Below are 72,089 nucleotides of genomic sequence, written 5' to 3'. Positions count from 1 at the left end.
CAGATAGAACTGCAAGAAATAGGCAAATCCACAATTATAGGTAGAAATTTCAACAACCCTCAATCAATAATTGACAGAAGATCAGCAACCACATAGAACATTTGAACAATCTTATGTCAATCAACTTGACTGACATTTATAGAATGTTCCACCCAAAAATACCTTAAGACATATTAGTTTAAAATTATTACCAACACATTTTATGTTAGATGATAAGCAGATAAGACAGGAAAGACAACAAAAATATTTGGCACATATGCATATAAACATAATCAAATTAAAATAAGGAAGAAATGCTCATAAATATTACAGTCCTCCTTTCTGCAATGGTCACATGGTTATAGCTAGTGTTTATAACCACCTTCTTCCACCACCCATTCCATATTTCTTTTGCCCTCAGCAAGCACCTTAGCTTGCTGATAGGTCTGAGGCATTAACAGTCCAGACTGAATTGGGTTGTTGTAGTTTACCATTAACGTAATCATAGGACATGAGGGTACTAAAGAAACTCTAGGGGATTCCCTGTGTTTCTTATGTACTCCTCCTACCCCAAGTGCAATCCAATTTCCACTTGGTAGTCAGGATCAGTCACCTCAACCAATGTAGTGACGCCCTTCTTTGTCTGTTGATGCAGAGACATGAGGAGCCCAAAGTGGCCTGGTGGCAGTTTCAATTCCAGTTCAATGAAATCATTGTTGTGTTCCAGTTGGAAGCATTCTTCCCTTTGGAACTAAGACCTCTAAACAAGCAGAGCCTATGGTCACAGAGACAGAAAGCAAAAATTTTATTAGTAGGTCACTAAGGGCAAGAGTAAAAAGAGCCACTCCATTTCCAGTCCTTGATTCCTGGACACGTGCATCCTGACTATGTGGAGAAACAGTGCCATATATTGGTCACTGATTTAGTGCATATACTACATGTCCTCTGGGAGGACATTGCTCCAGCACTGCAAGCTATTATCACCTAGCTGGCACTCTGAGTCTTTAAAAGTCCATTTCACTATTCTATCAAGTCAGCTGCTTTAGGATGATGGTGACTGTGCTAAGACTAGTGTATTTCACAAACATAGACCCATTGCCACACTCCATTTACTGTGAAAATAAGTTTCCTGATGAGAAGCGATGCTGTATAGACTACCATGACAGTAAATAAGGCATTCTGTGACTCCACGCATGGTAGATTGGCAGAGCACTGTGGGCGGGAAAAGAAAATCAACCTCCAGAATAAATGTTTATTCCAGCAAGAGCAAAGCACTGCCCCTCTCATGATAGAAGTGGTCCAGTGTAATCAACCTGCCACCAAATAACTGGCTAATCACCCCACAGGATGGTACCAGATCAAGGGCTCAGTGCTGATCTCTACACTGGCAACAATAACTCCAAGGGATCTGAGCCCTTGTGGTCCTGTATGTATGAGATTTCTAGAAGTTTCTATTCACTTTTCTCAGTGGGCTTGGATTCTCTTTTATGGAGTTTTAATTAAATGCCTAATATTTAATGTCCAGGAAGATACTAAGGCACAAAGGAACCCAAGAAAGAGTGGCCAGAAGGGCAGGAAGAAAATTGGAAAAGTGTGGTTTCATGATACAAGAAAAAAGAATGTTTTGAGAAGAATGAGGTGATCGAAAGACAAGATGAATACTGAAAAAAATATCATTTGGGTTTCGCTACCTGAAGGCCTTTGATGATTTAATAGGAGCTGTTGCCATGGAGTAATGAGGGGGATGGCCAGAGAAATTTTACATAATGGTATATATCACGGCTTATGAAATAGATATAATGAAAAACAAAGACGAGCGAGCTCTTTTTCTGGCACAGCCCTTCCCACTAGATGCGCTGGGCTCCCAGTTTGGTGAGGCAGCTGGTGCACACCCCATAGGCACCAGTGGGCTCTGAGGTACTCATTTCACCCACCCACCCACCTGCACAGGTGCCTTCTTTTCTCCTTTGCCTCACCAACCCCATGGGGTTAGGAATTCCGGTGGGATTCAGTGACATCTCTGCCACTCATTTCCGAAGCCCGCTGTTCCTTCACATGCCGTGGGTTACGGGTCCCCCTGGTTCTTCCTTCTTTCTCCCAGTTCCATCCTTTTTTTACAAACCTTCCTCAAAGCTCAAGCATGTGGTTTTCACCTTTCCAGTACTTCTAGCATGAATACAATCCATTTGATATTTATCTTTTCCCTTGGAAATTACAGGGAAATCTAGGAAGAATTTTATTTATATATATTATATATAAATAATATTTATCGTATATGTTATAGTATATAGTCAAGCTGCCTTATACATAGAAATCTTAGAAGTTTAAAGTTTTTCAATAGACAATACTATCAAGGGTTCTCTTTGTGGTTACTGTTGTTTCTTTCAAGGTTAGACATTCCTTCTCCATCAAGAGATAGGAAATTTATTTCCTCCTAGCTTTTTCTGTTGACATGATGTTACTGCTTCTCAAATAGCTAAACAGTTATGTCATGTGAGAGGAGAGACTAAACTTATAAATCTGTAAGGCAGGTTACATCCAGGAGGGATCTGGTTGTGCAAAATCATGAAAAAAGTGTTATTGTTCAAAACTCTAAATATGCATAAATCTGAATGTTTGTGTTCCTTGAGATCAAAGTGTATTTGTAAAATGTCTTCAGAAATAATTAAATATAGAAATATAAATAATCATTATTCACCTTTGGCTTCCACGGTTATCTAGCAATTAAAGCTATTGCTTAATTTACAGACTTTGTAGAGAAAAGACAATCATTAGCTTGTAAACACGCAGCTGGCAACATGGACACTCAATCATCATGATGGGGCTTCAGCATCATTATTATTTCTGAATAAATAATAATACTTTGATCTAGCCTTTTAATGTGAGCAGAAATCCTTTTCTTTGAAGAAAGGCAGTGTTGATTTACAGGTATGAAAATGACACAGTGAAACCTGAAATAACAATATCCTGACTAAACCAAAATTTGTGTTCTGCTACTTTCTACTTTAATGAGAATAAGGCAGGAATACAAGTGGCTAACATTCATTGGAGCTTCCTATGGGCCAGGCCCAGTACTAAGCGCCTTTTACCAGTTAACTTACTTGTTGTTTCTCCGCTGCTGAGTCAGGTGCTGGTGGTCATTCCACTTTATAGGTTAGGAAAGCAAGGCTTAGACAGAATGCTTAAGACACTTTTCTTAAATATCCATGAGTCAAATACAACATTGAATTTGCATGACAGGATAGGAGGTACTGCATACTTGTGAACAGTGTCTCTCTACCATAACCCCTAAGAACATCTCTCCCATCATGCTGTCCCATACAGCATAAAGCTCTCCAAACTGCTTAATATTGAAGAAGGCAATTCACTTCAGTGAAACGTATGCAGCTATTTTAATCATAAACAATATATTTCACTGTGTGTGACAGTGAGATTCTTACAGCATATGTCCTAGAATAAGTCCTACCTAATTTTACATTTTATAATAAGAATTATTTTGCACATCTTTACACTCTACCTCAGTGTTGGATTTAGAGAATATTTTTAATCTCAGAATTCTGCAATAAGACATCTCTTCCAATGAATATTAATATAATTGTTTCATATAAATGTAGTATCATATTCATTTCTGTTTCTTTAAAATGTAAGAAGCAGTCTCAAGGATCCTAAGACATATGTTTTAAATGAATTACATGCTGGTGTTCTTGGTATTTTATTTTAACATGCTCCCTAAACCTTCCTTCCCCTTCCATCACCTAATCAGATAGTCTTCATTTTTCGTGTCCTCCCATATTACCCTCACTTCCTGACAGTTTGCCAGATTCTCACAGACTTCCAAAATTAACAAAACACACTGTGAAAAAATGTCTTAACAATGTGCAAAGTTTTTATGTGTTTTATTGAAATATATGCATATCACTTACAATATCGCTAATAAGACATAAAACTGGAAAGTGTTCAACAGTTAAAGCCCAGGCTGTTATCGTCTTCATTCTCGTGAACTTAAATTACTTTTGTTGAACAGAAAGGAAAAAAGAAAATAAATTTGGGGTTCACAAAATATCTCTCTTAGATACTTGAAAACAAAAAAAAAGACAGACTTCAAAATCAACCCAAACTATTGACTCAGTCATCCGACAGTGAGGACCAGCCATGACTACCTACCCGCTCTGTCATGCAGGTGGACAGTAGTACCGCCACTGAACACAAGAAGAAAGCAACACAGTTCTGTTTCCTACAATCAGAGATTTCAAGCTGAGAGGAATTTTGGAGGACGTTGAGTCTAACCCCTTTACTTTATAGAGGTGAGGACCAAGGCCCATCACTTTCCAGGCTAAGCCCGTGGAAGAACCAAGAGGAAAACAAATGTGTTCAAATCTCACACTGGTGCTTTTTCTTCTGCAGTGCATGACTTTATTCAGATACTTGTAGTTGTAGGAATAGGTCATTGTTTCTGTTATTGAATGGATTATCCATACTATCCTCATTTCAATAAACTAACAAGGAACTTAAACTAAGGTAGTAACTTACCAATTTCACCAATAAATGAACAAACAAGAGATTCCTAAGAACCCTTCAAAGTTAAAGAAAACTAAGCCAGCAGGTCTCAAAGTCTTCCCTAATGCCATAAAGAGTATAAGATAGTTTATTTTAAGTGTACACTACAAAATAAATAAAAATACAAGACCAACCAAAATAAATATAATCAGGGTCAAGACGCGTCAGGTTGGTGTGGGCTGGACGAGTTAGAAGGCAGATACGGAATTCCACAGGGCACCTAGAATGGAGGCTCAGATTTGATTCAGATTCTGGGTGGCCGCCCTCAAAGCGGAAACCTAATCATATGAGTCTCATTGTCCCTGAGGAAAACAAAACTTCTTATGAAAATTGATTAAAAATTAATATTCTTCTTTGTAGATTCAACTACTAAAAGTTATACATATCCTTAGCAAATATCTTAGAAACTATTTGCTGGAACATTTGATTGTCCCCAACTTAACTGACCTGAGCCAATTAACTACACAGCAGCCCTGAGAGAGTGGCCCTCTGCACTAAATATCTCTTAAAAATCTGACATTTCCTCACCCTACTTTCCTTTCTAAAATGAGAAATCTCTATTCTTGATTCTGTTTCAGAGCATCCATTCCCCTTCATGTTCAAAATCCATTTAGAGTAAATGATTTTAGGGACAGATGATGGATAGAGATAGAGATAAATAGATATAGATATAAAAACATAAACATATATACATGTATATCAGAACCACAGATTTTTTTTGGGGGGGGGATTAGCCCTGAGCTAACATCTGCTACCAATCCTCCTCTTTTTGCTGAGGAAGACTGGCACTGAGCTAACATCCATTTCGTGTGTTGGACGCCTGCCACAGCATGGCTTGACAAGCAGTGCATAGGTCTGCACCTGGGATCCAAACCAGCAAACCCCAGGCCAGCGAATCAAAATGTGCAAACTTAACCACTGCACCACCAGGCCAGCTCCCAGAATCATAGATTTTTGAGTTGAACTAAATCTTGCATATTTTTTAGTCCAACTCATTTATTTCACAGTTATGAAAAAATATACCCGAAAAAGTATAATATTTTATCCATTGCTTCAAACTTAATTAGTTTCCAAGCATCTAAGGAATGTCTTTTCTGTCTCTTGGTATCGTTACACTTTAGAAACTCAAACTTAGACATAATGGTAACTGTTATTTTACTGGTTTTGTTGACCCATTAATAATTGATTTAAATTTGATGACCTCTATGTCCTCCTTTGTACAATGAGGTTAATAATTCCTACTTTATCACGTCCTCGTGAGATTTAAATAGAGTTGAGTATTTAAAGCACAATTGCCACTCACAGCAAAGGCACTCAACACACGTTAGTATCTTTGCCCATTCTAAGATACTGAAGGTATTGAAGATCCTTATTAAAATGCAGGTGTTGCCTGGTAAGTGATTAAGTGGTCGTCGAGTAAACCAGGGGGAACTGTGGAGGCCAAGATGTGAAAAGGCAGAGAGGATGGGATTCTGACAGCCTGTTGGAGGACTGGGGACACTCTGATTAACAGGGGGATCATGAGAGTTGTACAGACCCAGCAGTAAGTTCTAGCACTTGTTGGCAGAATGAGTCAAGAAGAAAAGAACAAAGATACTAAAAATAGGATAAGGCCTAAAATAAGATAGTAAGCCCTCACCAAACTTACCAAACACCTATACAGACTTGAACAGGAATTTAATCTCATAGGTACAATATATTCCTGAAGATTTAATTCAATTAAGAACATTTTCCATGCCACATCCAGACTATAAAGATACGAAAGTTCGAAAATTCCACTCAAAATTTGGTAATTAAGCGGATAACAAGCTTTGCTAGTTTGTTAGCAAACTAAGAGAAATTTTACTCGAGTAATAGTAATAAAGTGATTTGAGAGCTTTTATTTGAACGTTAAACTTTATTAGAATCTTTCTTTATGCATTTAGTTTTTTTGATGGAACAAAGCCTTAAAGATAGTTACCTAGAAAAAGAGAACTCTAAGGCCTTTTGAGTTAAGTGAAAGCAATTTTTTCCAATAACATTTAATAGTCTCCATTTCTTTTTGAGAAATAATACTGCTACGAGCATTTTTGTGAAATTTCATTCACTAAAGTAAAAACTGATGGCAGTTTAATTCCCCAAATAAAAAGGGACTGCTGTAAACATAACTGAGCTACCAGGAAGCAGATGGTTTTAATTATCTACATAAAAAGCTATTTATATTGGGAATTTGAAAAAACAATCTAAAAACAATACTCATTGTAGAAACATACATTTTAATTAATTTGGGCTTTAAAAAATAATAACGAGTGATTATTAAGTGTTACTTAAAGTCAAATCGACATTAGAGCCTAGAGATGGAAATCTTGAGTGCCTCTGTGGTAAGCCTTAAAGAATTGCAGTCTCATATGTAATTGTGTATTTGATCTCTTACGAATAAATTAAAGGGAAGAGGATTACTTGAAATCAGTACAAGCCCACTTGCATGATGCTGTACAATAAGAGCCTTGTTTGAGCTGAGAAGTAAAAAGTGCACATTATATACTGGATAAAGCATCCCAAATTTCGCATCCAGAAACATTCATTGGGACTTCAGAACCAAGGGTAAATCATGGGGGGTTATTTTTCTTCCTCCTTCTCTAAAGATTCTTTCTTTTTTTTTTTTTTTAGAATACCACATAGGGTAGTGGTTAACAGCAAACAAACGATGGGTATAAGTTTGCCAGATTTAGCGATAAAAATATAGGACATACAGTTAAATTTGAATATTAGGTAAATAATAAATAATTTTTTAGTTTAAGTATGTCCCATGCAATACAGACACATACTATATTTAATCCGCAACTCTGTCTAGGTTCCAATTCTGTCTCAGTCACTTTCTGGCTGTGTGAATTTGGGCAAGTTATTTGATGCCTCTGTGCCTCCAGTTCCTTATCAGTACAACGTGAATAATGGTACCTAACTTATACGGTTGTTTGAAAATTAAATGAGTTAATATCCATAGAACACTTAGAATGTGCTTAGTATATAGTGAGTGGTAAATGTTGTGTTAAATAAATATTATTCCTGCCTGGAAGGAAAAATTAAGTCAAAAAAGACAGCCTTAGAGTCTGCATGGAAAGGTCTTTTGCCTTATTGTTCCTGAATATATTTGTGTCTTAATTATAGGAACAGGTGCCTCAAATCTTTCTCCATCACCACCCTCCTTTTAATCTCCTACCACCGCCTCCCACGCCCCTCCTTCCTCTCCTCTGCTGCGGCTCATTGACGCCCTCCCTAAGTCACAGCTGATGCTCTGGCTCTAGGGAAGTCATGCTCAGCCTCCTCGGGATTACATAGCCCTTGACTACTCGAGTAATTCCCTATGTAGAACAGCCATGTTTATCTAGAGTTGAAAGAATACAAGAGCAAGTATGAATCGAAAGAAGCTGGGCAGAAAACCACTCATGAGTGAGATCCTCGGCGGTAGCAGCCAAGATGGATATTTAACCACATTATGTGAACATTCTCTAGGAGTTTGTATTTCTCCCAAGTGGTGATTCTTTTCCGTTCAGTCTCCAAACAGAAAGTTATCATTCTCCTTCCCCAAAAGAATGGAATTTGGTCAACTGTTGCTACTGAAGCATGTGGGAACATACAAGTAGAACAGCAGGCAATGGAAGGGATGGGGCAAGCTCAGTGTTCTAAGACGGAGCAGACCAGTCAATCTGGGCAATATGCAAACAGCATTAGGACACTACGTGGGAGGGAGTAAAAACCCACCCAAAATCCTAAGAACGAGACTTGGTTCTTAAAGTCAACTAGCGGCAATATTTTCTAAAATTCGAAATGGCATTCAAGACCCTGCGTTAGTTTCCTAGGGCTACTGTAACAGACCCCAAAACAAGTAATTGACATTTCAAGGTGAACCTTGAAATGTCAATAGAGCAAAATAGAGCTTTCAGAAGAAAATTAGTAGAACTTGGACAGTACAAGATAAGAGGAATTTAGCTTAGACCTGAATGGAGATCCACTTCTTAGAAATATTAGAATAAGGGTCTTCAACATTTATTTAGTGAAGAGGAATTAGAGATTGATATTAAAAACTCACTATGACAGGTAATTTGCTAAATACCATTTCTAAGAAAGCTGATAGAGTTCATTTTTGTTCATTCTAAACAAATCATTTTTATTATCTTCAAAATTCCCTCGATTAACCAGTTTCCTCCAATTCCAGCACAGAGATTGTTATAAAATGAATAATGACAAGAATGTGGTGCTCATAGTCAGACCTAGGTAAGTAGACTAATTCATGGGAAAGCTGTCTTATCCAAACTTCTTTCTAAGTGTGGGACATGCTGCCCAGGGATGTTCTGGAAACAGCCCAAGGTCTTCTACAGTCTCATAATTTTAACTTTCATCTTTAATAAGCTATTAATTGCCAGGCACTAAACCAAGAGAGTTTGGTGGATATTTTTATTATTAAGATCTTTTTTTTAAGAGTAGTTTTATGTTCACAGCAAAATTGAGGGGAAGGTACAGAGATTTCCCATACACCCCCAGCCCCCACACATGCATAACCTCTCCCGTTATCAACATCCCCCACCAGGGTCGTACATTTGTTACAACTGATGGACTTATATTGATACATCGTGATCACCTAAAGTTGATAGTTTACATTACAGTTCACTCTTGGTGTTGCACATTCTATGGGTTTGGATGAATTTATAATGACATATATACATCATTATGGTATCACACAGTATTTTTGTTGCCCTAAAAATCCTCTGAGCTTGGCCTAGTCATCTTTCCCCAGCCAACCTCCAGCAACCACTGTTCTTTTTACTGTCTCCATACTTTTGCCTTGAGAGTTTGTTTTTACTATTTTATATAATTCTCATAGCCACATGATAATGTGGATATTATCTACATTTTATAAATTTCAAAGTCAGGATATAAACCTAGATCTTTCTGACAAGTAAATCCATGCTGTTTCCTTGATACGTTGCCTTCCGATCCTTCCGACAAGGTTGAAGAGTACATTTTGAATATGGGAAGCCCCTCCACTTATGAACATTCCTTGTTCATTTGCCAACCACTTTATCCTTCTGTTTATCCTTGCAACATGTAGCATAGTGCTACATACTTAGAGAGCCTCGTATAAGTAGGTGATGACTTGCTGAGTGCAAAGTGAAAGGTCTTGCAACAAACCTGGACTGACGGCTGAACCCAATTCATTACGTAGTACTAAGAAACTAGTTATAAACTTCTGCAAATGTCTGGGAAGTTCAGTTAGGTAGAATGACGAAATTTTCACAGTAAATACCTACAGTCTGGTCAGACAACCTTCAAGGTCTAAAACTTCTGACTCACAAAAGTATCTTTTCCCGAAAACGCAAAGGAAGCAACAAGAAGACAGCTGTGTTGTTTCAGTTTAAGTAACAAGGCCATGCTGTTTTGAATACCGTTTAAAGGTAGACCATATGAAACTCTGTATTTATACGCTGCAATGCAGATTTTGTGGTTATTATAAAAAATAAAGTACCATGATTCTTTGAATTTAACAGATTATTCTCCACCCATCCATCAAAATAGTGTTTTAAAATAACTCTTGGTTGTTCAAAGGTGGTTTATCCCATTTACCTAGACCCTTTGGTTGTCTTCCTCCTAATTAGTCATGATAATAACCGTGAGTTTCTTATAAAAGAGCGGAAGGGACACGGAAATAGAAATGAAATTCAGATCAAACAATTTGGGTACTAATTGGCAGTTCATATGAAACGTTTGGTAGAGAAAATCACCACCACCACAAAATAAAACATTGATCAAAAGTTGTTTTTGGAAATTTCCAAATGTCCTGTATCTGTGGTCTCTCTCTGTCCACATCAAGAATTGGAAGAGTATTTCATTTTGGTTCTTACTAACCACATTGAAGAGTAATATTAGGGACTTTCAGTATTACGTATATCTCAAAATTTTGAAGGTTTATAATAAAACCTAAAGAATATGTTCTGTCTTGTTTTAGCTGCAAAAGTACAATCATGATATAATAAAATTATTCTGTAGAAGAATGGTTAAGAGTTTTGCTTCCTACAACTTTCCATGAGCCCAATCAGCTGTATTCCTAAAACCAGGGATTGCTAGAATTTGGAAAGATTTTGTGCAGGTTTGATTATATTAATTTTAATATGTTTGTATTGGGATTTGCAGGGAATTGGAAGACAGTTACCACAAACAGCAGGGAGTTGTGAAGCTGTGTCACTCATCAGCATAACTCAGGGATCTTTGGTTCCCAAGGCCAATGGTGGAGGTAGGAGAGGTGGAAGTTGGTGCAGAGCGCGGTGCAATGGGGAAGGAGGGGAAAGGAGAGCAGCCTTTGGCTGCTGACTCTGAGAACCACTTGCCTACACTGGTTTTCAGAGGAGGCAGAAGATGGAGCCAAGTGAAGAGAACTAGCCCATATGACTATGAAAATTAGCTCTTTAATCCTCTTGAGTTGTCAACACCACCAGATCTATGCTCATTCATCCATTCATTGAGCAAGTATATATTGGTCCCATCTGTATTTGTATTTGTACACCTTTTCCAGGTTGTTGTAGCCTCTTATAGTCACTAAAACATAGTAATGAAGACCATTAGAGATGTATTAGATAACAAATACCTAGGAACATAGTAAATATCTATCAATAGCAGGTTAGTTAAATTATCTTCAATATATACAATAGAATCCTATAAATTAGCCTTTAAAGTGATACTATAAAAGACATTTAACATGAGAAAAAAATTATGACATATTATTAAGTAAAATGTAAAATTACATTAAAATATAATCTCACTTTTAAAAAGTATATGTAATATATAAACACACATATTTTTAAATACTGAAAAGGTATACCCAAACTCCTAACAATGTTTTTCGTTGGGGTGGTAGAATTACAGAACATTTTTGCATTCAAGTGCAAACATTTGCAACAGACAAAATAATGCCTCCCCCTCAAAAAAAGATGTCCATGTCCTAATCCTGGAAACCTGTAAATATGTAACTTTACATGGCAAAAGGGAGTTTGCAGGTGTGATTAAGTATCTTGAGATGAGATTATCCTGGATTATCCAGGTAGGCCCAATGAAGATCCTACAGGAGGGAGGCATGAAGATCAGAGTCAGAAAAGGAGATGTGAGGATGGAAACTGACATCAGAGGCATGAGCCAAGGAATGCAGGCAGCCTCTAGAAGCCGGGAATGATAAGGAACAAATTCTCCCCTAGAGCCTCCAAAAGGAACACTGCCCTTGACTTAACCTCTGTAAAACCCATTTTGGACTTCTGACCTCCAAAACTATAAGATAATAAATTTGTGTTGTTTTAAGCCATTGTTTGCAGTAACTTGTTACAGCAGCAATAAGAAAGTATACAACATTCTATATGAACTTTATAAATATATATATATTTTTTTCTTTTGTTGAGAAAGATTGGCCCTAAGCTAACATCCGTGCCAATCTTCCTCTATTTTGTATGTGGGACACCACCACAGCATGGCTTGATGAGCAGTGTTTAGGTCTGCACCTAGGACCTAAACCAACAAACCCCTGGCCGCCAAAGTGTACCATGCGAACTTAACCACTGCATCACTGGGCTGGCCCCATATATGAACTTTATATTTTTTAACAAAATGTCAGTAATTTTTAAAAGTATACCCCAAGGGGCTTTAATTGCCATTTGTCTCATTATTGCCAAAGTAGAGTTTATAGTACCTCACAACAAGCTATTCAAAAAGCCCTTAAAACTCCCAGCTCTCTAAACCACCACTGGAACAATGGTATGTACTAGGTCCCATGATACAAGCATCTACAGACTATTCCCCTTGTGACATACTTCATTTATTCACAGTAGTATTAGATGAAAGGGTATCGACAGAAATAGAAGTCTTGGAATGAATATTAAGGCAATCACCAAAAGCCTTATACGTTATTTCATGGTACACCCATTTCCCCTCTGTCCACACCCCACTCCATCACCACTGCCCCAGTCCCATTTATTTCTGGTAAGTACTTTAACAGCGTTTTTCTGCCACTGTAACTGTCACGCTTTTGTTGTTGTTGTTCTGTTCTGTTTTGTTTTGTGTGGGAGAGCAGTTTTATAAGTCCAAGTGTCTTTTGCTTTGCAATTACACATCTTTCCCTAATCCATATTGCCTGCCACTTTATACCTCTGTCTAATTTAAATTATTATACCATAAACTAATGCTATACGTAAATTCCATGTGTTTATAGAAGATAAAATTTTGTCCTTAAGTTGCTGACAATCTATTAGAGAACCCCAAAAGGGATGTATGGTAAGGTAAAGGTAAGCACAGGTTCCAACACCTAACCTAATCCTGGGATATCTGAGAAGGTACACTGGCAAAAGTGAAAACTGAGCTCTCCAGAGCCTGAGAATACTGATAAATCTAAATTTAGTAAAATATAGTTGGAACAGTTCTCAAAAGTTTGCTGACACCAAGAATAACACTACTAACACTGGCTCAAAACCTCACAGTTTACAAAGCACTATTTCGTCTATCATTCTCTCAAATGCCTTGTAAGTTAAGTGGAACCAACCACATCTCTTATTGTTATCCTTATTGAACACTTATAAAAAGAGAGCAGATAAGTGGAATGAGCTGACCAAGGAGACACAAATATAGCCCAGTAAAGATCCTCCATCCCCCCAATTCCCCCACTGTCACACTACTTCCTAAGGGAAACAGGCTGAATGAATCATTAGAGACACATCATGACTTAAGAACAAATATATCTGTAGAAAATAATCACTGGAAACAATGATATTCAGCTACTCACTAATAAACATCATGACGATCTGACAAAACGATCCAAAAGTGAGCAGTAGAAAACTAGATTCAGCAATATTAAATTTAATTAACTAATACCAAATTGCAGCAGTTTTCCTAAAATTAAACAAAAGTGACCAAGAAAAATAAAGCTAAATTATTTCCAACAATTATTTTGAAAGGTAGATTTTTCTCAAAGTTGTGAGAATTTTCACCTTAACAAAACACGAAATCATGATCCCCAAACCAGGTCATAAGTTATTCAGGACAGCATTGTAACACAATGTCTATGCGGAACTATTTCAATATCAGTTTCCGCTGAGAACCCCAAATATTCCCAAATTCCAGAATGACGGACAAGCCCAGCATACAAAAAAGGTGGTCAAAAACCTGTTTTGTAACTCTTAGTCTGTCACCCATATCAAGGTTATGTTCAGAAAAATTACACAAAATTTCAAATGATAGCAAAAAGATTACTATGTGCCCTTTCAAAGTCACATGGAAGCATGGATTACCAAGACTGCCTGTGCGTTATCTGATGCTCCACAGTAGAAGTCAGCAAACATTTTCTGTAAAAGGCCATATAGTAAATATTTGGGGCTTTGTGAGCCATTTATGGTCTCTACGTCATCTACTCAACTCTGTCATTGCAGTGGGAAAGCAGCCATAGGCAATACACAAAAGAACGGGTGTGGCTGTGTTCTAACAAAACTTTATGTCTAAAAATCAGCCTGGCTTCATCGGGCATGCAGGCTGTGCTTTGCCTACTACTGCTCTACCACTCGCTCCTCTCCTCACGCCTAAGCGACGCATGACTGTGCTTATTTCCTATTTTCCAGATGTGGGCTATGCAAGAGGGAGCTAGCCTGGAGTTGTCTTAGATTCAGTTGAAGAGAGCCCCCTGAGAGGGCAAGGCCCCACCACATACCGAGGGCCTCTAGAGAGAAGTAACTTTCCTCTTTACTTGGGGCCCAGAACCTGTGAAATTAGATATTAACTTGTAGAAAACTGATAAGTTACAAATTATCTTTGTCCAGTAGAGATGCAAATGATGTCTGCCTGGTAGCAAAAGAACCCCAAAGGGTACCGCTTCATTGTTCTATAGGACATTAGCCAGTTTTCTATGTAATTTTTGTATCTATTTCTGTTTTCTTTCCTTCAACTATATTATATTTAGGTACTTCAGTATCTTTCATCCTCAACTGACCCATCCCTCATCTTCCTCACTCACTTATGAGTAACATAAATCTTTGGCATGTGCTCTCTGCACGTTTATATAAGAATTACGCTTGTAACTTTTTGAAAAGTATACTTTAATAGGTATAAAGGGTAAAGTAGAAACCTGGAGAAGGATTTCTTTGAAGAGATGTAGTTTGTGAGTACCACCACCTCCTTGGACCGAGGTGCATAAGCTTGCTCCTCCCTCACGCCTAAGGAATGGTCCTAAGTCCCTTAGAGTGCTTGAGGTGTATCTCCTGCTGCGTGGGGGATACAGTGGACTGAAGTCTGACTCATTCCCATAAATTCTAAAGGGCGAAAGACAATGGCTTGCTGGCTGCTCTGCTGTTAGTGCAAAGAAACTTGTCAGCACTGGGGTGCCCTACACATCCAGTGTTTGTCGGGGCAAAGAATACAGTAATGTGCTGCATAACGACGTTCAGACAAGGATGGACCACATATAAGACGGTGGTCCTGTAAGATTGGTACCATATAGCCTAGGTGTCTAGTAGGCTATACCATCTATTGTGTAACTGCACTCTATGATGTTCCCACACTGATGAAATCACCTAATGACACATGTCTCAACATATCCCGGTCACTAAGCAATGCATGACTATGCTTGAGTATTTCCCATTTTCCAGATGTGGGCTATGCAAGAGGAACCTAGCCTGGAGCTGTCTTAGATTCAGTTGAAGAGAGACCCCTGAGAGGGCAAGGTCCCACCACACACCTAGGGGCTAAGGAAGGAGTTAACAAGGAACCAACCAGAGTAAAGTGCTCCCAGGATGGGGGATCCCCAAAGAACTCACAAAAGCACCCTCAAAGAAAGAAGCCCAGAGATGGCTGACGCTGTCCAGCAATAGCATTAGCCAAGTAAAACCTTTCCATTCCCTTTGGCTCTTTATTTTCTTCCTGCAGCTCCAAGAGGGTTCAAAAATCAGCCTGGCGAGCGAAGGGTAGAGGAGAATAAAAGCTCTGGGCAGGGAAATAGAAAAGAAGCTCACCGTGCATTTCTAACTACAGGCGGTCAGCTCTCAGACACAAGCTGGGATGGAGAGAAAACTTTCAATAGAATTGCACATTTTAATTATTACACAGAGCTGAGCATATTAATGACTAAACTGAGAATACAATGATCAGAGCATCCTTTATTACCAAGAGTGACCAGAAAGAAAGTTTTGGGACTCCATAAAGAACAGGTTTGTCAGGCAACAAGGAAAAGGAATAGGGTGTTTTTCTGATGATAGTCTCCTGTCCCAGGGAAAGTAAAAAGTAAAGATTTAGCTTCCCCAGGGGGAAAAAGAATAAATACTCAGGCTCTTTCATTTGGAAGACACTTTGCTATGCCTGGAAACCAGGAGGAGAGAATTTAGCTGACGTAAATCACTAGGAAGAGGGAACCAATGGAAAACGAGGTGGGTTCTGAGTGACCGAATGAAGTGTGGGAGAGCCCATCTGAGTTTTTTTCTTTGCTAAAGCAAATTTTCTCAGGCACATTTTAACTTGTTTTATCATTTACACAGTTCTTACAAATTCATTTTAGACCTAACTTAGGGATTTTTTTTAAAAAATTAAGTATATATGCCATCTGAGAGGCCATTTTATAACTTTTGGATTTGCTTGATTTTCTAGTAAGAGATACAGATCAGTGATTCTCAACTGGGGAGATTTTTGCCAGGAGGGGGACATTTGGCAATATCTGGAGACATTGTTGGTTGTCACAACTGAGATGATACTACTGGTAGCTACTGGGTAGAGGTCAGGATGCTGCTAAACGTCCTACAATGGACAAGACAACCTTCCATGACAAAGCCTTATCTGGTACAAGAAGTCGATGGTGCTGAGGTTGAGAAACGCTGATCTAAACTGACCTTCATAGGGAGGCTGTGTTTAATTGTTTTAAAGCATAGAAACAAAAGATAGCCATACCCTCCTGTGAGTTGTAGATTACAATATGAGCTAAAGTAAAATTTTAGAGTCTTAAATTTTTTAGTCTGAATCTAATTTTTTTAACTTTCATTTCAGGCTGGATTTCATTTAAGGTGGATGCGTACATTCCCAGGATTTTGTTAAATAAATATATCACAAACGTCCCATTGTTGATCTGGATCTAATCCTTCGTTTTCTTTATCTAACCCATTTTTATCCCCTACTGTTCTGAGAATTTATATGCTGCCAACTGCATAAGTGCTTCTCACATGTTCGTCACATGCTTATTTTTCAAGCAACTTCTCAGAGAAGATGTTCTCGTACAGATACTCTCCTTTCCACTGTTTACTGCTTTCTACATAAATAACAGATTGCAGTAGTGATATCACTGGATCTGGTAGGGGAAAAAAACACCAATAATATTGTTTTTCTTTTCAGTCAATCTATTAGCAGTACATGTGTCTTCCCCATGAGCCATTTTTGCTACCCATTACCAGAGCTACCAACCGTCGAAAGCATCTTTCCCTTTAAAAATAATTCTTTTCACTTCAGAATCCTGGCTGTCATTTATTAGGTTGGAAAACTGATTTTTGGTTTTCATATATGGATTTAGATTCATGCCTTCCAATGTTTGTGATAAGAGACAAACTCATTATGGTCTCTGGTATGTCATCACATCTTCAAGTTTCAGAGAGTTGAGAAAGAACAATGGTATTGAGATCTCTCTCTCTCTCTCTCTCTAAATATAGTGTATGTATATATATGATATATAGATAGATAAAGTTTGGAAATTTTAATTTCTCAGCTCTCAAATTTTAATTCTGGAATTTCAAATCCCCTTTATTTTAAAATCTACATGTATGTAAGGGAAAATAATTCTATTTTTTTCTGACTTATCTACAATTAATTCAAGACATAAAATCATGGCTATCCAAGAAGCCTGTAGAGCATGTTTTTATCAACCTACATCTCTTTCTTGGAATCTAAATGTCGTAGTGCTGAGGCCATCTCTTACTTGAAAAGATTCAAGTTCTCTTCTGAAAAGAAGACCATATGGCTCAATTCTGCTGAGCAGCATAAATAATGTTCCTAAAGCAAGACTGGCCTTAAAGGTCAACTAAACAATGTCTAGAATTAACTTCCTTTCGCTTTGGGCTGGCCAGCAGGCAGCCGCATATACCTTTTCCCTCTCTTCACATTTGCAATTGCCAAGCTCTTTCCTCTCTCCTCCCTCCTACCTTCCCTCTGGTCCCTCCAACATTTATTTTATTTATTAATTGAATTATTTTTCATTTTCGGTTGCATTTATTCAACATTCATTCAAATTAGTTTTGTAGTCTATCTAATGATTTTTACCCCAAACTCCAAGTGTGTAGAGGCTGCTATTGTTCAGAGTGGAAAGGTTTGGGTCCTTTAGTAAAATCCATAGAACTGGGATGGATAGCAAGAAACAGATAATGAAACACTTCCACTCACCCAGGATTCATCAACTGCTTCTATTTCTGCTGTTGGCATATGCCTTGCTACTCATGCGCTATAGATTGCAAAGCAAGACATTGCATTTCTATACTCCAGTTTTTCTTAACATTTAGAGATTTTGAGTCTTGTGTGGAAGGAGCACGGTTTAATTAAATCATTTGTATCTCGTCTCATATGTTGTATGTGAAGTCTGTCTCACCCTTCCAACTCCTATTTTCTGTTCGGAGTTACTTATGATTGATTAGTGCTCCCTTGCCTTTTTATTTATAGGCATTGGCTTTTCATTTAATATTTCTTAGTGCACTTATTTTTTTTAACTGCTGCTGCTCTGATTTTTTGGCATACACACTAGTGCCTTCTGGACTGTGCTAAGCTTTGACAAGACTGAAGAGGAGGCCCGACTGAATTTGTCTAGTACAGCTAGCACTCCACTCAAAATAACTTTTCCTTTAAAAAATCTATTTTTACTGGTTCAAGCCTAGTCTAATCTTTCAATCATGAGGTTGAACCTTGCGTTTTATTTTAAAGTGCAAGGGGTGACATGGAAGACATTAATAAATAGGAAAAAATCACTTTTCACTCTGTACATTGAACACGGGTTAATCTGATAAAATTAAATCTGTTGTTTGACTCTTCAGAGCTAATCAGCTTTGTAGGCCAAAAATACCAAACACTTGGCCTTTTCCAGTAAAATCTCTTATAGAGAAACTCTTTTTTCCCTTTGCCAGTTCTTGAAATTCATACATGACATGGAGCACTGTTTCCAATCACAAATGAATAATCATGTAAGAAATTATCTAGTTTATCTATAATGTGGTTTATAATAGGACTTATTCCAACACAACTGCCCATCCAATGTGCATGTCTACAATGGATGCTAAATTAGCACCCTCTGAGTTATTTGCTTTTTAGGGAAATAAGATTAACAAAGGAAATTGAAATCATTAAAAGATCAGGAGGAAAATGTTTGAATTGGTCCAAGTTGGCTGGTGGCTGTCCGGGGCACGTCTTCCTCGCCTGACGGGCTGTGGATTCACGATGTGCACCGAGGCTTTATGGGAAATTAATAAGATCTAAGGGGAGGCGGCAAAACAAAATTAATTCAAGAAAAATAACTCATCTGTAGCTTCCCATGATCGTGGAAAAATTATAACTATTTATTCAAGAGATGAAAGAATTTTATTTCATTTTTGAGTAGGTGATAAATGTATCTGGATATAAATTAAAATAATATTAAAAACAATGCAGTGAAAGGTCTCAGTCCCATGCCTGCTTCCATCTACCCTATTCCTGCCACCCCCAAAGATATTTCATTAGTTTCTTGTGTATCTCTTCAGAGTTTCTTTACGCAACTACAATTAAATGTAAATTTATATTCTTCCCACTGTTTCATACAAAATATAGAATATTACGTACAGCGATGCACCACATAACAACATGTTGGTCAATGATGGACTGCACATGTGACAATGGTCCCATAAGATTGGTACCGTATAACCTAGGTGTGTAGGAGGCTATACCATCTACTTTCGTAACTATACTCTATGATGTTCGCACAACGATAAAATCACCTAACAACGCATTTCTCAGAACGTATCCCTGTCGTTAAGCAACATATAATTGTACAATGTTCTGGATCTTTCTGTTTTTACTCCTCAATACACCTGGGAGAATTTTCCATTTCCGTACATAGAGAACTTAGTTTTCTTTTTTAGAGCTACCTTGTATTGTGTTGTAGGGAACAAACCAAAATTTTTAAAAACTCAGTCCCCTGTTGATGGACACAGGCTATTTTCACACTTCTGTTGTTACAAACAAGGCTACAATGAATCAAGCTTGCATATAAGTCATTCTCTGTGTGTAGTTTTATCTGTAGGATAAGTTCCTAAAATTGCTGGGTCCAAGTGAAATGCATTTATAATTTGGATAGATAACGCCAAATTGTACTTTATAGGGATTGTACCATTTCAAACTGATAGGTGAAAAATTGCTTTTTGATATAGGTTTAACTAGCATTTACCTTATTATGAGTGACTTTGAACATATTTTACATTTTTAAAGATCGAGCTGTATTTTCTTTCCTGTGAAGCGTCCTGTTCATATTATTTGTCCACCTTAAAAGTACAGCTAGCATTTTTCTTACCAACCTCCAGAAGCTCTGTATATATTAAGGAGATCAATTTTTTATGTGTAATAAGACTTGCAGATCCTTTTTGCCAATGTGTTATTCATCTTTTGATTTGCTTATGATGATTTTTACCCTGTGGAAGTTTTTGCTGTACTAATATATATTTTTTTAATACGATCAAAGTTATCAGCCTCCTCTTTTATGACTTCTGGATTCTTTGTCATAGTTAGAAACCCTTCCCTACTCCAAAGGTAGAAAGTAATTGACCCATTTTTTTCTTCTATTACTTTTATAATTTCATATTTTACATTTAAATATTTAATACATTAGGAGTTTATCATGGTGTGTAGTATGAGCTATGGATCAAACTTTATTTTTCCCAATAAACTATCTTATTATCTTAATGCCAATATCATGTAACAAAATTTAGTCCACCTTCTCCCTACTCATTAGAGATGCCACATAAATTTTTAAGGAAACAAATAAGTATATTTGTAAGATTTAGTCAATAAATTGCTGGTTTTAGCTAAGTACTTGAACCATAGTATCATACATCATATTTTCAATTCTCTTTTCCTTGAAACAGAGATAGAAATAAACAGTTCAATTTAAAACATGAGTTGATTTTGGCCCAGTCTATGATATATAAAGGAAATCCCTAAATTCATAGGAATACTTCTTGGCAATAGCTTTATGAAGATCATTCTGAAAGAACTATGATCAGAGATGACCACTAAAAACCATGTAATAATAATAAGGCCAGCCCTGGTGGCCTAGTTGCTAAGTTCTGCATGCTCCACTTTGGTGGCCTGGGTTTGGTTCCCATGCATGGACCTACACTACTCATCTGTCAGTGGCCATGATGTGGCGGCAGCCCAGCTACAAAAAAAAAGAGGAAAATTGGCAGCAGATGTTAGCTCAGGGTGAATCTTCCTCAGCAAAAAAAAAAAAAAAGAAAGAAAGAAAGAAAAGTAATAATAATAGACAATAGCCATCAAGTGCCTATTAATAACTAGATAATTGTTTAAGGAATATTATATATTTTATGTCATTTAATTCTCACAATAACCTTACAAAGCTTATTATAGCCATTGTGCAATTTAAAAACAATGGAGGCACAGTAAGTACATAGCAGAGTCACGACTGAAATTTAAGTTTGCCTTTCTCCCAAACTCATATTCTATAATATACTGATAGCCATTCTCTCTTTCTCTCTGTCTCTCTCTATATATGCATATATATGTATCACTATATATATATACACACACACACATATACATATAAACATATCCAATTACTTACATTTATTTCATGTATCTTCATATATGTGTGTACATATATATATATATATATATATATATATATATCTCACATAGGTGAACTGTTATAAAATTACCTAATATTAATTGAGTGCTCATATGTGCTAGGCATTGTGTTAAGCACTTTGCATATTTAACTCAGTTGATTCTCATTAAAAAATCTTCTATTAACCCTACCTTCCAGATGGGGAAACTGAAGTAAAGAAAGGTTAATTTGCCCAAAAGTCACACAAATAGTAAGGAATGGGACCAGAATTTGAACCCAGATAACACGGCTCAGTGCCCACGCTCTTACCTACTTCACTATACTATCTCATTGTACACTTGTTTAGCAGTAAATATCATTAGGGGGCTAAAGTTGATCCTATATCAGTATATCTTCAATTAACCAGAATGCACAGAGACTGGGGCCAATAGACGTTTTGGTCCCCCAAGTGTTATATGGATATTCCACTCTTCCTATGAGTGCTTTTTCTTTCTCTTCCCTAGTAAACACAGATTACGAAAAATCTCATGATCCTCCCTTATAATTAAATATCCTGTGGGGCTATCTAGTCATTGTCAAGGCCGTAACAGAACTAGTCATTTGTCTCCTTCTCTCCAGGGTTCTCCTAACCAACTCCCTCTTCCAGGTACTCTCTCAGCACCACCTCCATGCTCCAGCCCAGCTTTGAACACGTCTTTGTGACAGCCCTTAGCACTTTACAGTACCCTCTTGTTTCCTGTCGATCTTCCTGCTTCTCCCTCGAGCCATTTCTCATCTCCACTCCCATCCCTACTCCCTCTGACTTATTCATACTTATGTCCAGACCCAAGCCTGGCACATAAGAGTGCTCATATCTACTTGTTTTATTAGATAACACCTTAAATGATCTCTTACTTCCCCTTTCTGCACTTCACCTTGTTTCCCAGACTGCATCACTTTCTCCTTCCCACCAGCCTCCATCCCCACGTTTAGCCCTTATGACTTCACGTTGCCCACCACCAAACCCCTACCCAGAAAGTGTCCTGTGATGAGATGACTCAATGCTTCAAAATTATCCTTCGCTCATTTAATAAGATTCTTAGCTCCTTAGTGCTCTGATCTCAGCAAAACGGCATTGAGGAAAAGCAAATTGACTGAAACAGTTGTGGATACGAAACAGCCCAAAGTGCTGGTTCTCCAGACGAAATCTAATTTTAAAAGAGGCAGAGCTAAACCAAAGAAATGAACTGCTAATGAAGCACATAGCTGCTGTGCAGAGGAGGAAGACACCTTCGGAGGTTCCATCTCCACAACTGGCCATTCTTCACATCTCCATTATGGATACAGGTGTGTATACGAAATTCAACAAAAAGGAAACCAAACCCCAGATTATGTTTTAATTATTTGGGTTTTCTTTGTTACTGCTACCTTCCCCATTTTCCTAATATCTTTTTTCTATTTTAAAGCCAAGTACAGAAGTTTTTCAGTTAATTCAGTGTTCAGATTACACTCAGTTTTAGGTATCGCTATTTATCATCCAATCTCACTGCTTCCTTTTCAGTTTATGAAACCCCACTGAGAATTCCACCAACCTGAATAGGCTGATTGGTAGCTAATTTGATTTTTGTTTCATTGATACCATAGAAAGCTGAAAAATATCATTAATTCCTGCACATAAGAATTTTTATGGAATATTAAATCACTGTTGCAATCCATTTGATTCACCATATTAACAAACTAAAACATAAAACCATATGATCTCCTCAATACATTCAGAAAAGCATTGGCAAATCCTATGCACATTCCTGATAAAAACTCTCAGAAAACTAAGAATAGAATGGAACTTCAAAAACCTGATAAAAGATATTCACCAAAAAACTACAGCTAATATCATACTTAATGGTTATATTCATTTGCTGATGCTGCCATAACAAAATACTATAGACTGAGTGGGTTAAACAACAAAAATTTATTTTCTCACGGTTCTGGAGGCTAGGCTGTGGGCTAAAAGATCAAGGTATTGACAGGATTGGTTTCATTCTGAGGTCTCTCTCCTTGACTTGTAGATAGCAGTCTTTCTGTCCTCTTATGGTCTTTCCTCTGTACCTGTGCATATCTGTGTCTTAATCTTTTCTTCTAAAGACACTAGTCATATTGGATTAGGGTCCACCCACATAACCTCATCTTCCTTAATTGCCTCTTTAAAGGCTCTATCTCCAAATACAGTCACATTCTGAAGGACTAGGGGTTAGGACTTCAACATAGGAATTTTGGGAGAACACAATTCAGCCAATAGCAATGGTGAAAGTCAAGGCTTTCCGCTAAGATCAAGACAAGGCAAAGATGTCTGCTCTCACCACTCTATTCAACATTGTACTAGAGGTTCTAGTCATTTCAGTAAGGCAAGAAAAAGAAATAAAAGGTATCCAGATAGGAAAAGAAGAAATAAAACTGTCCTTATTCACAGACAACATCATCTATAGAGGAAATACAATGAAGTCTACAAAAATAGCTATTTGAACTAATAAATGAGTTAGCAAAGTTTTAGAATAAAAGGTCAAAATACAAAACTCAAGTGGATATTTATATACCACCAATGAACAATCAAAAAATGAAATTTAAAATATGCCATTTATGATAGCATCAAAAAACATGAAATATTTTGGGATAAATCTCATAAAGTATGTGCAAAATCTGTTCAATGAAAACAGGGAAACTTTACTGAGAGAAATTAAAGACGACCTAAATGGAGACGTATACCTTTTTCATTGTGCAGAAGTCTCAATATTGTTAGGATGTCAACTCCTCCCTAATTTATGTGTAGATTCAACTCAATCCCAAATAAAATCTCAGCAGGCTTTTCTGTAGAAATTGGCAAACTGGTTCTGGAAATGGAAAGGACCTGGAATAGCCAACATAACTTGAAAAGGAAGAACAAAGTTGACAGACTAACTCTATCTGATTTTAAGACGTTATAAAAATATGGAACTATCTTTATTGACTAAAAATATTCAAAGAGACTAATGAAACAGAACAAAGAGACCATAAACATTCCTGCCCATACATGAACAACAGATTTTTGAGAAAGATGCAAAGGCAATTCAGTGGAGGAAGGATAATCTTTTCAATAAGTGATATCATTTTCAACAAATAAACCATTCAAAGAAATGAACCTCAATTCATATCTCGCACCATATACAAAAATGAACTCAAAATGGATCATGGACCTAAATGTAAGATCAAAAATTATAAAACTTCTACAAAAAACCATAAATTGGCATCTTTGTGACCTTCAGGTAGGCAAAGATTTCTTATAAACAACAAAAAAATATGGATATGACTATCCATAAAAATAAAAATTAATGAATTGGAATTTATCAAAACTAAAGAATGTGTGTTCCTCAAAAGACACTGTTAAGAGAATGAAAATATAAGCCACAGACTGGATGAAAATAATTTTTGTTACAGGCAACAACATAAATGAATCTCAAGATAATTATGCTAAGGGAAAGAAACCATAACAACAAAAAAAGTATACTGTACGATTCCATTTCCATAAAGCTCTAGAAAATGCAAATTAATCTATAGTGAGAAAAAGCAGACCAGTGGTGGCCTGAAGGGGCCAGAGAGACAGATTATCAAGGGGCACGAGGAAACTTTGGGGGTAATGGAGGTGTTCCCTATCTTGACTGTGTGATTATTTCACAGGTGTCTATGTATAACAAGCTCAACCACACACCTTAAATATGTGCAGTTTATTGTATGTCAATTACATCTTAATAAAGCGATTGCGAACAATTCATAGGAGACACCTCACTCTTTAGATAGTTCCAAATTGTAATTTTCATCAAAATTCACTCTGCCTTTGCTTTTGCTCTTCTCTCAGATTAGGAAGCTCTCTTTTTTCCTACTCTTACCCCCTATCATTCCACTTCTGTCTATTGAAATCTTTCTTGCTCTTCAAAGTCTTAATTCAAGCACAAATAAAATGCCATCTCCTCTACAAAGCTGTTCCCAATATTCCACGTCAATATGAACACCTCCTGTCCTTATAATCTCATCTGTTTGTTTCATCTTGCCTTTAAAATCTAGTTAGCTTCTATAGACTCATCAGCTCCACTACACTGAAAGTTTCTTGAGAGAGGGGTTGTTAATTTGTTTTTAATCCTATCTATGGCCTAGCAGAAGTTTTGACTATAGAAAGACTCTGTAACTGCTTCAAGGGTGGATAGATGCATGGAAGGAAGGAATGGAAAATAATATATTCCATTCCCTTAGCTTGTTTTCTTCTGAAAGGCAACTTCTAATAATCCAGTCAGTACAGATGCTCTAAATGGTGCTCGTGTGTTATCTACACAAGGAGCTCATTTTAGACATGTCTCCCTGGAGATAACCCCTTAACCCAAAGGAGTTATTCTTGTGGTAGACATTTCAGACATTCTGGAAGGCTGGTAGGGAAAATAACATTAAGAAAAATAAGACCTCACAATGCCCTCCCATGATCCCGGGCTGGCTGTCTGCCCTTGAATAGTCGTTCAATAAATGACTCTCACCAGCTGAGCCAATAGATTTTTTCAAGACTCCCCAGCGATCTCTAAGGAGCAGCTGTGAGACTGGGAGAGTCTGACTTTCTGCCTCTATGGTACCTGAAAATGAAAGATTTCTATTATATTGGTTAATCTTTACAGATGGGGAAACTGAGGGACAAAGGAGTCCAGAGGTCACAGAATAGTTTAGAGGCAAAACAATAAGTATTTCTCCTGAGCCGAGGTCAGAATCCCTTACAGGGGCTTCTAGATCATGTTGCTTTAATATTTCATTAAACACTAGAAAAATATTTGACATCCTACCAAAATTGTTGTGCATTAAAAAATATAGTAACAGCAATACTAACAGTTTGGGGACACAGGTTATTCATTTGGATAAAATAGAGAATCCAATAATATTTTCATCAGTGTCTTATTTAAGAGCTATTTCATTTTTATAGGCTGATCTACTCTACTCAGAAAGAATTGGCATGTGTGTTTAATATAACAGCAACTGAACAGAGGTTGCAAAGACTGTGGGAAAGACCTTTGAGGTTGAAGTTAAGAAGTATTAACCTTGACCTCTCCTAAGCCCTAAGAGTATAATAAATTACGCACTTGGTTTACAAGTTTGTAAAATCCATGATTGTAAGAATCATGTCTTGCTTTTTGATATATCACCATTCACTCATTTATTTACCAAATATATTTTGTGTACCTAATATATGAAAGACTATTTTGCACTGGGCACATGGTAACAATGGATAGACAAAGTTCCTTCTCTCACAGAGCTTACATTCTAGTGGGAGGAGACAGGCAATCAATAAACAACACACATAGCAGAGGATGATAGATGCTCATCAGAGAATTAAACAGGCAAAGGACTTGAGAGTTACCAGGTGGCCACTAGATCGGGAAGTCAGGAAAGAGGTGTCTGAACAGGCAACATCTGGGCTGAGAAGGGAATGAGGAGGAGAAAGCAAGCACGCAAAGAGCCAAGAAGGCACCTTCCAGGCAGAAGGAACAGCCTGCTAAGTCACAAAGGAGGTTGGCATGTTCCAGGAAAAGAAAGAAACATGAGGTAGCTGGAACCTGGGTGTGGACAAGAGAAGTGACGGATGCTGAGGAAGAAGCGGTGGGCAGAGCACAACGAAGGAGGGCTTTGTGAGGAAGAGGAAGGAGCTCAGATTTTATTCTAGGTATGACAAGAGTCAGTGGAGGGTTTTGGGCATGGGAGTCACATGATCTGATTTACATTTTCACAAGAACTCTCTGGCTACTGCATGCAGAGCGGGTTGTAGGGAATGCAAGAAGGGGAGGAAAGAGACGAGTTAGGATAACATCACAGTAGCCGAAGAAAGAATGAATATGGACATGGACTAGGGCATAGTAGCAGCAAGAAACAGAAATGGATGGATTCCAAAACAGGTTTTGTAGGTAGAATTGACAAGACTTGATGCTAAATCAGATGCAGCATTTGTGGGAAAGGATTCAAGGATGAAGCCTAGATTTTGAGCTTGACTAAGTAGGTTACTGTGACTTAACAGATGTTAAAAAAAAGTCACTGTTTAATTAAATTTCAGTTTACTTAACCTCAGTAAACCAGCATAAACCACCATAAAAATTTAGAACTGGAATTTTAGACACTTTTCAATCCAATATTTTACAAATGACAAAACTGAATCCACACCAAGTGGTTAAGAGACTTGCCCAAAGTTGGACACATGTTAGTGACAGAGTTGGTATTACAACACAGATTTCTTTGACTTCCAATCTGCTGCTGTTTTAGTGACACCATGCTAAGTACAACATAGCCACAGGCGTTATTATTCCTACTGCCTAAAGGCAACACGATAGTACCAGACAATATCAGCAATATTGTGATGAATGGTCTCTTTCCCCATTTGTAAATGGGGAGCCAGCACCATGAGAGATGGGCAACACCTGTCTCCCCTCCACCTGCCATGTTCAATCAAGCAATGAGATGTGTCCGTTTTACCTCTTACATCATCTCTCTAATTCAACCTCTTTAGTCCCCTTGGCCGCCTCTCTAGTCCAAATTCCCAATTCTCCTTCCAGCACAGACTTGCCCCTTCCAGTCCATTCCCTACCAGCATGCAGACTGATCTTTTTAAAGATAGGTTTTCTCAAGTCTCTTCGGAGTGTCATTCTCCTCCCTGATCAGGGAGACATAGGTTAACCTTCTCTCTGAAACCTCTCCCTTTGCCCAGCCCACTCCCCTTTACTTGGGCCGGGTTAACTCACATTCTCCTTTTAAAGCTCTGCTCAAGTTTTCTTTCCTCTAGGAAGTATTTTTTGCCACCACCACCCCCCAACTCAGTCAGATATTCCTATTATATTACTTACAGATCATTTTTAATTTTTTGTAGAACTTACAGTTTCAGTAATTAATTGTGCAATTTGTTGTTTGATATCCATCTTCCCTGGTAGTTGAGTGTCTGTCACCCCTGCTAGGATGTAAGATCAATGAAGATTCAGACCATATCTATCTTGTTTACTCCATATCTGCAATTCCTATAAAGTCCCTGACATACCTTAAGTAATAAACAAATATTAGATGAATAAATTAATGTATGTGTTCAATTTGTAGACCAGAGATGTCTTGTATATTTTATATTACTAAAAAGTTTTATAAATGCTAATTTTACATGCACTACATATTTCAGGAAACTAAATAATTAAAAGATAATAAGGATGCTTGCGGCCAGCCTGGTGGCATAGTGGGTAAGTTTGTATGCTCCACTTGGGCAGCCTGGGGTTCCAGGTTTGGATCCTGGACATGGACCTAGTACCGCTCGTCAAGCCATGCTGTGGAGGCATCCCACATAAAATAGAGGAAGATTGGCACAGATGTTAGCTCAGCAACAATCTTCCTCAAGCAAAAAGAGGAAGATTGGAAACAGATGTTAGCTCAGGGCCAATCTGCCTCACACACACACTCTACAAAGATAATAAGGACACTTAATATACACAGAAGGGAAAAATGTGACTAGGAAACAAAGAAGGATTGAGTGAGTTCAAAATAAACCAATGTGACTTGAACGTTCACACAAGTATCTCCTTTTACTTCTGCATACATTGTCTCACAGAGGCCTTCCCTGACCAATCCGTCTAAAATAGTTCACCCCATCACCCCGCCCCCTACCACCATGGCACCCACTCTCTAATTGCCCTGCTTTATTTTTCTTCATCGTGCTTTATATTCTCTATTTTCTTACTCGTCTGCCTTCCCCTCTATAATAAAAGCTCCATGAGGGCAAGGACTTTGTATTATTTAGTGCTACAGCCCCACTAGCACCTGGCACGTGGTAAGTGCACAGTGAATACTTGTTGAGTGAATGAGTGACAACACTGAGTTATCTGAGCAACTAGGCAACATGGGGATCATTATTTCCCTTTTGCCTATGACACAACTACTTCTCCAAGAGCAAGAATTACTACATGCTCAAAACTGTGCAACTGGTAAGTGATCAAGATCCAAGCCAAACTCAGGGTTTTGTGCTCACCAGTGCAGGGCTGGGCCCACAGAATAGAACCCACACTTGCTGAAGCAGGAGGGTAGTTCATTAACTCAGAATGAATTTATTCATTTAGAGTGAGATTTCTGATTGTGGGGACCAACTTGTGGGTGAAATCCCTGAACAAAGCTTCCAGCTTCACTAACAGGGTGAGCCTGGACAATCAACCAGCAAGACATTGCTTCTTGGTCTCCTAAACCACTTTGATGGAGTCTATTGGGACCTTGGGTTGGAAATGGGTAGAACTAAAGATTTGGAGGGAAACACGAAGTAGGCAGGAAAAAGGCTTCAAGTAAACAAGGTGCCTTATGAATATCCCACCATTACCTGACCCCAGTCATTGCCACTGTCATTTCTCACCTGGGTAGAGTTTCCTAGAGAGTGGGCCCAGAACTTCATCACAAACAGCTCTGCTGTCTGTTAAAAATGGAAATGGTGGGGCCAGCCTGGTGGCACAGCAGTTAAAAAATTCACACGGTCCACTTCGGTGGCCCAGGGTTCGCTGGTTCGTGTGAACCTACACACCGCTTATCAAGCCACACTATGGCAGGCATCCCACATATAAAATAGAGGAAGATGGGCACAGATGTTAGCTCAGGGCCAATCTTCCTCAAAAAAAATAAACTAAAAATTTTTTTTAAAAAATGGAAATGGTGCCACTCTACCCCAGAACTGATGAATCACAAACTCTGGGGTGGAGCTTACAGCTGTACCTTTAACAAACACACAGGCAGATTTCTATGCATATGAAAGCTTGATCACCACTGACTTAAAATTTGGGGTAATTAACTTGTCAACATGATACCTGGACACAATAAAGAGCATAAAAGATGAGGCTGATGTAAACCCTCCCAGCCCAGGGCCAAGGTGGCTAAGAAAAATAAAATTAATGAACAGGTGTACTGTATCTGGTTAGGATTTTGTTTCTGCAAAGCTGAACACAAAGTAATACTCCCTGAAATGTTTGCTTTGATTTTTTTCCCCTTCAGTCATCATACAACTTCCCATGGAAATATTCAGTAAGAATAAATTTTTGAATATCTATGAGCTGATTATCAGGAGTGTTAAGGGTAACAAATAAACCTGTTTTTTTATTAGTTAGTAGGTAATTGGGAGCAAATTTTATTTTACATTTTTGTGACTTCTTAGTTTTCTCTATTTATTGGACTTTTTGGTATGAATGGGACGCTGGATGACAGATTCTTGGGCAGGGTCTTCATACTAAATCTACAGAATTATATGTGAGAATAATGATACCTTCCGCAAGGAGTTTTTGTGAGAACTAAATGAGACAAAATAGAAAAGGTACCCAGCCCACTGCCTGGAGCACTGCAGAAACTCAACAACTGGGAACTGTTATTATGATATTTAATTCCTAAATAAGACGCACTTATGTCCATATATAAAGAGAGGAGGCAAAGCTTTTGAGATTTCTTCTGTTTTACTTCTTTAAAAGATGTTCTAAACTAAGCCTAAACTGTTTGGGGACACCCTACTATTTTGGATTTCCCCTCCGCCCACCCTTTATTATTAACACAGATAATAAACAGGGGCCACCTTTCTTAATGAAGATAGCAATAGAATCTGTTGGCCTAACAACTCCCCCTCCAGGGAGTAAAACTGTGGTCTGGAGGTCATGGACTCTTTGTGAACCCTGACTCCAGATCCTTCATGACCTCTTCTTCCCGGGGTGGTGTGACCATCTCTTCAGGCATGTGACTGGGCCAGGCTCCTTTCTTTACTCAGAAGATGTCAAACCTGCCTCTCTCTAGTTATTTATTGGTCATCAGAAAAGAACATTTGATTCCCACATATTTTCCAGAAAGTTAACCTCAAACTCTTTATCACGACTTACTCTTCAGTGATAATATTTTAGGAGGCTTGCCGAGAGGATGAGCCATCTGTCTGCTTCTCAAAAGACTCTAAATTGTATCCTTAATGAAGCCAAGCACACAGAGAGCTACCCACTTGCATATTTTGGCCCCTCGGAGAGGTGATTTTGTGTCACCTCTCTCCAGTGTCACACCACAGCACATGACCATGAGCATGAGCAGTGCCACCATGAGCATATTCAGGTCCACCACATCCTATGATGTCACGTGTACAAGGGCTCACAGAAGATAATTTTCTTTCAGGCCTTCTGCAACTGGATGGCTCAAGAATGAGCCCTCTAAAATCCCAGGACTGAAATATCCACCCTGAGAGCGTGGCTCGCCAGCCTAAAGCGTCCTCTCTCTGGTCTCTAAAGGAGCTGTAGGCGAAGGAAGACTGTGGACTAGGCAGATGACCTCTGCTAGTTCTTGCTCCGTTTCCTGTGTGTTACTTTGAACAGCAAATCGGTCTTACGCCAATATTACAGTATCAATGGAAACGCTTGCCTTCTGGAAAGATCATCTTGGTCTACAGAGTGGAGGTTTGCCACTAAAAATTTTCCTCAAGGTTTTAAAATTGAGAAGCTGTGTCTATAGAAGGTTTACTCAATAAAACCAAAGATGTGAGTTTTGATCATTCTTCCAAGAAGAGTTGCAAAGTATTGGTCAAGCCTCTATTCACATGCATCGGAAACTAACCTTGACTCATTTAAGCAGAAAGAGGATTTTTAAAAGGATCTTGGGCATTCACAGATAAAAAAACTGGAGAATCAACCCCACAGGCCTATCCGTCAGAAACAGTTCCCAAAATCATGAAAGCACCACTGCCACCCCCAAAGGCATAGACCCTGCAGATGGCACCACTGTCAGACACCACTAAAGTCAGGCACTGGACCAGGACACCATATTAACACCCCTACTGCCTTTAGGAACAGGATGTAATTTGCCAACCCTGTCATCACTCATCAGAATAGAATCTGGACCGTTCCTATTCTCTTCACCAGCTTCCCACACAAATCTAGGTAGAAGTACATGTTTGGCAGAACTTTGAGGTCACATGCCCACACCCTATCTGCAAGAAACACTGGGGACATGATTATCTAACATGTGCAGTTTTATAGCAGGAAGCACTACATACCTCATAAAGCGGGAAATTCCCAGATGTTAGAAAGAAAGTTAAGATGTTAGGTAGCTGAAAAGAATAAATGACTGGTTACTACAGGAATTGATCTGCCTGTCTTTAGTAACTAAATCTGAAATGTCACTTGAATATGGGACACATGAAATCTTTTTGAATCAAGGTCCTCTCAGAAGGGTGATTTCTTTTTTCCTCCTGGCTATGACCCTAAAACTGCAAGCACAGAGATTAAGACAAAACAGGTGTTTCCAATTTTCCACAAGGAGAGGCCCAGCCCTTTGCAGCTACTGACTTAGCTCACAATTTCTTCATTCTAGCTCTTTGCATCATGTGATGCTTTTCCAGGAAATGTGGCAAATGAATATACCAGTATTCTGAATGCACCACAGCTAGAGAAATTTCACAAGGATAGAATAGCTCAGTGAAAGATGAATAAATTAAAACTTTATATCGTGATGTGTAATTGTATTTTACAGATCAAAGAATATTTCAAACATTGGATGACAATATTTGTGGTTCCTGAACATAAGTCCTAGATGGTACTTTCCTCAGCATTATTTAAGCAGGTTCTCCTGATTACTTGAGAGTAAGCCCTATGTCTACCTAATATTTTCTGTTACCTTCAAATTCCCACTTAGCTATCATGCATTATATTGGCAATCAATAAATACTCATTGATTGGAGAAGGTTGTGTCACTTGGGTTTTAAGAGGTCAACAGAAAGGATCCATGAGCAGTCACTTTGGGAAAACATGTCTGTGTCTCTCCTTTTTGGATATTTGCCCACCTTCCTTTTTGAAATTTACCTACTTATGACAGAGTATATTAACCAATAATGAATCTTTTGAATATTTTCTCAATGGTTCACATGTAAACTAATATATATGTGAAATCAGAGGGAGATTGTGTTTTAAGACATTCCATTCATACCATGTTTGATATAGTTTTAAAACAAAAGAAAGTTGTGAATTTATTTTTGGTCAACACAAAATATAGGTGCATGAAATAAATGTGCTGAAGGTCTGAATTCTGCCTGCACTTCATCCTTCTTGTCAGGAGCAGGTGCAGGATTCTTTGATGACCAGAACAATAGGCAAGGGAGGCAGGCAGAAAGAAGTTAGATGGTGAGGGGCGCTCCAGCAGAAAGCATACAGAAGATACAAAAAGAGCCAGGATGGGGTCAGATCAAAAAGGGTCAGCAGAAGTGGGAATCAATATGTGAGAACAAAACAAAAAGCCTGGGACCAGGAGAAAAGATCAGGAGACAGGAGACAAAATTGTGGGGAAGTGTGTTCAAACATAAAAGGCAGAGAGAAGGAAGAGAATCCCACACCATTGCCTAGAGCAGTGGTTCTCAAACTTGGATGAGTACGGGAACCACCTGTGGACCTAATAAAGGACAAGAGGCCAGGCCAGGCTCCTGGAAGTAGGAGAGGGCCTGGGCCTTTGTATTTTTACCAAGTTCCCCAGGTGTTTCTGATTCCAACCAAAGTTTGAGAAGCACTGGCCTACGAGCTCCAGCTAGTAACTGAAGACATTGGACTCTGAATAGTTCAACGACATGAGTCAGTGAGAAATTATTTTCCCTTAAAATGCTCTGTGTTGGAGTTCCTGCTTCACAAAATGCATTTTAGGATAAGCAATTACTTCCCCTGCTACAAATGTGAGGAGCAAAATTACTTTGTCCCAAAATGGGGATTACACAAGTTAAATTTGCATATGATGCCTTCACCACACCGTCATTAGCCTCACTGTCCAGTGTTTAAAAAACAAAAACTGTCAAGAGGCCCTTTGTCTTTTGCTCATCAATTCATTTGCTCTTCCCTCTTTGATCCAGTATTTGGCCACCGCAGACTTCATATAGACATGCTCTGTGAGCGCCAGTCTCCGTGTGAGCCAGCTGCCACCTCGGGCACATCTCAGCTCAGTGGTGTTTAAGAACTGGGCTTGTGTAAATAGCCAGCTTCTCAAGCGTATTCTCAAAGCAGCTGCAGCTCTCTCCCCTCACCTGTGCCTCTGGCCGATTCATTTATGTGGTCTTAGTTCTGCCTAACTTCTGACTGACTTAAGTAATTAATTAAAATAAAAATCAGGGGCCCGGCCCCATGGCAGAGTGGTTAAGATTCCATGCACTCCACTTTGGCAGCCTGGGTTTGTGGGTTCGGATCCCTGGTGCAAACCTACTCTGCTCACCAGCCGTGCTGTGGAGGTGTCCCACATACAAAAAAATGGAGGAAGATTGGCACAGATGTTATCTCAGGGCTAATTTTCCTCAAGGGAAAAAAAGAGAGGAGGGTTGACAACAGATGTTAGCTCAGGGCAAATCTTCCCCACCAAAAAAATAAATAAATCAAAATCAAACAAAACAAAACATTAGAAAACTTATCTCAAATGCATGACATTCCTGTTTAGAAAGTGTACTTTGTTCCCCTTTATGATCGTGATGGATGTGAGGCCAGGAGATCTTCCTTAGAGTTTTACGCCATTTTGCTAAGTAGGGTAGTATCGAAGAGGAAAAGGAAGCATCCAGCCCATGATATTTGACAGCACTTGAGGTGTGTCTGTGTTTGTGGAGGAGGGAGGAGGATGTGTCATCAGGGTGTTTGTGATTGAAGAACTCGGTTAGGTAATACACCCATAAATTACAAATACTGACTCTGAATTCTTCTGTCACTTGAAATAAATTGTGGGTCTTGCCCATAATTGACATAGCCACTGACTCTAGCAGCCAAAACCTGTTTTGTTTCATGTGAAGAGGAATCTTAAAAGTTTTGTATCTCCTTAATCTTCAAGACAATTGACCTCTGAACTGATCACATCAGAAACATCTGCTACATGTTTGATGCCTTTGTTCAAACCTGTTTGAGTCACTATGCCAGGCCTTGGGTATTCAAAGATGAACAAGACGTGTCTCTATCCGCCAGCATCTCACAATCCAGGAGAATAGTCAGACATGGTTGAAAAATTGACTGGCTTACTTCTTCCAAACAACCTCCAGACTTGTCTCAGGAATCCCTTGATATTATGATGCTTTTCTGTGAGTTTCTTTTTTCAAATCTATTTTTACTACTTGCTTGTCTTTTTCTTTCTAAGTCAAAGTTAATTCCTTTGAGGTTCCTTCCTAAAGCATACCCAAAAGCACTTGAATTCTATGATCAAAATTCATAAGAGCAATGGCCTTTTTCTTAAAGTGCTAGAGAAATCTAGTTTAGGCTCTTCAAAATCCAAAGAATTCAAAACCTGCCTGGGGATGTAAAATGACTATATAGGAGAAAAATACACCCATATGTAATCGAAAGCCTCAACAAGGGCCAGAGCTACACAGCTGTCCATGTTGCAAAGACAGACCGAATATTGGAGGGAAAAGAAGATGGGCTTTGAGACAAATAGAACTGAGGCTGAATTTAAACTCAACTTTCTGCCTAAGTGATATTAAGGCAAGTTTGCCGAAGCTTCTGAAATTTAGCTTTCTAATGTTTAGGTGCACATAAAAACTGCCTTGCACTGTGACCATAAGAACTAAAATAATGTCTGTGGCGTGCCTTATACATAATGGATACTTTATAAATGGTAGCTATTACTGCATTATTCCCAGCTCAATTACTTCTAGAAATTAAATTATTAACTACAACTTGGATAATTACACACCAATAAAAGAACTACTTTAAAAATCTGGCTTAATAATGAAAGCGTGAGATAAAATAGTTTTGTTTTTCAGAAAAATAGGTTTTCCTGTCCTATATACTTAAAAATACACAATTATTGACCTACCTTGATCCCTGCTGGAAGACCCCCAGTCATCCTGAGCCTGTCCTAGAAGAGGGATGAGCAAAGACACTCAGTGTCTCTCTGGTGACTAGCTGGCTTCCTCAAGCCTCTTGCTTCTTCTCTCCTTCCTCTTCCTCTTGCCACACATGTTTTGTGTGTTTCTTTCCTATTTAGTATTTCCATTGTGGGGATGAGCACATGAAAAAGGTACATGAAGAAATACCAAGTAGTCAGAGCTCCTTGGGAGGAGGGAGAATGCTATTTGCCAATTAAGGCTCCTTCATTACCTATTTCCAGTTTTCCAAATTCTCCTCATATTATCATGTGTTGACTAAAACCATTAAAAATCACTGGTTATGGACATACTGCATTAAGATAAGAATCTGAGTTCCCAGTGAACAATGAAAATACAATCCTTCTAGATTAGGGTCCATGATCTAGTTCTAATAATTCATAAATCTAAATCACTTTATGATTAGTTTACTTGTTGTAAGGCTGAAAGGCTAAACAAAACATCAAATTTAATTGTTTCTGGTGAGAAATTTATCCGCTGAGTGAACTGTCATCAATTATCTCATGCTGGTCAGAACCATTGCGTGGTACTTACTGTATGTATATATCATTAAAAATAATGGGAAAATAAATCATTTTAACAACAACAGTGCCACAAGACAATGTTTCAAAAGAAAGGATCTCTGAGTGAAAAAATAAAGTCTATTATTTTGGTGGTCAGATTTTGGAAGAAATTAGTCTATCTTGTTTGTCTAGTCGTGAGAATTTTGTAAAACCATAATATTTTCTAAGCAGCCCTCCCCATTGCCAACATCACACGTCTCTGAAGGAAGGGTCCTGTGGCCTGTGGATTTCTTGGCTGAGCTCTTTTATGGGCTCTTGGTAGCATCACACAGCTTCTATGCTTCGCAGTGGCTAAATCATCAACCACCATAGCTCAATGGATGATCAATAAAGAGCACTAAAAGAATTAAAGTATTTTGTAAATTAAATGCATTCTTGTGTTTTCCAGAACTGCATAATTTATAACAAAAAAAATCAATTAGTACAACTCATTCATTGTAATATATTCACAGAATACCTCAAGAACTATAGCTAGAAATAAAAGATATTGCCCTGAAGCATTCTAAGGCCTGTTAACATCCAAATACCCTATTGTAAACCAAACTAATTATCACAACAAAACTGTTTTAATTAATTTTATTTATTTATGTGCCCCTCTTAATTGCATTTCCCTTACAGGACTCACATCTTTCTAACATTGTATGGTAAGATAAAATGAAAGTCTGTCTACCAAGAACAAATTCTTGCTGGACAATTGCTAAGGAATTTCTTCTATCAAGATAAATACTGGGAGCCATTTCCTGTGGGGAAAATGGATTCTTGACTTGCTCAGGCAATCATTTCATCTCTCTGAAGGAAGAAATAATGAAGGGGACACAGAAATGCTGAGTCTAATAGTGTTTAAGAAGTAAAGCTGGCTGGAGAATGGAAGACCCCTGGAAAAATACAATTATTTCAGCTAAGAGTCTGTTTTAGCCACTGTTGGGAAGACCAGCACTCAGAGAAAATAGATTTCAAAAAGATTAGCTGGATAGAATTCCTTAGACAGAAACTGAGAAGGGAGATGGCTCAAGAGGGAAGGACGGCTTATAGACATAAGATTCTGACAACACAATGTCAAAGAATCTTGCTGAGGAAGAGAAAAGAAGACATGGCATTCAAATGTTGGTGAGCCACAGACAAGTGCCATGGAATTGAAAGAACAGCGTCAGGCAGGCTAAAAGCTGAGAACAAGAAAAGGCTTTCAAAAATGCTAACAATCAACAAAAAGGGCTTTTTTGTTTGAGGCAAACGAAGAAACTAAAAAAAGAGAGATAGACGGTTTGGTAACACTGAAACTGGAGAAATGACAGAAAGTGGAGGATATCAGTTCCTGTTTTGTGCCTACCTTCTGTCAAAGGAAATGCTAGTAAGCTCAGACAGGCAAGAATGAACCTTTCGAAGGTGAAATGAAAGACTAAGATTAGGCAGAGTCATGTTCAAAACGCCAGGCAGTTTTATTAGATGAGTTAAGTGCTTCTGATCAGGTGAATTCCACCTCAGGCTTCTGAAAGAAATCACAAAATGAAGTGGCTGAACCTCGCTGAAATTTGCACTGAGGAAATTTGGAGAAAAGGAAAAGCACCAGAAGGTAGAGCTGAGCTGATATTGACTAAATATACTTAAAAGATGAGGAGTGGGAGAGGGTGAGTTTCGTTAACTGAACTCTTCAATTCTATGTTGATTCTGGGCAAAGCAGGAGTTGAGAAAATCAAATGGGATCAGTATGGAACCAACAAAGATTCGTGATCAACAGTTCAAGCCAGACCTAGCTCATTTTCCCTTTTGATAAAATTACTAGAGCAGGAGACAAGGAACATCCTGTGGACATATGTGTGTGAGTTTCAGCAAGGCATTTGACAGACTCTCTCATTTTACCTTTGCAGGGAATATTTTTCAAATTGGTGTCTGCAAAGAACAGACTTCCACAGGATATTCTTAGGTATGCAGGGAGCAGAGTTCATATACAAGTGCATTTGGAAAATGTGAGTTAAACAAAATAATAAATTTTGAAGAGTATTACACATAATAACGTGTATCCTGACTCTCCAAGAGGAGAATGTAGTGTGCAGCACTAAACTTTTTAAAATATGGCACCCAATTTTGTTTAGGTACATCTATTAACATCTTCTTCAGACAAAATTTGGAAACTGTTTTATTAAAACAAGAACTATATTTGGGGGCCAGCCCCATGGCTCAGTGGTTAAGTTTGGCATGCTCTGATTTGGCAGCCCAGGTTTGGGGGCTTGGATCCCAGGCACAGCCCTACACTACTTGTCAGCCATGCTGTGGCAGCAACCCACATACAAAGTAGAGGAAGACTGGCATAGTTGTTAGCCCAGGGCTAATCTTCCATCTTCCTCAAACAAAAGAAAAAAGAGGGAAGTTGGCAACAGATGCTAGCTCAGGGCAAATCTTCCTCAGCAAAAAAAAAAAAAGAAAGAAAGACTTGGCTAGATTTATATAAAATAAAGAAACAAAGAAACAAAGAAGAAAGAAAGAAATATGGAATAAAATCCACAATCAGAAAGTGTCTTGATTATTAGCTCAACCATACCCATAAACAGAGTACTCACCTGAAGAGAGGTCTCCAGTAGGGTAACACAAGGCTCGGGCCTTAATGCTGCCCTTAACATAGTCATCATTACTTGTTTGAAGAATTGGGTGGCATTTTTGAAAACTGTGGATGCTATAGAATAGGGAGAGATAAACAATATGTCACCTAACAGAATCAAAATCCAAAACAATTTCAATTGGATGTAACCATGAATTGATTTTAAGAAGATGAAGATGACTAATAAATATAAAGTCCTATAAGTGGTGGGGGAAAAAAGGTACAAGTGCAAAATGGAGGTAGGTTGAGGGGGGAGAAAAGTTACTAGCTCTGTATATGAAAAAGAACTTCATATTTTGGCAAAAAGCTCATTATAAATCAACAGCGCGATGTAACTGACCAAAAAAAATCCTCATATGATCTTAGACATAAATAGAATTATAGAACCCAGGACAATGCAAGCAGTAGGCTATGTCTACTCCACTCTGGTCCCACCATACCTGGGAATCTGGTTATGCTTTGGGAGTATGCTTCAAAGACACATTACCAAGCTGGACAGGGTCCAGAGGAGTTACCTGTAAGCTAAAGGGGCACAAAATCATGTCATGAAGCATCAAGAAAGGAGGCAGAAGCCAGAACTGCTTAGTCTACAGAAGGAAAGCTGAAGCAACACAATAGTTGTCTTCAAATATTTGGAGAACTGTCTTGTGGATGGACAAATAAACTTCTGCAGGGCAGAACTGTGTTGAGGGAGGGCTCCAGAAGGACAGTTTTGCCTGAACCTATTCTCATAATTAGAGGTGTTTGAAGATGAGTTGATTCTGACATTTGTGAATTCTTTGTCATCGGTGGGTTCAAACAGAGGCCTGACAAATGGTTAACGGAAATATAGTAGAGAGAACTCATATGAGAGATGAATGAACTTATGGTTTTTAGGATTTTTTTTTTGATCTTAAGATTCACGCTTTGGGCTAGGGACACAGGCATGATGGTCCTCACTTGGTGGCCTAGAATTGTTGGAGGGGATGAAGAAGTGAGACCTGAGGCCAGAGTTTATGCACTAGAACAAAAGTAAAGGAAAGCCTTAGTCCTAAGTCTTAATCTCTTGGTCTTAGTCTCAGGCTTGAAGGCAGCCAGGCCACTCCAGAAGCAAGATGGAGCCTCAGGCTGTATGATGGGGATACCAGATCTTACACCTTGCCAAAGAGTTTGAGTTTGGGGATGTTGACCTGCCTCAAAGTATCTGTTCCTGCCACCAGAACTAGCCCAGCAACTGGAACAAAACTGGGCCTCCAGCGGCGTGTGGGTTGCAAGAGGTAACAGATCCTTCTAACCAGGAGAAGGAAGAGCAGTCGACACGGGGGAAGGACAAGTCCATTACTTTATGAGTCTCAGACCTATAATTTTTATCTGTAGAGAATGTTATCTCCAGTGTTACAACTTCGGACTGGACAGCAATACATACTTCTATTTCAACTTTGGATTTAATATAGGAAAAATGGTTCCTTATTTGGGTACAAAAATGAATTTATGAAAAAAATTATGAAACATCTGACTATGAAAGAGAATAAATGGATTGAACTTGATGACATGGCTACACAATGGAGAGTATGTTAATATTCAAATGATCCAGGAAAATCTGGATCATCTAACATAAAATTTTTTTTAAATCATAGAAAAAGTAATAAATAACAATAATGATAGCAAACACTATTTGCCAAGCCCTTTTCTATGCAGTACATATGTGAAGAAGTTTTATTCCCACAACAACCCTGATACAGCTACTATTATGTGGATTTACAGAGAAAGCTGAGGCATAGAGAGGTAAAATAATCAAGGTAAATACAGCTGAAGGGTAATATACTTAAGCTGAAAACAAAAAAGGCACAAAGTTAAAATAGAGTGCATATTAAAGAAAAAAAAGAAGAGAATGCTAGAACCCTGTGATGCTCAGGGTATAGGAAAGCAGACATCTCATATGCTGATGGTGGGAGTGTAAACTGATAGAACATTTCTGGAAGGGAATTTGGCAATTGGTATAAGAAGCCTTAAAAATATCCATTCTCTTCTTCAATCCAGTAATTCCACTTCTGGAACTTTTCCTAAAGAAAAATAAGTATGTGAACAAAGGTTTCTCCACAAAATTATGCATCGTGTCATTGCTTTTAATGGGAAACAAATTGTTTCAGTAAATATGATAACTAAAAATACTAAAATGCAATGCAATCTCTAAAAATGATGCAGTCGATATATGTTTACACATGGAAAGATACTCCTAATATTTTCTGAGTGAAACAAGCAGCAAATTTGTTGTTGAAAAATGTGGATCAAAATAAAAATGATAATTTATCTGAATGGTGAGATTATCAGTCAACATTATTTTCTTCCTCTGAAGTTTTCTGTGTTTTTGGATATTGTGACAAGGAGCCCATTCCATGAGAAGTAGTTATGAGTGTAGTTAAGAGTGGGCTCTAGAACCAACAAACCAGGGTGCAAATGCCAGCTCTACTGTTACTCACTGGGTTATCTTGGGTAAGTTACTTAATTTCCTCATCTATAAAATGGGAATAAAAATGATACTCACTTCCTAGGGTGGATATGAGAATTAGATGAATTAATATGTATAAAGCACTTAGAACAGTGTGTGGACCTTGGTAAATATCAAAAGAATTAGTAATTATTATTATTGTTTATAACGTTAAACAAATTCTCTACAACAACATCACCAACCAAGAAGTATGTTCAGAATAGAAAGTCCTCAATTTTTATCATTTATGAATTTTCATAGATGAGAACAAAGCAACATTCCACCTCAAATAAGAAAACAACAGCCAACTTTGCCTGTTACCAAGCGATGGCACAGGCGGTCACAAAGAGCTATTTCATTCTCAGAGAGCACCTGTTTGCGGTGTCTGTGTCTGGTTTTGAGATATTTTGTAGTTATACAGCTATTATTAGCCATACCACGGCCAGTTAAAATGCAGCAAGTTTAAAATATAGTAATAAGAGGCATATGACTGTGATGGAAATCAAAAGAGAGAAAAACATTTAAACTGAAAATGGGAAGACAATAAGATGTTGCCCATACAGGTGAGATGAATCATCGGACCGTAAGATAAATTTATTACGAAAAAAAGCCAAATCATGTAAGATTTGAAAAATGCCAGACCTATTTGATCTACAGTAATCGGCAGCAGATGAGGAAAAGTGAATAAAGACAATAAACAACTGAAGATGTGGCCAGATGACGAGCATCAAAGCTGAACATCTGGCACCCTAATGGTAATTCACTGAAACTGGCTATTTGTTTCAGAACTTAAATGCTAAGCATAGTCAATACACTGCAGATGAAATCTTTGTCACAAATGATGAATGAGTCTATTGGTCATTGCCTTGTTTGAATCTGCCCAGTTTCCTCACGGAGTTGAGAGGTGGTAAGAATTTGGAAAATGCAAACTTCAGCTTTTCTTAGGAATATTGCTATGGCTTTGCTGTCAATGTTAAAGCTAATCCTAAAGTCTATGTTATATTTTTTCATGTTTAGAGTAGTATAGTGTCATTCTGATTTATGTGCAAATGGACTTAGGAACAATGTTTTTATAAGTAGAGAGACTTCTGTACTTAGCCTCAGTGAGGCGCCCAGAAAACTTGGAAATACGGAAAATAAAACCAGTCAATAAGTATGTCATGCATAGATATGCAAAGTCTCCTGGAAGAAGCAGAATGGTTCCTGGGCCAGCCAGACTCAATTATAACTATACTAATTATTCTAACATATCAAAACAAAGAACAAATTAGGCAAAAGGCAATGTTCAGTCTAGAAATAAAAAAGTCATTGAGTCAAAGGCCAGCAGAGTCCATCCTAGCATTGTCAAAGAAAGAGATGAGGGCTACTAAATTTTGAGTATTCTAGCCTTGTTGTTAAGGCCCATTCTAATGGAAAGATCAATACATCTTATTATGTCAGGCTGGCTCCATTAAACATGAAATTCATCTAAATCTTATCATTCCGTGTACTTCATCAACAAGCAACCCTCAAATTATGAGCTGGCTTCCTATGTAGATATTCCTACAGAGACATAATACCATATTGATGATGCCCGTGATACATTCTGGTGGTCCTTGTGACCACAATTTCACACTGCATATCATTAAATTGGCTAATTACTATTTTGCTTTCTATCTAGCTTGACAACAAAAAATCCATATTAATCCTGTGAAGCTATTTCTCCTTGAAATTTTTTAAACTGGCATTCTTCTTTTACATACGTCTTCCTAAACTTGGTTAAAGTGAGTGAGCCCTTAAGAGATGAACCTACTCTTCTCACACGGACTCTGACCTTGGACATAGACAGCTAAGGCCATCCTTGCAATTCCTGCTGGTCTTCTCTGTTGGTGATACCCTGATACTGCTGCTAGCTGCAAGCCTTCTACTTTTCAACAAGGAGCAAATCAAGAATTCTCTCTGTACTCAATGGTGTTCATTTCAGGCTCCAATGAAAGACTCCTGAATTGGAAAGGAACCAGGGGAAAGCAACAAATATAATATTCTGATTAACTCTGTGTTTTAATTCTGGGAAATCCAAGGTTATGGGGAACAGAGAGGAAGTACTGAGCCATGTGACTGAAAAAAAAACCTGATTCTAGCCAAAGCTAAGTAAAGACTGTGGATTTCAATTACGACCTCTTTTCAAACATAGTGCCTTCTTTGGCACTGGTTAAGGAACATCAAAAATCGGACTGACTTTATTATGATCCCCTGCCTGATATATAATAGCACTGCTTATTGTCCATGGCTGTTATTGATCATATAGACGCTACAGCGCCAAGTTATGAAATGCTATCTTTCACTTTGAATTCACCGCAGAAACTTTACAACAAGGGTCTGTCTCACAGTAATTTGAACGACTTAATCTACACATGGAGAGCTTTCACTCTATCCTCGGCTTCCTTAAGACACCGTTTCTGATATGTTAACTCACAAGAACAACTGACCCTCTCATTAAGTCAGGTTTTTTCACCAGAATACAAGTAACCAACAAAAGCTCCTCAAGAGGTTCACAGAAAGGAAGTAGTTAAATGATAAAATTGTGAAATGTTATGCAGCAAGCTGTGTACAATTAACTAGAATTCAAATATACACCTTGTTCCAATCCAAGCCATTTATCAGATAAAAATAGTCTGCTACAAGAATGTCATGATTAATGAGGTGAGACTCCAGCTAATTACTGTTTCCTCCAGAAGTAATTAGGTTGGCATTGCTAATCAAGATGAATGAACACTCTGACCCGCTTTTTTAAATGTAAAACTATGAGCCGCTACTGCAATAACATCATTTAGTTCAGGCAATGTAGTCTTTATTAGGCTTGTAGTTTGATTAAATTCTTTTGTTACACCAGGCTTTCCACACATGAAAAGATGAACGCTGTGATGTTCAAAGAGTTTTTCACCCTTAATTAAAGACTGAAAAGGCTTGTTCAATTCACAGGGCAATACACAGGACAGCTCTAAATTGATAGCTTTTAAGTAGAGAATAAGAGAAGGAGTCTTAGGGCTTGTCCAGCTGTGATGGGGTTCCTCCTCCTACTGTAATTCCACTTATTAAGGTTGCGAAATGAACGTGAAATACTTTTATTATATTTTATTAAGCAGCTTTTTCATTTCATCACAGCCACTTTTAAGGAACACAATGCATATATCTGTGCTTGCTTATTTTTTAATGCCATTAATATAAGGGGGGAGGAGTACAGCTGATTCAGTAGCATTAATAGAATGAACTGCCGGGTGGAAGGCAGGTCTGTAAAAGCAGGCAGAGTCGGTACTGCTGGTCCCCGCAGTCTACGTCACGGGGACGAACATTTCATACTGATGGCTATGGTGAAGGAAAAATATATTTTCTCAAGATGCGATTATATTTCATTTTCTTTCGAGCAAAGGGGTCACTCCTGATGAGCGGCTAAATTTATATCAGATAAACTCTGAAGATGATCTCTTATTAATCTTTTATGCAAAGTGTCAACACTTTTGCCCCCAAATGAATTTACTAAAGGCTTGTGATCTTGGCGACCTCGTCACTCCCATGCGCTGAATAGGTTTTCATCCTCCGCTTCCACTTTCTTTACTCGTTGGTAAATTTCCGTTTTCTGATTGCTAATGTTTTTCTATAGTTCTTCCAAAAGGGTAGGACCATCCCCTCCACTCTTGCTCTGCCAGTTGGTTTATATTTCCACTTGCCAGGTTGGGGAATCCTATTTTTGTATCTTCTACTTAATTATATTCCCAGTCTAGAATGTGCTGTCTCCTCTTTGATTGACATGTTTGGACCTCCTGCTGCTTTGTTTTTCTCTGCAATTTTGTATACAGGAGAATAAAATAATCTTAAATTTTGACACCTTGTCTAGGTCTAGGAGTCAGTTTCTTTTTCGGGGTTTTTCCTTGTTGTAGAATTTCATAAATGGCTTTTAGTATTAGTGATTTCCATTTTTAAAAAATTCTGTCTTCATTTAGAAAGATATGAGTATGGCTGACGTGCAAGTCCTCTGTTCTCTCGAACTCTTTTTAACAAGCAACAGAAGCCAGCCACTCTAAGCCCCACACCCGACAGAGACACAGGGACGGAAAATGGGCCACACTGGTGACAAAGCCTCATTGTGCAAACGGAAAGCCTAGACTCCAGTGCCTGCGGCCCCACGATAGGTAAATGTGTCAGGACACGCCCCGCTGCTCCAGGGTAATTGTTAGGGTGTCATTATACACGACACTTCATTCTCTTTCCTAATTTTCCAGTTGGGTTTTGAATTTGTCATAGTTCCGTGTCATTTACTTTACTCCATCATTATTCTACACCAGGCTGCCTTTCTTAAATGCGGCTCCCCTCACGTCTACGAGTCGCGTTAGTTTTCGTCCTAGGATGTTGTATTAAATAGCTCCCGAGCTTTTTTAGACTTGTCTCTCGGGTTCTCTCTTTTCCTTGGTGCCTGTCTGTTTAGCACAAGGATAGCTCCTGTTCTGCCTGATAAACCCAAGCTGGTATCTTGTGCTTTCTGCCATGTGTTATTTAATTAAAACATGTAGTTCTTTCTTGGTCTTCTAAATAGTTCTGGCACCATAATAGTTGCTGAGACTCAGGGCAGCAAAAGGACTTAACAGGGCTCTTGATAGCGTAGACCTTGATCCAGAGTTTTACAGTTTCATAAATTTTGTTTGTTTGTTTTACTATGTAGTCTCAACCCTGGTAAGAATTAAAGAAAAACTCTTTGAGTTCAGGTACAGTGCCAGGGACTTCCAACATATATTCCTAAGGCTGCAGTATATACAAGAAATTCTTATTGGACTGAATTATACTTCCTAAAAAAATAAAAACACCTCTGAAGACATTTTCTATGAGGAGATAATGTCTTTAAGCTGGGCTCTGTCACTTATCTATTGGTTGAGTTTGTACAGCAAAAATGAAGCTACACATTAAATGTAGCAGAATATTCATCAATAAAGTGATTCACAATATTAACCCCTTCCTTCATTCTTTTTAAATATCATCAGATTTAATTCAGTCATTCAGACTTTTCCCAACTCTATAGCTCCCCAGTTTGTTTTGAAGACATTGCACAGAAAATAAAAGTTAATCTAATCCTTCGCAGGCTCCTTGTTCATTTTTTTCCCCCAATTAGAGTTCTTCTGTTTCTAACCCAGGACTGTAAGTTTTGTGATTCAGTTTCCTAATTATAAGGCAGGGTTCTTTTTAACTGACTTTTACTGAATTTATAAGAAGTCTATAAACATTCACTAAACAATAACAGTTGAGGCTGAAGGTCATGATCTCCAGGAGCGCACAGGAAAGAAAAGTCTGTTAAGCAGCAGTGATAAGTTTAGAAAGCCTGAATCTCTTTTCTCACATTATTTGAGGGATGGACTAAGGATGGACAAGTAGTGTTTCTCAAGCAAAATAGGAGAGTCGGAAAGCTAGGCGTTTGTACACCACCAACTTACCAGGGCCAAGACATGAACCCAGCCAACAGCAGGGATTCCAGCAGTGAAGCAGGGCAAATGTCCAGAAAGAGTGGCAAATTCTGTCTTGATTTAGCCAACTGTCAGCACTAGGGTTGCAACAGATGGTACAAGGTCCCAACACAGTGAATGCAATCCAGGAGACCATTGATATTTGAAAGTTTTAAGATCAATCGTTTCTAATCTAAAGCCATCTATCCATTGAAATTACAGCCGCTGGGAAAGAGGAAAGAGGGCTAAGACCACCAAGGGCCTTATCACCTTGCTGAGGTTCAAGAGCAGGGCCCCAGAACGTCAGGAAGGGACTGGAAGTCAAGATCAAAGAAATCACAGCATTAACCTAGTTCTGGGCACTGGAGCACACAGGAGAAGAAAAGCTGTGACTTGCAGGAGTAATCCAGAGGCCAAGAGGACTGCAGAGGCATAATCATTCTTTCAACAATCATTTAATAAATGTCCACAATGTGTACTGCCAGAATGAAGGCTCCAACCGTCATAGAGTTTACAAACGAGTGGAGAGAGCACCAAAAGACACTAGCAATAATAAGGTCTGAAAATGTCATAATGGAATAGCAGGAGGCCCTAACCTCATCTGAGGTGGGGAGGGAAGGGTGTGGGGAAAATCTCCCTGGAGGAAATTGTGTTTAAGCTTAAGCCAGATCCAGAGTCTGATCTGCTGCAGTGGAGAACCTGGGAGCAATTCCAGAGACCCGTGTTCAGCCACACTCACTAGATCCAAGAGAGTATGATACAGGAAGTTGGGAAAATACACATTGTTTATTACTAGCTGGGGATCTGATCTTAAACAATCATGTGGAAACTTTGATCCTGGTGAACTCATGTGAGCAGGGAATAATAATTTCTTCTTGGAAGAAAAGCAGTTTAAGCAATCTAGACTCGCATTTACCAAAGTAGGTTCCATGGATCGCTAGTCCCACAGAATAATCCATGTGAAAAAGATTATGTGGTCAAGTGCCTTTGGAAAACTTTGAATACTATTACCATCTCTTTGAGAGTCACAAATCACCCTATATATATTTCATTAAGTATATTTTATCTAATTCATTAAATTATTATTTATATAGTTATATTCATAATATGATTTATATTGATTTATTTAAATATGGAAATAAGGATATATTAATTAAATATATATATTTAAGGCATTAAAAAGATTTACAATTAAGCAATGCACTTGAATTTTATAACCATGGTAATTAACCATCTTATTTCATCATGGAACTCATTTTTGTATAAAAACTATTAAAATTTTTGGAATCAGTGTTATGCACACCATACTTCAGGAAACAGTGTTCTAAACTAGGCATCAGCGGACTTTTCTGTAAAGGGCCAACTAGTAAATATTCTAGGCTTTGGGGACTGCACAATCTTTATCACAACTAACCGATTCTACCTTTGTAGGGCCAAAGCAGTCAAGGACAATATGTATATGAATGGACATGGCTGTTTTCAAATAAAACTTTAGTTACAAAAACAGGCATTAGGCCAGATTTGGCTCACAGGCCATAGTTTGCTGAGCTCTATTCTAGACAATGACCCATTACCATAGACCCATTACCTGTAGCCATCCACTGACTGGTATGCTAGCAAGTGAAGAGTGATAGACAATCTCAGTAGAGATGATCTTAGGCAAATATTACCTAAAGGGAAGGATCCAAAAAGTACTCAATGAGCAGAAGAAGGAGAAAGCCCAAGAATTACACTGAACAAAAACAAAATATTTTAGGGGCTCTCCCAGTGATGTAGTGGTTAAGTTCATGCACTCTACTTTGGCGGCCCAATAGGATCCTATTTTTGCTTGAGAAAGATGGTCCCTAAGCTAACATTAGTGCCAGTCTTCCTCTAATTTATATGTGGGACACTGTCACAGCATGGCTTGATGAGCAGCATGTAGGTCCGCACCTGGGATCCAAACCCGCAAACCCCAGGCCACTGAAGCAGAGCACGCAAACCCATCAGGACGGCCCCAAGAGACAAAAGCACTTTTAAAAGGACTTCGTTATTCAGATCTGAAGTAATCAGTACCCTAAGTTCTGCAACATTGATGGTTTGAGCTTGATCTTGACACTTTGTCCCTCAGAAGGTTTTTCATTGCTCACATGTTGAGGAGACAATAAAGAAACACTCCTCTAGGCTTAATTTTCACCCGTAAAGAAATGACAATGGGAATCTTATAGGAAAATGATCATGCCTTGTAGGAATCCAGAAAAGACAAGGGAATGGATGCTATGTGCTGTCCACGGCCTCCAGTCAAAGGAACATACCTACTGTTAAACAAAGTTGAGTTTATTGACATGTTGCAATGGGGGAGAACACACCATGGAGAACCATGGAGCATCTCAGGAGGAAGCTGTTAGAGTGTGTTATAGGACTTGGGCTTGTCTTCGGTGCTTGTGGGGAGGATTCAAGAAGTGGGGTTTTGCTCTGGATTAGATGCTATCAGGTAATTGCTGTGATTGGCACCTTAACAATTCTAATCTCAAGGTGAAAAGAACAGAGTGAGTCTAAAGTTGTGATTGGCAAAAAAGCAGTGGTCGCTAAAATTAGGCAGAATACAGGATGTTTGGTCACTTTTGTGGTTTGGAAAATGCTCATGTTTTGGGCTGTGTTTGGACATGATTATGGAGTAATCTTGTTTTTTCTTGATCCATCAGTCGCAGAATGACCTTGTCTGATATTAATGTTCTGTAAAATTTTTGTGTTCAACAAGAGACCACCATAACCTAGCTATGAGTGTCAGGTGAATTCATAGCAACACCACATCGTGGCTGAGAGAGCCAGGTCAGTTCCTAGCTGTCAGGAGCTACTTTTCCCTTTCTCAGTACTGCATACTTGAGAAAAGCAGATTCGAGAAATATCAGAGGAAAGGTAGATGTGATTCAGTAGGCATAAGGACTAAAAGGAAAATTATTTGAAAGAGAAGAGAAGTTCTAAAACATAAAAGTTAGGCAATGCAATGTCAAGTAATTCCCAGTGAAGAAGAAAGGGAGCATCTTAAAGGAATTCAAAGTCATAGCTCAGGGGCACTGAAGTGCTGCAAGTTTTAAAGGGCTTATACAAAAGAAGAAAGGAGAAGCACAGAACTGATGTTGGCTGGGAAAGGAGAGCATGGACCTGTGAGAACAAACAGAATAGCCTGATACCCAGTGTAGTTAGTGATTTCCTCTTACTGCAGAGGCTTTTAGATGGGGAGGAACCCTGGACTAAATGACTTCTGTATCAGAGTACCAGCAGGCAACAGATGGTATGCTCAACCGGGTAGCTGAGAAGAGATTAATACAGAAACTCTTACAATCATTAAGGAAAGGAATAGGAATGGTTTTGGCCCCTGGAGTTAGGAACAGCAGCAAGCTGTCATTATCTCCAGGTCTGGAGAGGCAAAGGGAGAGATGAACACTAACCCCCAGAGGAGAGATGGTCTGAAGAAGATTGACAGCAACATGACTTTCGCCAAAGGAATGAGTAGTCCACAATGACCCAGCAGGGAGGAATCCAGGGAAATGAACACCCCGATCTCACTTTTCTTCCCTCCTCCTTTCTCCTGCTGGTGACTTCCATTGTCCAAATCCAACTGGAAGCCGAAAGGCAAGGAAACCCTTGAATACAGCCTGTAAAGTTAGCCTCCTGGGGCACAAAGAAGGGTGGCCTGTAGATCTGAAGGGAAAAATAGCAGATAAGTCATCTTCAACTCAAAGATTGCACTACTCCATGATACTACTTAGTATCTCCCATTCTCCAACTGGCAAAGCAAATCAGGCCATGCATAAAAATGAAGCTGCAACAATTGTATCTTCATTTCTCCTTGTTTTTTTCCACTCTCCTTCCTCCAATCTTCACTCCCCTGCATAGTTCCCCCATCAGAGATTTTCTCTCCACTCTCCACGATCTATTTGCCCAAGCATGTTTCCACCTGGCCCAAGTTGCACTCTGCTAATGGGCTGGTTCCTGGACACATCTCCCCTCCTGACAGTCCCAACCTCCTGGCCCTATTCAGACAACCTGTACATGCCCCTCCCAGGTGGGCTTCTTCTCTCAGGCCAAAACAAATGATACTTCTTTGTATGTTTACTTTGGGGGGAGTGAGAATAAGGGAACGTATTTAGGGCCAAAATTATTCAGAAATTGGCTTCTTTGACTTCTTCACAGAATAATTCCACAATCATTCCACTCTACTAGTCTCAAAATATCAAGGACATTATACAAATTACTATGAGTTTACATATGCTCATTTATAATTAATCACTACATTCTAATTTAGAGGATAATTGGATTCAGGAAAATTCCTTTAGAATATTATTTTGGTTAAAGCTACCAGACTAGAAATAAAAGTTGACTGTAACCTCCTTGAAGGTAGAGACTATTTCTCATTTTGCTCACTAATATCTCTAAAGCACCTGACAAAAGATTTGGCATATTCTTGGTTCTTAAAAGTACATTAGTTATACACTAAGATATTACCTTACACCCATTAGAATGACAAAAATATCTAAAACTAATAGTAACAAATGTTGAAGAGGTTGTGGAGAAAAAGGAACCCTCATACACTGCTGGTGGGAATGCAAACTGGTGCAGCCACTATGGAAAACAGTATGGAGATTCCTCAAAAAATTAAAAACAGAAGGGCTGGCCCCGTGGCCGAGTGGTTAAGTTCGCGCGCTCCGCTGCAGGCGGCCCAGTGTTTCGTTGGTTCGAATCCTGGGCGCGGACATGGCACTGCTCATCAAACCACGCTGAGGCAGCGTCCCACATGCCACAACTAGAAGGACCCACAACGAAGAATATACAACTATGTACCAGGGGACTTTGGGGAGAAAAAGGAAAAAATAAAATCTTAAAAAAAAAAAAATTAAAAATAGAACTACCATACAATCCAGCCATCCCACTAGGTATTTATCCAAAGAGCTTGAAGTCAGCAATTCCAAAAGTCCTATGCACCCCTATGTTCATTGCAGCATTATTTACAATAGCCAAGACGTGGAAGCAACCTAAGAGCCCAGCAACAGATGAATGGATAAAGAAGATGTGGTGTGTGTGTATATATATATATATATATACATATATATATATATATATATATATATATATATATATATAATGGAATACTACTCAGCCATAAAAAAGAACAAAATCGTCCCATTTGCAGCAACATGGATGAACCTTAAGGGAATTATGTAAAGTGAAATAAGCCAGGTAGAGAAGGACAATCTCTGTATGACTCCACTCATATGAGGAATTTAAAAATGTAGCAAAGAGAACAGATTAGTGGCTACCACGGGAAAAGAGGGGTGGGGGTGGGCACAAAGGGTGAAGGGGTGCACCTACAACAGGACTGACAAACAATAATGTACAAGTGAAATTTCACAAGGTTGTAACCTATCATTAACTCAATAAAAATTTAAAAACAAAACAAAATTTCATTAGTGAAATAAGTAATTAAATGATGGCGTCTGTTGGATTTACAAAAGGAAAAAAAGGTGGTATCCCAACTCTAAGCATTATCTATTTTTCTTCTCCTTTTACCTTTAAAAAAAGAAAAAACCCAGGTGCAGAAATTAGCAAATCATTCCTGTTTTTCCTGTCAACGTATAGCTCATATTCCTAATCAATCCATTTAAAGTTCTGGTAATTTTTTACTCTATTTTCTGCTTCATTTCTGTGCCCTATTCATGTTCCCCTCTTCAAAATAGGAGGAAGGTTAATATGTTTTTTATTAAACTTTTTATTTTGAGATAGATGTAGATTAATATGCAGTTGTAAGAAATAATACAGAGAGGGGCCGGCCCCGTGGCCAAGTTGTCAAGTTCACATGCTCTGCTTCGGCGGCCCAGGGTTTCACTGGTTCACATCCTGGGCGCGGACGTGGCACCGCTAATCGGGCCGTGCTGAGACAGCGTCCCACACAGCACAACCAGAGGCACTCACAACTAGAATATACAACTATGTGCTGGGGGACTTTGGGGAGAAGAAGAAGAAGAAGAAAAAAAAAAAGATTGGCAACAGATGCGAGCTCAGGTGCCAATCTTTAAAAAAAAAGAAATAATGAAGAGAGATCTCTACTCATTTTCAACAACTTGAAAACAAAATTATAGCACAATGCCACAACCAGGATATTGACATTGACAGTGTCAAAATATAGAACATTTCCATTATCACAAGAATCTCTCTTGTTGACCACTTAACCCACTTCTCTCCTGCTCACAGCTCCTTCTTAAGCCCTGGCAACCGCTAATCTTTGTCAGTTTAAGATGCCAGAAAGTATTTTTTCTCATTCCATCATCTGTCTCTTAATATTGTTTGCAATGTCCTTTACTCAACAGAAATCCATAATTTTTGTGTAGCTGATTTCCTTAAATTTTTACTTGAATTCCTCTAAAATCCACTTTTAAAAGTGGTATAAGATAAGGATCTAGCAATATTTTTCCCCATTTTAGTGAGCTTTTTTACAGCACTTTGTACCAAATAGTTCATATTTTCCCCCATTAATTTGTGATACTGCATTTATTGTATGGAGTTCCCATATTTAAATAAATCTATTTCTGAGCTCTTCATATTCCATTGGTCAATTTGCTTATTCATGAATCAGACCAAATTATTTTATTTCTGATAGCTATGCAGTATGACTTCATATCTTGTAGGACAAGAATCCCCATTTTGTTCTTTTTCAAATTTGATGTAGCTATTTGTTAACTTTATTATACACTTTAGAATGTGTTTGGCAAGTTCCTCAAAAATCCAGTTGGAATTCAGCATTAAGTTTGTATATTAATTCGGGAAGAATTTTTTTACTTACGTAAGTCCTCTCATTTATCAACATGGAATATTGCTCCGTTTATTGTAATCTTTTATGTCCTTTAATAGGATTGTAAAATTATCTATATTAAGTTCTTATGCATTCTTTGATAGTTTGATTCATAGATATACCATCGTCTTTATTGTGATGTGTATATTATTTTTTATTACATGTTTAGTTGATTATTGCTAACATAGAGGAACGCTACCGATTTTTGTTAGATCTTTTATCTGGCAAATTTGCTTAACTTTTATCAGCATTATTTCTAATAGCTTTTTTTGTTAGTCCCGTTGGGTTTTCTATGAAGGTCATGTCATTTGCAAATAATAACAGATTCCTTTCAGCCTTATCTCTCATATATTTTTCTTGTCTTATAGCATTGAACATGACTTCCAAAATCACGTTAAACAGATGTAGTGACAGTGGTTATCTTGTCTTATTCTTAACCTTAATGGACTTGTAGCTGAATTTTCTCCAGGATGCATAATATTTTCTAAAAGTTTTCAGCATATATCCATTATCAAAATAAGAAATCTTTTCCATTCCTGATTTTATAAGATTTTTTAAAATTATACGTCTATATTGAACTTAGTCAAATACTTTTTTTCCATCTATTTAAATAATAAAAAAATTTCTTCTTTGTTCCATATATGTGCTAAATTACTCTGATTGTTTTTCTGATATGAAACCATTCTGGGATTCCTGGAGTAAAATAGTGATAATGTAGTTTTAATGCATTATTGGATTCAACTACCTAATATGTTACTTAGGATTTTTACATCTATGTTCATATACTAAACAGTGTGTGTGTGTAGAGGATATAGATACAGATATAGATTACTACATAATACAATTTTGAGACTAAGGCTTTTCTAATTGTATAAAATAAGCTCGTCAGCTCTAAATTGTTTTTTATCATGGAACAATAAGATGGGGATTAGACGATCATTAAAATTTTAGTAAAGCTTATCTGGAAAATTGTCTGGGCCAGAAGATTTTGGGAGAGAAGAGACATGATTTCTATTTCCATTTTCTACAATTATTAATTATTTAATTTTTCTCTTTCTTCTTGCTTCATTTGTGTCATTTTATATTTTTGCGTTTTAGGTTATCAAGTTTATTAGCATATAGTTGTTCATATTTTTTTAAATCTCATATCTGTGGTCATGTCTTCAATTTTAGTTTTTACTTAATTTGCACCTCTCTTTTGCCTTATTAATCTTTTTATAGAAACAGCTTTGGGTTTTGTTAATCTCTATTTTTTGTCATCTATTTCATTGATTTCTGCCTTCGTGCTTTTGTTTTCTTCCTTCTTAAAAAGGTCTCCTCTGTTTGTATTTTTCAAACTTCTTGAGCTGAGTGTTTAGCTGATTTGTTTGTTTGTTTGTTTTAAATTAGCAAACTTGTTTATTAGGATTCTTTTTTTTTTTCCTGCTTTCCTCCCCAAATCCCCTCAGTATGTAGTTGGACATTTTAGTTGTGGGTCCTTCTAGTTGTAGTATGTGGGATGCCACCTCAACGTGGCCTGATGAACAGGGCCATGTCCCCACCCATGATCTGAACTGGCGAAACCCTGGACTGCCAAAGCAGAGCACGCGAACTTAACCACTCGGCCACGGGGCCAGCCCTACCTCATTTGTTTTTAATAAAACTTCCCTCAAAGTACTATTTTAACTCTGTTATACATATTTCATTACGTAAATTTTCATTCGTCATTTATAATTATTCTTCTATTTTCTTAACATTTTATATTTACTATAAGGGTGTTTGCAGTAACACCCGTTTCCAGTTACATAAACATTTAAAAGTTACTTTTATTATTGACTGGTGGATGAAGGTATGATCAGTATGATGATTCTTTGTAATTTACTAGAATTTCCTTTATGATCCTTGCATTCTTTGCAAGAATATATTTTTCCTGTTTTTTGAATAAATCTATGTAGATATGCAGATTTATAATATATAATAATATGCATGACATCTATAAAATTTTACATTCGAAAATATATTTCATATGTAAGTTTAAGCAAGTTAAGTATCCTATTCAAATTTTCCACACTTAATTTTTATTGTCTCTCTTTTTTCTCCTTTGGTGAGGAAGATTGGCCCTGAGTTAACATCTGTGCCAATCTTCCTTTATTTTTTTTGTATGTGGGATGCCACCACAGCATGGCTTGATGAGTGGTGTGTAGGTCCACATCCAGGATCTGAACCTGTGAACCCAGAGCCACCAAAGAGGAGCATGTGAACTTAATCACAATGCCACCGGGCCAACCCCTTTACTGTCTCTTTGATTTATCAGTTTCTGGGAAAAGTGAATTAAAATCTCCCGTTATGATTATTGAGCCATCCATCTCATCACATAAATCTATCACTTGTCGCTTTGTGTATTTTGAACCTACCTTGTTAAGTATATATGTATTTATTATCATCATATCTTTTTTGTCTATTTTCCTTTTTTGCCATGTCCAATGTCTCTCTTCATCCTTTATGACTTTGACCTTAAATTCTGTTTGTCTGATGTTAAAGTTGTTTCCTCAGGGTAATTAGTTTAGTGCATATTTACCTAGCAAACATTTTCATTCCTTTACTTTAAAACTTCTGTGTCTTAAAGACAAAATAATCTGAGATCTTTCTGCCATCTCACTTTATATTTGCAACAACATGGATGAACCTTGGGAGCATTATACTGAGTAAAATTAGTCAGACAGAGAAAGGCAGATACTGTGTGATCTCATTTATATGTGGCATCTTATAAAAAAAATCTCACAGAAACAGAGTAGATTGGTGCTTGTCAGGAGCAGGGGCATGGGGGAAATGGGTGAAGGTGGTCGAAGGGTGCAAATTTTCCGTTATAAGGTGAATCAGTTCTGTGGATCTTGTGTACAGCACGCTGACTATAGTTGACAATGCTGTATTGTACACTTGAATGTTGCTAAGAGAGAAAATCTTAAAAGTTCTCACCATACACAAAAAAAGATGGCAACTAAGTAAGGTGATGGATGTTTACTGTGATAACCGTTTCACAATATAAATGTATATCAAGTCACTTCACTGTACACCACACTTACACAATCTCAATAAAGCTGGGGGAGGGGAATATTTTCCCACAAAATGAAAAAGTATTCTATCATATTCTCCCTCTGCTTGCTATACTCTACCTCCCATCCCCGGCCGTGTTGATATACCCTAGAATTTAGCTCTGAATTATAATGATATACTTTTGTTTCTTTATGGGGAAGCTTTTCTTGTTTGGATCACAATAAACTTCCCTAAGTTATTTATAACCCATACTTCATCTATCAATCAAAGCATCGTCCTGGGTTTATTTCTCTCCTTCCTGGGGCATTTCTTCCAAAAGAGTTTTAAAATATGGTTTTACATGTCAAAATTTCTAAGGCTGTGTCATGACTGAAACTATCTTTATCATAATCCTGCATTTAAAAGATAGTTTAGTTGAATATAAAGTTATAGTTAGAACAGGCTTTGGAATTAGACAGATTTAGATTTAAATCCCCCTTCTACCACCATTTGTGTTACCTTTTAAACAAATTGCTTAACGTCCGTAAGCGTCACCTTCCTCATTTGTAATGAAAGAACGCTAACGTACAATATGCAGCGTTGTCAGGGCACTTGATGACACATATAAGGTTATCGAAACGTTACATTAACCAGGGACTTAATACATGGTAGTTGCTTTTAAAAAACACTACGGTATGAAGTTATTTTTCTTTGACACGTTGATACTATTAATCTATTGTCTTCTTGCCTCCAGTATTCCTATTGAGAAGTCTAATTTTAACCTGATATTTTTAATTTCGTGGATCATCCTTATATCTAGAAACTTTTAGAATTTTAAATTTTTCTCTTTGAATTTGATGTTCTTAAATTTCACACCTCTAGGTGTGAGATTTTCCTTATTTATCCTATTTGGTACTCCATATGCTCTTTCATGTAACTATTGTTCATCTTTTCTTAATTTTGAAAATTCCTTTGTCATGATTTCTCAATTGTTTCCTTGTGTCTGTTAAATTCCTCACCTCTCTTGTCTTTCTGAGACTCCACCATAGGTATATTATCCTCCTTATCATAACTTTTTCTTTTATATTTTTCATTTTTTTATCTTTTCCTGTGTCATCTGGGAAACACTCTTAGACTGATCTTCCAATTTTCTAATTTATTCCTTGCCCATAACCTTCATGCTACTTATCCCTCACAGAGATTCTTTATTTCAATTGTTATAATTGTTATACCCAGTGTTTCTACTGGGCTCTTCATTATAACTACTTCTTTACGCTTCATGTAACCAATATTCTTTCATCTCTTTGAGGGTGTTTATTACATCTATTTTAAATTCTTAATCTGTTCTGATTTGCCCATGAAAGAGAGTCCAGTTTGCTGTCTCTCTTTGGGTGTGTTGTGCTTCTCAGCTATCTGGCTATTGTGCTTTTCGGCTCTCTGCCAACTGAGGCTTATTTTACCCTAGAAGAATTACCTGTCTTAGCTGAAACGTGAGAAGGGCAAAGTTCAGGCCTCAGCTTGTGCTCTCTTCATAGGATTATGAAGAAGGGGTGATCGCATCCCAGGCCTGGCAGCTCAGTGTCTTGACCAGTCCTATTTATTTCCCTTTTTCTGTGACCCCAACTCTCAGGGGATATTTCTACTCCTCTAACCTGGAAACTGCTCTCTATTCTTCCTTGATATATTGACCTAATTTTGGGGTGTTGAGGGGTGGAGAAATGAGCAAAAAGGAATGCTTGCGGGACAGCAAGTCATACCTTATTTGTTATCTGCTCCTCACTCAAGTCAGTCTCTGGCATTGCCCTGATGTTGCCCCACAAACTCGAGATATTGGCCTTGCACTACCATTTTTTCTGTTCTACAGTTACATGGGAGCAAACAATAATCTATCCAGGGCAATGTATTCAGAGGGAAAAGTCCACAAATCAAAAGCTGCCTCCCAGCTCATTACCCAAGACACACACACACACACACACACACACACACACCCCAGGTCAAAACTACTTTCTTGAGCGTTTCTCACAGTCATTACTTTAGTTACTCATACACTGTTTCTTCTTTGTGTGATTCTCCAGGGTTAAGCTGGGGAGGCAGCCAGCAGCCCACGCTCTTTCATCATCTTGTTAGGAACTTGTCTTTATTTTTCCACTGCATTAAGTGGAAGAGTTTTCCCAGACTAATAAATAAATAGAAAAACCAAATCTATTGTCATAATTTTCCCAAAAATATATTTATACCAGTGTAAACATGTCACATTTAATAAATGGATAAATGGATATATGTCTCAGTCTATTAGCCATAGGGGATGGGGGTAGAGAAGCTGTCCAAAAAAAACACAGAGTTCATCCTTCAGACAAGAGAATCCAACTCAGCTTTAGTGTCCAGGTCATGTTCCATGACATAAGAGGTTACCACTACGGGGAGTTTTCTCTAAAAGGATGTAGTTTTCAACCTCTCTGCCTATATGTTCTAGATGTAGATTCAGAAGTCCATTCTAAACAAGCTTCAGCTCTTAAAGAAAGGAGTGTCAAAGAATCAATGGACATTTTTTTTAAATCATCACTGAAACTTTGAGTAATACAAATAAATGATAAGTCTCCCTTGACCAACATAGGACTTAACAAATCAAGTGCCATGTCAAATTTTGGGATTTTTTTTGTAAATTAATCTAACAAAGAATTTCAAGGTCATGTAGCAAATGAATATTATTCAAGCATTTCTCTAAGCCTTTATACTGAAAAATACTGACTGATGTTATAAGGGCTCTAAGATGCTAGAATTGTTGAGAAAAATTATCCAAAACTTGGAAATAAGGCAAAAGATGTCAGAATTACTTTTCAATTTCATACTGGAGCATTATCTAATAGGTCTTCCCAAGGTTTGTTTAATTTTCTAGGGAAATAGATTTCTATTTGACTCATTATTTACTGTTCATTATAGTCGAGACTGGATGAAGATGCTTATTAATTTATGGACTTTAGCCTGACAAGTGATGATTTCTCTCCAACAGAAAAAAAAATAACTCTAATACTTATGGTTTTATTGCTCTGTAACACATAACCTGTTTTGTCTCTTATTTAGCAAGCTTTGTCATCATGCCTTTCGTGAATGACCTAATAAATCTTTGTCCCTTGAATTCTTCTTTAAACCAGCTTTACCTTCCAGCCAGATTCCTCGTTAATGAGTGAAATAAATCTTTGAAGCATTTTTACTTTATATTTTTGTGAGTCATGTTTTTAAGTTTTGAAAAGTGTACTTTAATAATCTGTGAGGTTTTTCCCACTGAGATAGACTCATCTGCTGGAGACTATTATACTGTACCATCCAAGAAGTATGCCTTATGAGCTCTTTCCTCCCAGGAATATTTTTCTCGAGTCCTGGAGTGAATCCCAAGGGCAATATAACTTTTCCTTCATTGAGTCTCTGTTTTTTATTCTTCTGATTTAATGTTTTTATTTTTGTTTCTGGCTGTTATTCTGTCTATATTTTGTCCAATTTGTGGTTTGGGCCATGTCTTTTTCCACTATCCAGCCCAGAGATTAGTAAATCATGGACCATTAGGCAAATCTCAACTAGATAGTCTAGAGGTCACCCTGCATCTACACGAGTCCACTCTGCACGTGGCCAGTAAGTTATTCCCCACTGGTACAAACAGTGATTGGAAATCTGGTTTTATGGTATGACTATTTGATGATCTCTGTCAGTATAATGGGGACCTAATCTTTAACAGATGAGAGATGACAGATAATCTAGTTTGTTTGACTTTTTGGTTTGTTGCTTTGTCAATTTGTGAGCTCAACCCAATTAGCAAAAAACTGTATGCCTACTGAAAAGGAGAAAATCTCTTTGAAATCTAGATTGGTGAACTTTTGTGTTTCTGTTTACTTTAGACCTGTTTCCGTAGTTGTAGAATTGAAGCTGCAAGCTTTCTATGCGTCTTGTGTCAATACTTGAGAAAAGCATTTTCCTTTCATTGTACGAGCATGAAATATTTTCTTAACTCTGGAGAGTATTAATATATTAAACCATAAAACTCTGTTCTGCTTGGTCATAGAGACCAATAAGGAGGGCTTGCATAAATTTAGAATTTCCAGAAGTCTTATAGAATAAAGAACTTGAACTTCTAATGCTCTGAACGTGCTAGCCTTTAAAAAACAAAAACAAAAATTGTCACAGAAACTGCTAACTCAGAAGCATTTTTATATAATAATCCAAATTCATGTAATGAAATTGAATATTATTGGACAAATCACAATGGATTTTCATAATTTTGTTTAAAAAGAGCTTCCTGTCTTTTTCCTAATTTTGTCAGTGTGAGGTATAATAAAAGCATACTGTTTTAAGATTTGTATTTACTTCTCACAAGGAAACTAGGAATCTGAAGTTTCTAGACTTTTTATACTGGTTTATAAATTCAGATAAGTTATTACCACTCTATATAATTTTTTTAATTGAAGAAAATTATGTTTGATTAAATAGAGTTATAATTTTTTTTTTAAAGATTGGCACCTGAGCTAACATCTGTTGCCAATCTTTTTCTTCTTCTTCTTCTTCTCCCCAAAGCCCCCTAGTACATAATTGGATATTCTAGTTGTGAGTACCTCTGGTTGTGCTGTGTGGGATGCCACCTCAGCACGGCTTGATGAGCGGTGCTAGGTCCACGCCCAGGATCCAAACCGCAAAACCCTGGCCGCAGAAGCAGAGCGCACGAACTTAACCAGTGGGCCACAGGGCTGACCCCCTAGAATTATAATTATAATAAATATTTTATATCAACAGTAATTATGTCCTGTAGTGTGTCAGCTGAAACTTGTTTTCCAAGATCTTTTTTTAACTTTAAGACACAAAACGAATATTAAATTGAGTTAATTGTTGGATAATTCTTATTGGATACCTGACATAATAGCTAAATAATCATAGTTTTAATATATGTGCTTTCACTTCTTTTTCTTGCACATTGGAGAGGCCATACCTCTGAGCTCTGTTAACAAATGTGGTATTTTTGGCTACTTAAAGAATGTATAAAAGAGTGTGTGTGGCTGTAGAGGATGTGTGCCCATGAGTTTTGTGGTCTGCTAAAATGCTCATGTATCACAGACAGTTCACAATGAGCTCGCACCAAATTTCTCTGATAGTGGAAGTTGGTTACTTTGGTTAAACACTGAGCTGTAGAAGCTGCGCTAGAACAATGATAACAGAGAAGAACAGTGTGAATGAAAGAAAACGGGAGTGAGAATTTTTTCCCAAAGGAAAAGGAGAGTGGTTTTATTTTAAAGTGTCTTGTTGTTTCAGAATATGGAAGAGACAATGAAAGACAAAACTTAAAGGGACAAACAGAGTTGTAGAAGGTTACAGAAAGTAAAGTTTATTTGGTTTTGAATACTTGCAAACAATGAATCTGAAAAGCAGAAATATGTAAAAAGAAAATCAGCAAAGTATGCTTAGTTTGATGCATTAATTCAAAATATAATGCTTTTATGAAAGACCAGAATTAGGTTTTCTCTCCGAAGTAATTCTCTCTCAAAGTAATTAGTCTCCTCTTAATAAAAGGTAGTAAAAAGTTATTCTTTATATTCTCAGTTATCTGCCCAGGTAGTAAAATTTCTGTATCTTGCCAGAATAATTTTCTATGCTTTGTGCTGAATTTTTATACCCTTAATTATTTGTTAAAGCAAACAACAGAATCAGAAAACTTAGAAGAGAGAAATTATACGACCTGAAGAAAAGAGAGAATAAAAGATAGAAAAAAAAGGGAATGGAGCCTAAAGGACTTGTGGAATCATATTGAAATGTCTAATGGATGTGTAATTGGAGATGCAGCTGGTGACCAGGGAGAAGGTTAATTCTCTAGCTTAATAGCTGAGCACCACTGTGTGCCTCTAGATTTATTGACCATGTTCCAAAGGGCCTATACATGCAAATTAACATTCCTTACTGCATCGATGTCAATGCGTAGGACAAAACACAATGTAACAAAACTTTTATGCGATCAAGAATAATCTTTGGAGAGTATTTATATTCCCGGGGGGGGGGGGTGGGATTTGTTAAGAAAAATTATCCAAAACTTGAAAATAAAACAAAAGAATGACCGCTTATCTTTTCAAGGTCATATTATAGCATTCTAATAGGTCTGCCCAAAATCTATTTGATTCTCTACAAGAATGCACTTTTGCTTGACTTACTATTTACCATTGATTATAACCCAGACTCTGAAATTACATTCTAATTTATAGATTTGTATCCAGCAGAGATACAAATGATGTCTTTGATACATGTTTACTTTATATTTCTACAGGTCGTATTTTTAATTTTTTGAAATATTTACTATGACAGGTTGAAATCACTGAAATTCAATTTCTGAAAAGTGAAATGACCACATAGAGAATTTTGGTTGTAGGCAGACATTGACACAGACTCTTCTCCAAAGAGCTATTTTGTGTGTTTGTTTTAGAGGATGACTGATGGAGGCTTAGATGATTTCATGTAGTAGCTGATTTCATGAGGCAAACAAAACCTAGATGTATAGGATTAAATGCTGCTTTATAAATCATTAAAAACCATCCTAAAATCAATTCAAAAATTGACCGGAAGCCACTGCACTTTGCTCCAAAGAGAAATAACACGCTGAGTCAGCAACGCAAATGCGACTCACTCTTCTCCAAGCTGAAGCAACCCGCTGGGTCAGCATGGTGACAGCGAACACTCCAGCGGACGATGGCAGTAAAACTCAAAAATAGCAAAACCTGCTGAATAAAAGCCAACATATTGGAAATTTCATTTACTCTCTTGTTAGTAACTATATTAGTATAAGCTTCTAGGGAAAGCATAATGGCAGAACGTGACATAAAATTATATACAAAAAGAACTGTTTTGAAATATGCGCTAGAAAGCTCTCTCAAAAATAAGAGAAATGCTGTAAGTTCCCATTAGACAAGGTAATCAGTTTTTGCATATCATCTGATATTGATCAAGAGACCTAAACTTAAATCAATTAGAGGTTTTGACTTCAAAGGACGCAGCAGCCCTGGCAGCACCTGTGTGTTCGTAGAAGTTTCGGCTTCTTTACACTCTTCTTGTGTCTTTTCCTGAAGTCACCAAAATCAGTCTTCCAAGCTCCCATAAGCACACTGAGGTCCTGCCATAATGCTGTCCTTGGGGCTCTCATCCTGTGATATTATTATAGATGACATTTTTGAAAATTTCCTTCTGTTACTCCAAAAATTAAACAGCTTAGCTGGGCTCAATGAATAAGTACAATCATTTCCTCTCCTCTCTCCTCCCCACAAAAAATAAAACTGAAGCAAGTAAAGTTCCAGAATATACCATGTAATAATGATGGAAGCATTGCTAACTGAAGTTGAGATGCATACAGAGAAAATAATCTGAGAAAATGGAACAGCAAATACTCTCAAAATAGGATATTTTTCAAAATTTTTGTATATTTGCTTTTCTATTTGGGCCTGAGGTTACCATTTCCAGAAACTTCTACTGGTAATGCCATAACAGTTGTGAAGTGGAAAAAAAGCGGAAAGAGAGTAACATTTCAAGTTTGACTTTTTTTCTTACTGAGTCCATGGATTGTGGGAGAAAAGTAAAAGTCAGGAGGAGAAAAATATAACTTCAACTAGAGGACATAGCTTTGAACAAGCTCAGAAAAAAATTATGTGCTTTTTGTTGGGGTGTTTCGTTTTGTTTTGTTTCTATAAGCCCACTGTGCTGTGAGCTCTGTGGTGCAAGGACTGTTCTTGGGTCCCCATATCCTAGCAAGTGTAGTACTAAGAATATAGCAGGCACTCAATAAATATTGCTAAAGACATGATAAAATTAACTAATTAATGAGCTATTAAAAGTGCTGTGATTACCGTTATTTTTAAATCAGATTTCAGTAAAGGTTAGATACGAAAGAGTGTTCTGGGCCAAAGCTTTTCAAACATTAATGTTTGTACAAATTACATAACTTGTTACAGATTACATCACTTACATATCTTGTCAAGATGCAGGGTCAGTAGTCTAGGGTGGGGCTGCATTTCCAACAAGTTCCTAGGTGATGCTAATGCTGCTGGTTCATGGACCACATTTTGAGAATCAAGATTCTGGGCCGTCTAATGCTTGGCGCCAATAAGGAAGTTCCAGAGTAGGGTGTCGATGAGGAGAAGTATTGGGGCAGATGACTAGCAAGGAAAGAGAAAGGCTTAGGCTAATCAGGCATGACAATGGTGGGAAGGCAGATGGCCACCTAAGGAGTATGTTCACTGTCTCTTTTGTTGTTTGCTTTGCGAAATGGAAGTTTTTATCTGTTATTTAAAATATATATATATATATTTCAAGAATCAGCAAGCAAGTGGGAGACAGGAACAGTGGCTGTCTCCTCATCCTTGAAATCATATTATGGCCATCCATACGGCTATATGAGGCTGGCTGAGAAGGGCTGTGAAAGCCCAGTGTCTCCCCTTACGGCACCTACTCAAGGGCCTCATTTCCTAAAGGAGATACTTTCACTACAACCACAGGAGGCCGCTTCACCAAGAGCTTTGAAGTGTGAAAGAGGGTGTTCCGGCATCACTGGGCTCTCCAGCAGGTTTCACCTACTAGCTGCCCCTCCCCCTCTCTCCCTCTATCTATCGCTCCTTAACTCGAATCCCTCCCCCACTGCTCTAAGGCTTGCAAATGCTGAGGATGCCAAGATGATTCGCAACACAGCTGCCCCCTTCCCCTAGGCAGCCATCATTCTCTATCATGGCTGTCACACTAATGGAGGCTATGATGTACTCAAGGAGAGTGTCCCTTTGCTGAAAATACTATTTAAGAGCCAGAGTGACTCAATCTATTCACCCGGGTTACTGGCCACAAGGTTACGTGAATCTCTCGTTTTAACCCCTGAAGTTATCATTTGAGCTCAAGTTTGTACAAACACAGAAAACTTGAAGAGAACAGAACTCAAGGTATGGGGAAAAACCATGCTATTCCCCACTTCTGACTCTTCACCAGAGATGAGATGTGTGATAGTTTCCTGTCTCCCCTATTATTACAGAGACTGTCCTGGAGCTGGTGCCACAGGTGTTGTCCCTGTCCCCATCATGCAGAGGAGGAAACTCAGGCCCAGAAAGGCTGTGTCGTGTCCACGATCACCAGCTGGAGGCAGCCTAGTGTCTTCAGATCACAGCCTGTTGAGAAGCCAGGTAGGGCCCCAGGAAGCCCTGGGACAGGAGGTCAGAGCATGTCTCTCAGACCCCAAGACCAGGGACAGGAGTCACTCGCCAAGGGAGGGATGCACACATCTCACAATGGGGAAAGCGAGTCCCGGGCTTCTGCCTTGCTCCTCGCAGTGCCTAGGAAGCTGGACACCGCTGGGCTGCCACCCTCAGGACAACCATGTCACACACCCCTGGGGGAGGGGAGGGCGTAATTCACATAGAATACAATGTGAAAGGCTCCCCCTGGAGGTGTGTGCATCTGCAGCCCTGGAAGGGACTCAGAGCAGAGGACCCACAGGAGAGGACCAGTGGAGGTGGCGTGCATGAGGCCCAAGGAAGGTAAAGGAATTCCAGCTCTCAGGAAGTGCTCTCCCGAATGTTTCTCTTTAATTCTCTATAGATATATGTACAAAAAGAATGATAATTAAAATGGATATATTGCCTCAGGAAAATATGGCTGCCATTCATTCACTAATCACTAGAGAATTAATGAGATTATTTCCCTGCTTTGTAAAAGAAACTCAGATTATTGTCTCTTGTGTAAACTACTGAGTATTAATCTTTAATATCATGCTTTACCATAAAGACTATGCATAATAGTAATTGTATCAGTTTATATTGTTGGGTATCTTATTTTATTACAATAATAATCTATAGGTTTTGTAGTAGTATGCTCCCAAACCTGAATTCTACAAGTGAAAAGAAAAAAAAATAGTAAAATTATTAACAAGAAATGCATGGCAAGATAGATGAGCCACCTAGAATATAAAGAGAAAAAATTAAATGCATAGTTGAGTTTCAGGAGAAACAAAAAAACCCAATCATGACTGACACTGGTAATCTTAACAAAAAATAAGAAATGTTAAATGTATGCTTAGTGCCATTGTGCTTGATCTCACTTAATCCTGGCAACAAGCCTATAAAATTGGTGCAATTACTGTCCCCATTCTATCCCTAAACAAAGCAAAACACAAAGGGCATCAGTAACTCGCGAACACCAGACAACTGGTAAGGGGCGGAACCAGAATCGAGTCTGGGCAGGCTGGCTGCCAAGCCCAAGCTTTTGCCAATGAGATGTACATCCTCCCTATGACCACGAAGCAACATTTGTCCCTCTGCACCTGACACTGGGCTGAGTGTTTTACATATATTATCTAAGGTGTTAGCATCCATGGCCATATCAATTCTACTTCAGCCAGTCTGAAAAAAGAAACAACATCAAGAGGCCTAGAAAATGAGAGTCCAAAGAGGAAGAATTTCTTCAAGTTTATTCAGGAAAGTCCAGAGAAGGCAGCACTCCGGCCAAATGGTATGAGCAGCCCAAATAACTTGGCCGTATGGAGGGATGTCATCCAACCGATCCCTCTTTCTCTGAAGCTATAATTACCAAACCTTCTGGTTATAATTTCATTTCTTGGGGGTTTTTTTCCCCCTATAGGAAAAAAATGGAGGAACTATTGGCATCACTTCATAGCTTTCTCAGAGTAAATTAATGAATTGGCATTCTGGTTTATACATCAGTGTTTTGTGAGTTGGGATAAATCAAGTCCGTCTGTTTGATTAAACTGCCAAAGCTGAGCTGTTTGATCTGTAAACATAGTGATCACACCAAAATATTGCCATCCTGAGACCCTGTTGGTAATGCAGCTGACCTCCTGGCCTTTCAAGATGCCATACCTATTTTGGGTCTAACTAAATGTGTGTGCTCATTTTTTTCATGCATTGTTTCTTCAGGCTCACACAATTTTCTTTTTGGTGAGGAAGATTGGCCCTGAGGTAACATCTGTTGCCAATCTTCCTCTTTTTGCTTGAGGAAGATTGTCCCAGAGCTAACATCTGTGCCAATTTTCTTCTATTTTGTACAAGAGATGCTGCCTCAGCATGGCTTGACTAGTGGTGTGTAGGTCTGTGCCTGGGATCTGAACCTGCAAACCCCAGGATGCTGAAGCAGAGCTTGTGAACTTAACCACTATGCAACCTGGCCAGCCCCACCACACAATTTTTAAAACAAAAGAAACATATATCTTGACTGTGGAATAGTTTCCATAAATTCTAAAGTATACAACTCAACAAAAAGATGGAAGAAGTAGAAGAGGAAGAAAAATAACCATTGATCAACCACCAGTGGTAGTACTATCTGGGGAGAATGACATTAAGCAAAAATTATTCCTGTTCCCAATAGAAGAAGTTGAATAGAAATATAAACCAAAGTCACACAAAATCAAAGCTAAATAAAAGCCTTAGAGAAAGTCAGAGATCTTTGGTCTATTCCTAATTTCCAGAAAATGTTTTTACAAACGGTAGGCAACTGAGCATCTGAGATCTAATTGTATCACGTCTAACAAACTGGTTTGATGTTCTCCTTTTAGAAGAGCAGATGGAGTCGTCTAAAGACTATGAGAAACCCCCGAAGAAAGATGTGACAGTCTGGGGGACAGACTTAAACTAATGTTTAAAAAATAAACGCTTTCATGAATTAGCAAGGATTTTGCAATCCAGATCTAAATGAGATTTTCATCATTCTTTAAACAATGCCAAAGTAATTTTCTGGTTTTAAAGAAGTAAAAAGGACAAGAATTTAAGAAGTTAAATAAAAAGCAATTGATGAGAAAGAGTTCAGCGTGAATACAACATCAAGGAAAGTAGCTTTGGATAGACTTCTCTTAAAAAGTTTCTTTAAAATACAGGGCAATGCAAAGAATAACGTAATAAACACTTATGTCTCTACTTGTTGTTAGTGCCATCGAGTTGATTCTCACTCCTAGTGACACTGTGCCCAGCAGAGCAGAACCCCGCCCCGTCTTTTTGCGCCATCCTCTCACCTTCCAGCCCTCTCTCTATTAGACCATGCTTGGCTACTATTCATAGGGTTTTCATGGCCAATTTTTCGGAAGTGGGTGGCCAGGTCCTCTTCCTAGTCTGTCTAGTCTGGAAGCTGAAACCTGTCCACCATGGGTGACCCTGCTGGTATTTGAAATACTGGTGGCACAGCTTTCAGCATCACAGCAACATGCAGCCATCACAGTGTGACAACCGACAGACAGGTGGTCTGTGTCCCTGATCAGGAAACCAACTGGGGCCACAGTGATGAGAGTGCCAAATCTTAACCACTAGACCATCAGGGCTGACTATATATATACTACACAGTTTTAATAAATGCTTATATTTTGTCATGTTTGCCTCAAGTCACTTTTGAGAGAAATAAAACCTTGCATACATAGATGAAGGTCCCCATACTCCCTTTCCCAGTCCCATTCTCCTCCCTTTCTTCCCAAAAGCAAACATTATTATGAGTTTTGATGTGTACTACAACTGCTGTATATGTATGTAGTATAAAAACAGATAGTACTATATATACACAGTACAGTCTTGTACCGCATAACAACGTTTCAGTCAGTGACGGACCACATATACCACAACGGTCCCATAAGATTAGTACCATATAGCCTACGTATGTAGCAGGCTCTACCATCTAGCTCTGTGTAAGTACACTCTATGATGTTCATACAATGACAAAATCACCTAACAATGCATTTCTCAGAATGGATCCCTGTCATCAAGAGACACATTACTGTATATATATGAAGTATGTGTAGTGTTAAAATACGGATCGGAAAAACATCAAACTTGTACATCTCATGTAACTCATATATCTCATGTATCTTTTAAAATATATCCTTAAAATTGCTTTTAATCTGAGAAACTTTATAAGATAAATTTCAGAGTTAGTTAACGTGGCTAAGAACCAGTGGCCATTTCTTCTCGGAAAATAATAAGAATAGAAAAAGAATTTAGAGCAAGGACTTTACTGTAGTGAATTCTGAAAGCTATTTCATAAATTATGAGAAGATATGGAGAATAGGAAAGGATTTCAAAGGTGGTGATGTGGTAAAAATGCTACCAAGAAGCTCACATTTTATAAATTTAAAATTAGAAATGAAACAAGTCCAAAATAAATTTCGAAGGCGAACCCCCGGTACTGCCAAAGATTGTGGTGGTTCCTGAAACTCTCTTCCACACATGCTGAACTACTCTCTGGGAGGAACTTAACACAGCTTCAGAAATTACACTAACTCTTCAAATCTCCAGGGTACTGTTTACAAAGTTATTATCTGATGTACTAAATTTTCTTAGCACATCAATTATTCTCCCAACATCATCTATTCCCTGGGATTAAGTTATGGTCTCTATAAACCACACAGTTTTTTGGTTACTTAAGAGTTCACGTGACTCCCAAAAGTGTTCAACTATTCACAGAAGTAATTTAGGCCACCTAGAAAATCTAACTAAACAAGTGAAATTCACTCTGATGCCACTGTGTCCATATACTTAAAGACAAGAATGGAAAAGGTCAATCTGATATATGCAAACCTATTAAAGATAGAATCTATTGACTGTACAGTCAATCCAAGTGGCCATTATGATTGGCAAGTAAAGCCAATTAAATAAAGAATGGTTCACTTATTGGTTTTATGTAGTCAGAGCTTTCGTACATTATAAATGCTCCATAAGGCTGGCTCTCGGCCAGAATTCCTGGGATCATTAACAGTCCCTTGGTAATTTTATCAAAGAGAAAGGTATCGATCCTGGTGTTCCAGCCAAATTCTAACAATATTATAGTCTACCCTCCCCAAACTCTCTCAGATTAAGTGATATGTTCTGAGAGTTCAACCATCGCCAGCTTTTAATGTGCTTCTCCCAAACCCAAGCCTCTCTCAAATAGCCAAAATAAACTCTCTCTGGCCCAACGGAGTAAAACAGAAGCCTTGATGGGTTCACAGAAGCCTCTTCTCTCACCACACACTCCACAAAAAAGGTACCTATTCTAGTATTCTAATCCTTTTTAAGCAAGAGATGTGCTTTCAGTCATTCCATTGACAGGATCAACTGAACAGGACATGGACAGATATCTATTTACAGCTATCTAATTTCTCTACAGACCATCCTAGGAAAGACAGAAAGAAGATGAAGTGTGAGGAACAAAGTTATGAGCTTCAACTCCTGCTGGAAGAAGAGAACAAAAATAATTAGCCTTGTTGTCATTCCCCTTGGAAATAAACACTACCTTTACTGGTTCAGCAGTGGAGATTGGAAAACACCAAACAATTACATTATTTTAGCCAATTCAGAAATATGATCACTACTTTTTCCCTAAGAACTCTTAGAGGAGATCACCTTTAAAGCAGTGTAAACTACCATGGAGTGAAGTAGCCAGCCAGGTACGGTAAATGAGTGTGGTGGCCTCCCAGGCCACAGGATAACTTGGAATGAGAAATCACGGAGTAGGCGATTTTCTACATCATCATCAGGCTTACAATTTTGTCAATAGGAAACTGAATAATAGGATATTTATTTGGTTGATTTCATTTGAAAAATCAGTTGATTCAGTGAGAAAAAAAATGAATTACTATGCTTTGGCATCCCATAGGTTTTAATAGGCATTACACAGGCATTAACAGGTTGCCAGAGTTTTAGTTTTCACATGCTTGCTTTATATCATGTGTGTATAGCTCAAGCTACCTACGAACCCTAGGGAGAGATTTCTTTGGTAATAAGGGTTAGAGGAATTATTATAGTGGAAAATAATAAAAATGACCATAGCTTAGAAAGCATGAATGCCATTTCTATGCATTTAAACCACAGCATAGTTGGCTGTCAAACGTAAATACATCTAGTTAACACATCAGC

The sequence above is a fragment of the Equus przewalskii genome, chromosome 5 (genome assembly GCF_037783145.1).
Source record: "Equus przewalskii isolate Varuska chromosome 5, EquPr2, whole genome shotgun sequence".
Lineage (NCBI taxonomy): Eukaryota > Metazoa > Chordata > Mammalia > Perissodactyla > Equidae > Equus > Equus przewalskii.
The sequence above is the reverse complement of the archived record's forward strand: the minus strand, read 5'-3'. Positions refer to the sequence as shown.